This window comes from Phasianus colchicus, chromosome 16 (genome assembly GCF_987193195.1).
Source record: "Phasianus colchicus chromosome 16, bPhaCol1.hap1.1, whole genome shotgun sequence".
Lineage (NCBI taxonomy): Eukaryota > Metazoa > Chordata > Aves > Galliformes > Phasianidae > Phasianus > Phasianus colchicus.
The window spans coordinates 63,632-120,865 of NC_143451.1; the positions used below are offsets into that span (position 1 = coordinate 63,632).

The following is a 57,234-nucleotide window of genomic DNA, read 5'->3' on the forward strand; positions in this document are numbered from 1 at the left end:
CCTCAGAAACCCTGCTGACAACACCAAGCTGTGGGGAGCAGCGACACGCCAGAGGGACAGGATGCCAGCCAGGGGGACCTAGACAGGCTTGAGAAGCGGGCACAGACAAACCTCATCAGCTTCAACAAATCCAGGCGCAGTGTCTTGTACCTGGGACAAGAGAACCCCCCACTACCAATACATGCTGGGGGATGAAAGGGCTGAGCCTAGGCCTGTCCCAAAAGAGCTGGTGGATGGCAAGCTGTACACGAGCCAGCAAAGTGCCCTCCCAGCCCAGAAAACCAGCCACATCCTGGGCTGCACCAAAAGATGTGCGGTCAGCAGGTGAAAAGAGGTGATCCTGCCCCTCTGCTCTGTGCTGAAGAGGCCTCACCTGGAGTACTGCGTCCATATGAAGAGCCCTCAGTGCAGAAGAGACATGGACCCGTTGGAGCACATGCAGAGGACGGCCACAAGGAAAAAAAAAAAAGAAGAACCAAAGGATCAAACACCTCACCTGTGAGGACAGGCTGAGAGAGCTGGGGCTGTTCAGCCCGGAGAAGTGAAGGCTCCGAGGTGACCTGGTAACAGCCTTTCGATACCCAAAGGGGAGCTAAAGGAAAGAAGGAGGGAAAATTTAGGTTAGATATAAGGAAAATATCCTTCATAGCAAGGGACAAGGGGAAACGTTTTAAGCTGGGGGAGGGAAGATTTAGGTTGGATGGCAGGGGGAAGTTCTCCACAGAGAGAGCGGTGAGGGGCTGGAACAGCTGCCCAGAGAGGCTGTGGATGCCCCGTCCATCCCTGGAGGTGTTCAAGGCCAGGTTGGATGGGGCCCTGGGCAGCCCGGTCTAGTATGAAATGGGGAGGTTGGTGGTCCTGCATGTGGCAGGGGGGGGGGTTGGAGATCCACGATCCTCGAGGTCCCTTCCGACCCGGGACCTTCTGTGACTCTGCGCAGTGGACCAGGTTGCCCAGAGATGCGGTGGATGCCCTGTCCCTTCCAAGGTGACACGCAGGGCAACCTGATCTAGCTGTGAATGTCCCTGTTCATTGTGGGTGAGTCGGACTAGATCATCATAAATGGTCGCTTCCGACTCTAAGGAGTCTCTGGTATGATACCTGAAGCCATGTCCACAAAGGACATCGATGGCATGGTGAGCAACCAGGGTAGGTGGGGAAGCCTGTGTGCTCAACAGCTCCGGGGAAACTCACCAAGTAGTCCAGTCGGGAAGATTCACATCAGCCATAGAGCCTCTCTGTGCCAGTCCCAGTATTCAGCACACCAGAGGTACTGCTTCATCACACTGGTGGGTCCCACAGCGGCAGAGCTAGCTATTGAATGGGGGCCAGGGGATGGAAGGAAGAGGGGTGGGGAGGTTGGGTATCATACAGACTAGGAAACTAACAGCATCCCCTGACAATTGGGATGGAGATATCTGGGGTGATCCAGACAAAGTGGTCCAGTAGAAGACAATCCTTTGTTTCCTAGAAAGACGAAGCCGGATCTGCCATAAAAACAGAAAGAACCCTAGGACCCTGGGGTGGTCGGCCACAACGTGCTCTGAGAACTGTGCCCTGACATCTGTTACTACTGACAAATCTGTAAGGGAGGTCTAGGAGAGAACCAGACAAAACAGGAACAGAATACTCGTGTTCAGTATGCTCAAGTAGTGGAGACTGCATTACACTAAGCGAGGATGAAGAAAACGGCCACTGGGGCTGGGGCTTTTCTTAAGCTCAGGTCCCAGCCTGATACACGCACCTCACTCTATCACCAGCCACGTAGCTTATTGGGCTGGAAGAATAAACCCCAGGGAGCAAGGCGAGCCCCTTGTGACCCCCATTCCATCTCTAAGTGAGCGTCCCACAGCCATCACCAAACCCACCTGCATACAAGGGATTCGTGGTGTTCTATTATCTGCTCCACAGATTTCACAGTGCTTAAACCACTAACTAGAAGAGCCCCAGGAACCCTTAAACCCCATCGAGCTGCAAAACAGAACGGGATCCAAAGAGACACGGAGCATAATTTAAATACGTGCCCTTAAACAATACTCAGCATGGGTGAAATTAATACGTGGCGCAGGAGACACAGGGAGGACTCCAAGACACAAACAGGACACAAGGACACAGAGGGAATGTGCCATAAAAAGAGTTGGGGCAACAAGGTAGCAGACAAACCAAGTTTGGAGTCCCAGGTTGGAGATCATGCAAGGAGAATCACGAAAGAGGGAACAGAGACTTCACGAGAAGATATTCAACTTAAAAAGAGCTGTAAAGAAGATCTGGAGAACACAGAATCCCTTTACGGAAAAGCTCCAGGCATTTCCAGAGTTGCAATACTCAGTCAGCCAACCAGCATTACCTTGGGGCGATTGAAGCATTCCAGAAATGAGACAAGAGCAAACAAACGGAATAAACATCAGTCCTTCCATTACCAGTGCTTGCAGGGCTACACCCCTCACCAGGTGCTCCGTTACTGCTTCAGGCTGTGATCTCAAAGTTCCCATAAAAGCATGAAGGAAAAAAAAGAAAAAAAAAAAGACGAGCTATGAAGGCCCACATATTTTGATTCCAGTCTGTCCTCAAAGGCTACTGGTGAAATTTCTAATGAGTAGGGGAGTACAGATATCTATACTAATGCAGCAAGGTGCTGAGAAGCTGTGTGTGCAGCCTGGACAGCAAAGGGCTGCGATTATGGTGTGAATGGAGCGAGCGCTGTCTGCCAAACTGCCGGGGTCAGCTTATGGCTTCCCAGTGAGAAACATGTGTCATCTACTCGCACAGCAATTAAAGACCATTGTGAACTTATTTTAGGATTTGGTGTCCTCAGCGGGTGAACCTGGCACCTGCCCGCATGGCAGCGTGAAGCCCTTTGGCTCAAACATCGATCCCAAACCCCAAAGAAGTCGGGAGGCTGTAGAGTGCGTACTTCGTGCAGCCCCTGCGCACCTCAAGTCAGAGATCACTGACGTACTGCAGGACCCCATTTCTGCTGCGGCACGACATGGGATTGCTGAAGTCACAGCATATTTGGAGAAAGGACAAAGCATCACCAGAATGCAGTCCCCATGCAAGTTGCCCACACGCGTGGGGCACAAGCCCCATTTTGGGGGCAATGACCCCCACTTGTGGGGCACTGCCCCCACCCCACTGTCACAGATGAGGACACCATCACCCCACTGCGCACGGCCATCAACTTCTCCCAGGACTCCACGCACCCCACAGGCATCCCTATCCCTGTCAACCCCATGGTGACATCGACCCGGAGCGAAGTTGGCCAGGGGGCACGGGGGGACTTGAGGGGACATGGGGTTGACGTGTGGGGTCAGAGCCGCAGAAATGAGAGGAGATAACACAGGGAGGTAGCAGGCGGTACCAGGAGGTGCCAGTGACATTCAAGCAGACATTCAGCCTCCTTACCGTGCAGCTGCGGGAAACAGTCCAGCAGCTCAAGGAGGCCTCTTCCACATCCAGAGAGGCAGATTTTATTTGTGATTGCAATGGCGGGCGTCCCGCAAGCAGGAGCGCACCTACGGACACAAGATGACAATCTTTATACCCTGTTTTTCCCTTTATCCATCCCCTGCCCAGTTTCCCCATTGGCTGGGTGCTCCAGGTTCACAATCTTATCAGTTTACATTTGTTGATTTGTGTGTTATCTGGTGTCAGTCAGCAGCCATCCTGTTGTTTCCAAGAAGTCTCAGTGCTCTTCTTGTCGTCGTATCGATACGGTGATTGTCTCCGAAGTTTTCGTTAAACAAAGAGCACCGGGGGGGATGATGGCAGGCCTTCAGATGTCTCTTCAGGCGCTTCCTCGGGCATACCATGACTTGTTCTCCGGTTTGATCTCGTGCAGGATATTCTTGCAATGTGTGTGACAAAATATACATATATACACCTATATACAGAGTGGGCATTCCTGGGAAGATTTGGCTAGAGGATAAGTGATGCAAACTATCCGAGATCTTCCCCGAGTTAAGTAGAAGGACTCCCAAAAAGAACTATGACAACAGAGTTCATGAAATAAAAAATATTATCCAATTCTAATGCAGAAACAACATTTGATTCCCACAATTCCCCCCCCCCCTTTTCTTTTTTCATACACTGTTGCTTTCTGCAATTTTTAAAGTTTCACTTTTATAGACATCTCCCTCTTCTCCACTTTCTTTATTTCCCATCTCCTCTAATACCATCATTTTATCCAAATGTGGTGACTCCATTGGTGTTTGCTTCAATAGTGCTGTCTCGATCAATCACTGTACCAGTCCCCTCACACAGGGAATAACACAGCAACCAGTGGCCATCGGGCTCCTGCTACTACTATGAAAGAAGTAAACGTGGATACAATCACCCCTTTCCATTCACCAAACCAGGACTCCAACCATCCAGTGATAGAAGTATCCCCGATTTTTCTGCCAGTTCATTGGCAAGGGTGGTAAGCCCTTGCAATGCCTTAGTTATTGTATCACCTGGAGCTGTGTTATTGGGATGAAGGTGCAACAACCGGTACCCAGCATTACACATACACCCTTTTTTTTTTTTTTTTCCAGCTTGTATCATATCTTAGGAGATTCTATTTTCCCAGGCCATCCTACTTATGGCATGTAACTGTTCTGCAGTTCCCTTTATTGCACTCTTTTGTATAATTTGTAAATCTCCACTGATTATAACAAATGTAGTTAATCCAATCTACATTCTTGTTGATCATCACCCACAAGGACAGTGACTCAAACCCTGCAACAATTTGATTTCTCGCCTTAAAATCATCAGGGACAACAAGAAGTGAAAAGTTTAAATCCTTAGCTTGCCCACATACCAAACAATTACTGATGTAAGTATACTTTGCAATGATGTTTTTCACAAGAGATACATAAACATTTACATCAAATGCTGCACTTAATCAAATGAACATTTCTAACAATTATTCCATTGTATTTGAGGGACCTTCTTAACCACTGCTGTGTGGGATGTTAGCAGCACCGGAACAGACTTACCCACCTTGATTTCAGGGGCAAATGTGAAAGACATCTTCTATATACATATAATCTCTTGTTAAAATATTATGTATCAAGCCGTCAAGGCCTTGGGCTCTAGTTCCTAGAACCAGTTTCTCTATTTCCTGAAGCTGTTCTTGTAGACTTACCACATGCTCAGTATTTCACTCCCTACCTGGGTAGAGATCCTGTTTGTACAACATAAGGCCTTTTGTACAGTATTTTGAAAGACTTAACCCCTCTTTGGCTCTAGGTTTCATTCTGCTCCTAAGGAGAGCCAAAGGCAACAACTTTGGCCAGGATAATCCAGCTTCCTGGCCCAGTTTTACAACCTGTGATTTAATTAGATAGTTCATCTTTTCCACCTGACCACGCGCCTGTGGTCTGTGTGATATGTGCAATTGCCAATTTATTCCCAATGCTTACTGACCTGTTGGACAATCTCTGCAATAAAGTGAGTTCCCTGGTTGAAGGGTATTGTTGCAGGACACCCAAACCTTGGTATAATCTCCTGCAGCAATACCTTTCATTTCTTTGGTTTTATTGGTCCTGCAAGGGAATGCTTCTGGCCACCCTGAAAAGGGTATTTGTTAGAACTAGCATATACCGAAACCCTCCTTTTTCCTGGCAGTTCTGAAAAAAATCAATTTGCAATTGTTGTCCTAAAAGATTCCCTTTCCCAACAAGCCCCTCTTGTACCCAGTCCTGGTACTAGGATTGTACAGTTACTTTCTGATGTCTGTACCCCCTTGTGTTTTATTATGTTCCCTTAGAGCCAATTTCTATAAAATAATAAAGGGCACAACAGTGTGTCCATCTGGGTCACCCACCTGTCAGCTTGCTCTCTTCCCTTCTAAATTATTAATTAGATTCCTATCCTCTCTACAATACCTTAGAGGTTCTGATTAAGGTTCAGATATTTTAAGTTTGCCGTCTGGAATTAAAGCCAGTTCACCAATTTCTTTTCCTTCAGCTGCCTGTTCTGCCACCTGATCCATCATCATATTCCCAGTTTCCTGTACAGTGTCACTCTTCTGATGTCCTTTATAATGTACAACAGCCACGCAGCTCCTTGGTAGATTTACATCATGCTGAATTTGTTTTCCATGTGTGTAAGAAAACCTCGCTCTTTCCAGATGGTACCATGAGTGGGTACCACCCCAAAAGCATATTTAACATCTGTCCATATATATAAGGTTCTTGTCAAGGCAGTTATTTCAGCCTTCTGAGCAGAAGTCCCCACAGGTAATGGTTTTGCTTCAATTACCTTGTCAGTAGCCATTACTGCATATCCTGCCTTACAGTTTTCTTGTCTCACAAAGCTGCTTCCGTCAGTGAATTCAGGAATCCTCAGCGTTGTCCAGCGGTTCCTCCTGTAGGTCTGACCAACTGGCATAGACAGCCTCCCTGCAGTGCACACTGCTGGCTTGGAGGTAGCTCTGTGTTGATGCTCTGGGTGTTCCACAAACTGCTTCCTTCTCTTTGATCAGTTGTGCTTTCTGTTGAGAAACTTGATAGCCATTTAAATCAAGAAATTCAGCAAACTCACAGTCCACTGTACACAGTCCTCCTTTGTTACTGTAGTATCCACGTACTGCAGTGAAGTTCCACTGTGAGATGGAGGAACCCAAATCTCAGGCTCACGAGTTGACCAGTTCTCAAAAATTACTGGGCTGTTCTCACAACCCTGGGTAACACTGTCCAGGTTAGCTGAATTTTTCTTATTTATTTATTTATATATATGTGTATTTTTAATTTTTTTTTTTTCCTTCTTCCCATATTGGAGTTTTCCTATTCAAAGGCAAATAATCTTAGACTTTCTTTGGCAAAACCAGGCAGGAAAAGGCGTACTTCAAATCCAGAACGGTAAACCCCGCCTACTTATTCCTTAACTTGGTTAATAAAGATATACACCACGGGTTGTATATATTCAACATTTCTATTAATTGCCCTCAAAGCTTGAACCAAACTATAGCTCTTGCCATCCAATTTTTCATTTGCAAGATTGGGGTGTTCTATTTGGATTTCTATCCAATTAATAATCCAAAATTCAAAAAGTTATTTATTATTTCTTTTATCCTCCTGCAATCTTGTATCCTTAAAGAGCACTGCTTTACCCTGGTTAAGCTGGCTCCAGTCTTTAACTTAACCTTTATTGGGCTGCATTTTTGGCTCTGCCAGGCATTCCTGATGCCTGCAATCCTGTGTATGCCTGATTTAGGATTTACCTGACTTCTGGGGGTACAACATTGCTTTTCCCAGTTTGTGTTAAAGCCAGACTTAAAATTTTCCATCAATTGGTCTTGCTTGACACTTAGCTCCAATTTTCTCTACTGAACTTAATCTCTACATTCAACTGTTCTAATACATCATGCCCAAGTAATGGTTTTGGAGAACCTGGCATGTACAAGAATTTATATAATCCTACTTGTTCTCCTAACCTGTATTTAATTGGTCCCCCAAAAGTAAACTTCTCTTGCCAGAGCTCCTACAACTATTACAAAAATCATCTATGGGTAATAATTCTTGATGTAACACAGAGTAAGAGGCACCCATATCAGAAAATAAGCGTCTTTACCCTGCTTCCCCAGCTGCCTTCGGTCCAGTGGGGGTGGAACTCTCCCTGAGCCCTTCCAGGCTCCCCCTTACCTCTTCTTCTAGGTAAGGACATCCCTGTAACACCTTGCTCAACTTTGCCTTCCTCAGTCCGTGTTTTTCCCAAACCCTTTTCACTTTCCAGACTTTCATCATTACTGAAATATAATGTTAGTAATTTCTGTTTCACATCCTCCCCTCCCCAGGCTTCCAGTGCTTACACTGGGATGTCGGGTTTCCCGAGATCTCTGCAGATGACAGCTATTCTCACTCTCACTGTCCCGTCCCATCCCCATTCACAATTAATACACCCCGCACAGTTACAGCGGGAGGCTCCGGCCCCCAGCCCTCTCTCTCGCACCAAGTTGTTCTTACAAGCCGCGGTGGGGGGGGTAGTGTGGGGGATGTGTTCTTGTGCCGACCCAAACTCTAATATCTCAAGCTCACTGTTTTCCTTAACCTTTTTGCCGTTGTTTTTTTTTTTGTTTGTTTGCTTTTCCACAATTCCACTATTTGTACACCCTCAATTACATTTCCATATACCATTACCAATTGCACCATTAACAACTGCACTTCCATATATCATCAAGACAGTTTCTCCCACTGCCTTCCAAATCCACAAATCAAACAATACAGTTCTTCACCTTCAACAAACACCCAGCACTTGGTCTTATGATTAGGGCACTCAATTATAAAACCGGTCCCATTACTCCATTTATGTTCCTGATTTCTTATTCAGTATTCCCCCTGGCTCACCAGCAGTGTTTCTCCAGTGAGCCAAAATACAACCCAGGGGGTCTTCCCAGTATCACTTTAGACACCCTTTGTTCCACAACAGCCTCGTACATGATATAACATAACATAATGTAACGTAACATAACACTTTCACAACATAAACATTTAACAATCACAAAGACAATGACAATAATAAGTACAATTTATCCTCAGGATCCTTCCTCTCTCCGCCTCCTTCCAGGGCCCAACCTGCCCTCTGTATTCATTTTCCACACTTGCATAGGTGCCCACCTAATCATACCTCTTTCCTCTCCAGTAAACAACATACCAAATAATAGACATCATTTCCATCCACGAGTAGAAATTAGGCCCTAGAAATTGATCTAATTGTTCTACTACACTTCTAGGATCCTCAACTAAGGAATTCTTCTTGAAACTCCTAACTTTTCTTCTAGTAAAAACAGCAGGCATTAGCATACCCTATTTCCCATGACTTAAGGAGACTGCCCTAAGAGGATAAAGTGAAGTATTAGTAAGGTCAGTGCTGGGGAAAGGAAAACTCTCCAGGTCCCATTCACATTACTCCAACTCCCTCAGTAATCGAGAGTGCATCCTCTCTCCAGAACCCTGCTCAGGATCAGCTGCACGGCCACTCTCCTTCTCTGGAGATGTCACTGCCACTTCCACTGCTTTAGAAATTGAAGGGGGGGGGGGGAGTTATATAAGGGATCCCATTTATGATTTTTCTGCTTCTCTTTCCTCTTTCTTTTGAACTTCAACTCCTTCTTGTGAGGAACATTTTTTTTTACTTCATACACCCATTCAGCAACATAAGCCAATTCTGTTTCAGAAAAAGGAGTCTTACTGATTACATATAAATACAAAGTCTGACAGGCCCAATCTCCGTCAGACCCCTATTTTGGTCAAAATCATGATTTTCCCCGTAGTGGCTCTCTAGACTATGTCTGTATACAGTATTTAAACATCTTTTCCCTGTTCTTATCCCTGGTCTGGGGATTATTTTCCAATTCCGAAGCTTCTTTCCCAAGGGGCTATCTCTAGGCACGAATTTGGGGACCCTTCTCCCCTGTTCTACGGAGCTCCTATTCCCCATCCCTCCGGAATGCTGCTGTGAACTCCCCAGCTCACAGGTTACCACACTCCGATTCTCAGATCTAGGGCCAATCCCTCTGGAGCACCTCGCTCCGATTCTCGGATTAATAGGGGTGTACTGCTGGCACTTCGTCAAGTGTCCAGGGTACCGCACACCAACAGCTCCCTGCCGAGACTCTTCCTTTTACCAACACAGCTTTGTCCGTCCCTGGCCGTGCCCCTCGCGGGACAACAGAACCGCAAATCGGGACTCAGCACTCGCTTCACACTGAAAGCGCGTCTCAGTCATACACACTCACTCGAGTCTCCACCGACCCCCAAGGTAAGAATCAAACTCCCTTACCTTGGTCCGCGCACGAAGTTACCGGGTCTCCAGGGATCAATACCCATGCCTACCTGCCCCGTGGCTTTCACAGAGCCCACCTTCATGGAACAGCCTCGGTTTCTTATCGGCCGTCCCAAGGAGTCACCTCACTACACGGACAGGACCGCTGAAATCAGCAGGGTGCACCTATCCTGTCCAGGGCAGTAGGGAGACATCCAAAGAGGTGATAATAATCCCAGACGAGCCCCAAATTGTTGGAAACATCCAAATACTTTTTGTCAGGACGGTATCTCTGATAACAGCAGATTTTATTAATTATTAAAATAATTTTATTATTTAATTTTTTAATACGGCCCTGTGCTTTCTGCCAACGGGCTTTAATTTCGTTATCATTAAATTTGCTGGGCAGTTACACTTTGGTAATGCGAACATTTAGAAAAGATGCAACGGATGCTGGCAAAAGGAAAAAAAAAAACCTCTTTTTTTACAGCTATTTATAAGCACTTAGCACAGCTCTCCTGGGTTTCAGCTTCAACAAATCCAGGCGCAGTGTCTTGCACCTGGGACAAGAGAACCCCCCACTACCAATACATGCTGGGGGATGAAAGGGCTGAGCCTAGGCCCGTCCCAAAAGAGCTGGTGGATGGCAAGCTGTACACGAGCCAGCAAAGTGCCCTCCCAGCCCGGAAAACCAGCCACATCCTGGGCTGCACCAAAAGATGTGCGGTCAGCAGGTGAAAAGAGGTGATCCTGCCCCTCTGCTCTGTGCTGAAGAGGCCTCACCTGGAGTACTGCGTCCATATGAAGAGCCCTCAGTGCAGAAGAGACATGGACCCGTTGGAGCACATGCAGAGGACGGCCACAAGAAAAAAAAAAACCAAAGGATCAAACACCTCACCTGTGAGGACAGGCTGAGAGAGCTGGGGCTGTTCAGCCCGGAGAAGTGAAGGCTCCGAGGTGACCTGGTAACAGCCTTTCGATACCCAAAGGGGAGCTAAAGGAAAGAAGGAGGGAAAATTTAGGTTAGATATAAGGAAAACATCCTTCATAGCAAGGGACAAGGGGAAACGTTTTAAGCTGGGGAAGGGAAGATTTAGGTTGGATGGCAGGGGGAAGTTCTCCACAGAGAGAGCGGTGAGGTGCTGGAACAGCTGCCCAGAGAGGCTGTGGATGCCCCGTCCATCCCTGGAGGTGTTCAAGGCCAGGTTGGATGGGGCCCTGGGCAGCCTGGTCTAGTATGAAATGGGGAGGTTGGTGGTCCTGCATGTGGCGGGGGGGGGGGGGGTTGGAGATCCACGATCCTCGAGGTCCCTTCCAACCCGGGACCTTCTGTGACTCTGCGCAGTGGACCAGGTTGCCCAGAGATGCGGTGGATGCCCTGTCCCTTCCAAGGTGACACGCAGGGCAACCTGATCTAGCTGTGAATGTCCCTGTTCATTGTGGGTGAGTCGGACTAGATCATCATAAATGGTCGCTTCCGACTCTAAGGAGTCTCTGGTATGATACCTGAAGCCATGTCCACAAAGGACATCGATGGCATGGTGAGCAACCAGGGTAGGTGGGGAAGCCTGTGTGCTCAACAGCTCCGGGGAAACTCACCAAGTAGTCCAGTCGGGAAGATTCACATCAGCCATAGAGCCTCTCTGTGCCAGTCCCAGTATTCAGCACACCAGAGGTACTGCTTCATCACACTGGTGGGTCCCACAGCGGCAGAGCTAGCTATTGAATGGGGGCCAGGGGATGGAAGGAAGAGGGGTGGGGAGGTTGGGTATCATACAGACTAGGAAACTAACAGCATCCCCTGACAATTGGGATGGAGATATCTGGGGTGATCCAGACAAAGTGGTCCAGTAGAAGACAATCCTTTGTTTCCTAGAAAGACGAAGCCGGATCTGCCATAAAAACAGAAAGAACCCTAGGACCCTGGGGTGGTCGGCCACAACGTGCTCTGAGAACTGTGCCCTGACATCTGTTACTACTGACAAATCTGTAAGGGAGGTCTAGGAGAGAACCAGACAAAACAGGAACAGAATACTCGTGTTCAGTATGCTCAAGTAGTGGAGACTGCATTACACTAAGCGAGGATGAAGAAAACGGCCACTGGGGCTGGGGCTTTTCTTAAGCTCAGGTCCCAGCCTGATACACGCACCTCACTCTATCACCAGCCACGTAGCTTATTGGGCTGGAAGAATAAACCCCAGGGAGCAAGGCGAGCCCCTTGTGACCCCCATTCCATCTCTAAGTGAGCGTCCCACAGCCATCACCAAACCCACCTGCATACAAGCGATGCATGAACAAGGGATTCATGGCGTTCCATTATCTGCTCCACAGATTTCACAGTGCTTAAACCACTAACTAGAGGAGCCCCAGAAACCCTTAAACCCCATCGAGCTGCAAAACAGAACGGGATCCAAAGAGACACGGAGCATAATTTAAATACGCGCCCTTAAACAATACTCAGCATGGGCGGAATTAATCCGTGGCAGAGGAGACACAGAGGGGACAGGGGCAGAGGACACAGGGAGAACACAAAGACACAAGTAGGACACAGAGGGAACGTGTCATAAAATAGGTTGGGACAGTGTGGTAGTTTGGAGTCCCAGGTCGATGATTGTGCAATGAGAGTCATGAAAGAGGAACGGAGACTTCACAAGAAGGTACTGGGCTTGAAAAGAGTTGCAAAGGAAACCTGGAGAATGCAGAATCTCTTTACAGAAAAGCACATTAGCTCCAGGCGTTTCCAGAGTTGCAATGCTCAGTCAGCCAACCAGCATTACCTTGGGGCTGATTGAAGCATTCCAGGCATGAGATAAGAGTAAAAGAGAGGAATGAACGTCAGTCTCTTCATTACCAATTCAGAGAAAAGCAGATAACCCCTTCACTCCCCTCAGAGAACAATTGGAAGGCATCATAAGGAGAGGCATAGCGGACATAGCTACTCTAAACCAACTTAGGATCCCCACAGAAAGGCAGAAGCCAAAACCCTGCAAAAAAGAAAGGATCACTTACCTCTTTCCAAGAACCAGAGCTCACCCAACAATCCACAGGAGGCAGTCTCCAGGAAGAAACCCTGCCTTTGGGGCTGCCAGCCCTTAAATGAGGAGAGGGAGGGGCTGGAGCCAGGCTCAGCCTCATCTGGTTCTCTAGGTGCATTGCTTCCACCTGTGCTTGCAGGGCTACACCCCTCACCAGGTGCTCCGTCACTGCTTCAGGCTGTGATCTCAAAGTTCCCATAAAAGCATGAAAAAAAAAAAAAAAAAAGTGATGAAGTAATGACTGGCAGCCAATTGGGCAAGGGGGGAGGGAGGGGGTTATCGATGGACAAGCTAGGATGGTCCACATGTTTTGATTCCAGTCTGTCCTCAATGGCAATTGGTGGCATTTCTAATAAATAGGGGAGCACAGATTTCTATACTGATACAGCAAGATGCTGAGAAGCTGCATGTGCAACAAAAGGGCTGAGACTACCGGTGTGAATGGAGCGAGTGCTGTCTGCCAAACTGCCAGGGTCAGCTTTGGCTCCCCAGTGAGAAATCTGTGTCATCTACTTGCACAGCAATTAAAGACCATTGTGAAATTATTTTAGGATTTGGTTCCTCAGTGGGTGAACCTGGCACCTGCCCGCATGGCAGCGTGAAGCCCTTTGGCTCAAACATCGATCCCAAACCCCAAAGAAGTCGGGAGGCTGTAGAGTGCGTACTTCGTGCAGCCCCTGCACTCCTCGAGTCAGAGATCACTGACGTACTGCAGGACCCCATTTCTGTTGCGGCACGACAGGGGATTGCTGAAGTCACTGCAGATTTGGAGAAAAGACAGATCATCTCCAGAATGCACTCCCCATACAAGCGGCCCACGTGTGTGGGGCACAAGCCCCATTCTGGGGGCAATGACCCCCACCTGTGGGGCGCTACCCCCACCCCACTGTCACAGCCGTGTGCGGAGGACACCATCACCCCACTGCGCACAGCCATCAACTTCTCCCAGGACTCCACGCACCCCACAGGCATCCCTGACCCTGCCCTCAACCCCACGGTGACATGGGCACGGAGCGAAGGGGGACAGGTAGTGTGGGGGGAGGTGAGGAGACATGAGGGGACATGTGGGGACACGGGGTTGATGTGTGGGGTCATAAAAAGCCAAAAATGAAACTTGGAGTTGAAGAAAGGCCCTTGGAAAAAAATACATTAAAGTATAAAGAAGACAGAAGCTGCGTGAACATTAATACGGCCCTGTGCTTTCTGCCAACGGGCTTTAATTTCGTTATCATTAAATTTGCTGGGCAGTTACACTTTGGTAATGCGAACATTTAGAAAAGATGCAACGGATGCTGGCAAAAGGAAAAAAAAAAACCTCTTTTTTTACAGCTATTTATAAGCACTTAGCACAGCTCTCCTGGGTTTGGAGAAGTTTCCCTCTTTTTTCTTCGTCTTTCCCCCCACACACCCTCCACTTCTAACTTCGTGTTCTGCCCCCGTCATTACGAGACACAGAGAGAACGAATCGCCAGGGACTGCGCCGCGGGTCCCCGGCAATCCGTCAGAAAAGTTCTTTCCGCGGTCTCTGCTGCCACCTCGTGGCCAATGCGCGGAACTGCCGCTGCCCGCTGCTTAGGCCGGCAAGCGGTATAACGCATGCGCGTAGAAACGCGGAAGTGGCGTTTTAACCGCTCTGCGCAGCTAATCCGCCACTCTCTGTGGTGATCAGTCCTCCAGGTAATAGCGAACACGCGCCCGTCAACTGAAAGATAGCAATTGTTTCGACAAACCACTACGGGGACGGGCAAGCAGCCGATTCTCGGACCGCCGGCTCAGCGATATTCTCCCCTTCTAATCCAGGATGCCCCTCGTCTATTTCCGCCCTTTTATGCCCGAGCCCACCCGGGAACGGACCGGGTCGGCTCAGGGCTGCCTCTCAGCGCCTCGTGGCACCCAACGTGCTTGCCGCCGCGGTGGAGGAGCAGACGTCCCGTTCCAGCCCCAGCTCTGCACCGCAGCGTTCCTGGAAAAGCAAGTCTCGCGAGAGCAACGCGCACGTGCGAATCTAGGCACTGCGCACGCGGCAGTCTCTCTAGGCACCGCACTACGCAGGCGCGGTTCTCGAGACAACAGCACGGAGTACGGACGCGCGGTTCATGAGAAAGCACAACGCATGCGCCAGTGGTTTAAAAAAAAAAAAAAAAAAAAACCACACACCACTACGCGCGCACTGGATTCTGCTCCGAACGGGGCATGCGCCGGATTCTGCCCGCCACGGCGCATGCGCCTGTCTGTGCCCCGCAATGCGCATGTGCCAAGTGCTCTGCGCACGCGCCAGCTGCAAGAGCGCATTGGGCATGCGCGACCGTTCGCACCGCTCTGCGCATGCGCGAGTCTCGGCACCGCGATGCGCATGCTCTCCTCACGGCCGCAAAACGCATGCGCCATCGTTTGCAGTGCGCATGCGGCAAGCATGTCACCGAACTGCGCGTGCGGCCGCCTTGGCACGGCACTGCGCATGCGCTTCTCGCGCGCGGATTACGGCGTACGCTCGTTTTCGGGCACGCACCTACGCGTTCGCTTTTTTCGTCGCCTCATTGCGCAAGCGGCGGGTGCACGGTCCGCCTAGACAGTACGTTCTGGAAGCAGACCGGGGCATAAAACCGCCCGAGGAAATAGACAAGGAGCATTCTGGATTGGAAAAGAGAGAATAGTGTCGCGGAGCCGGCGGTCCAAGTATTGCCTGCTCACCTGCATCTCAGGGCTTCGAAGAAATGGATGCTATTGGAAAGCTGGACGGCGCATGCGCACTACTTCCCGGAGGACCGAGCATAACGCAGATCGGCGGGGTGCCTGCGCAGAGGAGCAGGACCGTGCGCGCACCACTTCCGGATCAAACACCTCACCTGTGAGGACAGGCTGAGAGAGCTGGGGCTGGGGCAATACATGTTGGGGGATGAAAGGGCTGAGCATACCCAACCCCTTCAAAGCAGTGTCTTTCCACCCCAGTTTTTGAACTGCAGCACCAGCCCCACACAGGGTCCAGCCTTCTCCGGTTTGATCTCGTGCAGGATATTCTTGCAATGTGTGTGACAAAATATACATATATACACCTATATACAGAGCGGGCATTCCTGGGAAGATTTGGCTAGACGATAAGTGATGCAAACTACCTGAGATCTTCCCCAAGTTAAGTAGAAGGACTCCCCAAAAGAACTATGACAACGGAGTTCACGAAATATAAATATTATCCAATTCTAATGCAGAAACAACATTTGATTCCCACAACACCACCTCCTATCCGTCTCCCTCAGAGATTCCCAGGAGCACCTCAGGCTGCTGCTTTCTCGTGACAGCCTGGCCATCTGCCCCAGCAGCTCCTTAAGCAGAGTACGCCTGCAACTAGCTTCCTTTAACTGGCTGGTAGGTATGGTGAGATAGTTCCTTTACGGGAATCGAAATGGAAATCACAATGAGTTGGATGGCATCCTGCTTTTCTTCTCCAGTGCCAGAGAAGTCCACATATTCCAGCACCACAAAAGGTCATGCACACAGCCCAGTGCTGCGGAAGGCAGTTCTGTCCAACACCGCGACGTCTCTGCCACCCAACGCAGCTTGAAGCCACCGTGCCTCAGCCTCCATTTTGAGCTGGGGCCAGAAGGCCGCCCCGCCCTATAGCCCCACCCTCCCTTCATTGTGAGTTAGGCCGGAAGGCTGCACTGCCCAATAGCACTGCAGGCCGCTGCCCCACCCTCCATTACGTGCCAGGCAGGCACACAGCATAGAAGACTGTGGGCGCACCCCCCCACGGCATTCACTGTCTGCACACCCTTGCGACAGGGACGAGAGGCAGTGGGCGCTACGGGGCCAGGGGCAGCTGTCCTTGCAGGCCCCAGGAAGGAGAGTAGCTTTCAGCGGCCTTCGGCCACAGCTTTTGGAGGCTGAGGGTCTCTTCAGGTCCCTGCGACCATGCCGCAGAGACAGGCAAAGTGCTGCCAGCCCTCTCTGCGCCGGGGCCCGGCCCAGCCCCCTGCCTGCCCCGCACAGCGGGAGGAGCACAGGCGGGAGCTGGAGGCGCTGCGGGCCCAGCTGGAGGGCGAGCGGCTCCGCTCCCAGGAGATGCAGCGCCGCCGGGCCGTCGAGAGACGTGAGCTGCAGGAGGCGGCAGAGCGGGAGCGGCAGCTCCTGGCCGACCGACTGCGCTCCAACTGGGAGCGACAGCGGGCGTCAAAGCTGCAGCGCCTGCGGGAGCAGAGCCAGAGGCAGCGGGAGGCGGACATCCGCCAACTGCTGCAGATGAAGGAGGCCCAGCTCCGCCAGACGCAGGAGCGGCTGCAGCAGCGGTGCAACAACGCCAACCGCCAGGTACGGGATCTGCTGCGGCAGCTAGCAAAGGAGCTGCTGAGTGGCGAGAGCAGCAGAGAGGCCCACAGACTGCAGCAGGAAGTCCAGCGGCAGCTCTGCAGGAAGCCCTGTGCAGAGCAGGCCGCCCACGTCCTGCGCCTCCAGCGCGAACTGCAGGAGCAGAGGAGACGCTTCCTGCATTACATCCTGGAGCACGGACAGGGGCAGCCGCCCGCCTCCTGCAACGGGGCCAGGGCTGCAGCCGCTGGGCCGCGCACACGGCAAAGGCCAGCCTGCCGTCGGGCTGTAGCAGAAGCGGGTGTTCAGGCTGCAGAGCAACAACAGGCCTGCCCACCTGAGCACAGGGAGCTGCGGGAGCAGAGTGCCCATCTGCTGAGGGCACTGAAGGACTTGCAGAGACAATGCAGCCTCCTTGGAGAGGAGAACTGCCTGCTGAGGAGCAGAAGCTCTCAGCAGATGAGGGAGGAGGTGGAGCGGCTCAAGGACAAGACGCATACGCTCAGCCTCCTTACCAAGCAGCTGCGGGAAACAGTCCGGCAGCTCAAGGAGGCCTCTTCCACATCCAGAGGGGCCGCAGAAAAGGCAGAGGAAGCCAACCAGCTGCAGGGGCAGCATTTGGAAAAGGAGACTGGGAAAAAGCTGGAGCCGCACGGAAATCCAGAACAGGAATGGCTGGAGAAGTCGGGAGGGTGGCTGATGGCAAGCTGCAGCCTGCATTCTCGCAGACGATCACCAGCACTAATTCGAAGATTCATAGCTCGTCACAGCTACAATCCTTTTGAGGGCCCTAATGAGGACCCAGAAAACGAGCTTCCACTGACTGCTGGACAATACCTTTACATCTTCGGAGACGTAGATGAAGATGGCTGGTTTCTGGGAGAGCTGACGGATGGCACAAGAGGACTGGTCCCTTCCAATCTGGTGGAAGAAGTTTCAGATGATGACCTGGATACGACTGTGCCTCCACAGCTTCGTGATCTCCTGCTGGATACCGACGATGACGAGCAACTAGGCAGCAGGAGCGGTGGCAGAAAGTGATGGTCACCATCCAGAAATCTGTGTCCGTGTATTGGCTGAGCCTGGGGGATGCGGAGATTCCTCTCCATAATACGGCAGCATCCCATCAAGATTCCATATTTTCATCCACATAGATGAAGAATACCTCCTGCTCCACTTGATGTTCAACTGAAGCATGGTCCATCGGCACAAAGACCTTGAAAATTTATCACTTGTATGACTGGGAATTTACTACATTTGGACTGAAAAAAATCTAAAAAAAATTAAAAAACACCATAAAATAACCAAACTCAAAACGCACGTGTGAAGTCTTCTTGTTTTCTGGCAGTCCGCTTTTGTAAAGGTATGAGGAAAGCAAGAGGCTGAGGAAAGCCTCCAAAGTCTTTCTCAAGCGCACTACCTACAAGTATTGGAATCGAGAGAGAAAGGAATCATTACTGCTTGCTTCTGTTCTTCGGGATACCTGAAGTACCTTGGAAGGCCACACTTCCTGAGCAATATAAACATTCTGTCCCAAAGCAGCTCTTTGACCGTTTCCACTGGGTGATAAGGCATAGCGCTTGCATCATCTGAAGGCACGGACTCAGGTGCCAATCCAAATCCTTAACTGCAGGTCCTTACATTCTATACATACATGCTCAAGCTCCCTCTTGTAATTTTCCATCCATCCCTACGTGTCAGCAGAGCGCTTAACAAGTCTCCTTTAGTCTAGACACCAACTGCGCACACAACTGAGACACAGCTGCACCATTCCTAGAAAAACAGCTTTACAATTTCCCATAATAAAGTACCCGGCTCGCTCATATCCAACTTACTATAGGACACAGATTTATGCCTTATTTGCCCATCTCTGATATTGATAGCACCTGCCAGCCCCCAGAAATTACTATTTTAACACAAGGCCCAGAGGCAAAAACAACAGAATCCTACTAGAAATCATTCCGGTCAATGAGAATAGTTTTCTGCTGTGCCTGTTTTGAAAACCCATGTAATCAGTGACACGTGAAAATACGTGAACAATAGTCACCGCATCTCTGCGGCACTACCTGAAAATATAAATTTGCTGGAAAGCATTAAGGTTTGAATCTCAGGGTTACCAAGTGCTTTGGTACAAAGCCAGCATTCATCCGCCCTATACCACGGTGAGGCATTAAATTACCAGAAGGAGCAACTCCACCTATTTCACTGATTACACTTTCGTCTTGGCCATACGTAATAGCTCAACTCTCTGCAACCAGCAGAGAAGACTGACCAGGCTTTAGGAAACGACATATTCATTGGCATCAGAGAGAGGCCTTTCTGACACTGACTTTTTTCACACAGCTCAGCTATCTCAAATGCCCACCCCCTGCCCCCTACACCCGGAAAAAAAACAGACAGACCCAAACAAAAAACACTTGCACATTGGTGTAGTAGTAGTCTCTCATTGCTCGTCCTCTGCCGACCGAGGGCGCCACTTGCCAGCGAAACCGACCCCAACCGGGCCGGGGCCAAATGCTCACACAGACCCCAGAGTGCGTGAGGCAAAATGGCGTTTATTAAAATGTGGTAGGCACTTAAATATTCTTGTCCCGCTTTGTCCACACCCCTTGCTTACCTGCTGTCCTATTGTGGGGCAGCGTTTGGCAAGCCCTGAGCATAGGAAACCTGACCCCGTCACATACCGTTTCCTCGCCACGCCTACTACACATTGGACTCCTTGGGCTTGAGAGAGGCTTAACTGGCTTAACTTCTATTGTGCGCTAGTAACATGGAGCGCAAGAAAAGCTTTCCAAAGGGAATGAGCTGGAAACTGGGTATGTGAACAAGTAATCCTCAAAAAAGGAGCGCCTGCCGCAGCTGGCTGGGGAGGGCCTGCGTATACCCCGTGCCCTTGTGGGCTATCTGTCCAGCTGCAGGAGGACCAGAGAAGGGCAGCTGAAAAGATGAAAAGCTGCAGCTGAGCCTGATAGACCCGCACAGCTCTCGGGCCATCTTGCCGATGGCAGCTGTGACGCATCGATTCGTTCTATGCAGGTGAATTAATTTTTTCCATCTGCAAACTTAGGTGGAGAACTGCAGTTTTCGTTAGTCTTTGTGGAAACGCTGTAATGGTCCACACTAATCTCAAAACAGCAACTCTGTGCTGTGACTGCCTGCGTAGACCTGCTGGGGCCTAAATTTTAGGGCATAAAAAAGAATAAAAAGCCAAAAATGAAACCTGGAGTTGAAGAAAGGGAAAAATACATTAAAAGTAGGAACAAGACAGAGGCTGAGTGAACATTAATATGGCCCCGCGCTTTCTGCCAATGGGCTTTAATTTCGTTATCATTAAATTTGCCGGGCAGTTGCATTTTGGTCTGTGAACATTTAGAAACAATGCAACAGATGCTGGCAAAAAGAAAAAAAAAAAAAAAAAAAGAACTTATTTTTTCACAGCTACTTATAAGCACTTAGCAGAGCTTGCCTGGGTTTGGGGTAGTCTCTCTCTTTTTTTCTTCGTCTTTCCCCCCACAACGCCCCCGCTTCCAACTTCGCGCTCTTCTCCCGCCATCACAAGACAGAGAGAACGGGTCGCCAGGGGAGAAAAACGCGGGCCGATCCCGTCAGAAAAGTTCTTTCCGCGGTCTTTGCTGCCACCTCGTGGCCCATGCGCGGAACTGCCGCTGTCTGTCGCCGCGTCCCGCAAGCAGCACAACGCATGCGCGTACAAATGCGGAAGTGGCGTTTTAACCGCTCTGCGCAGCTAATGCGCCGCTCTCTATGGTGATCAGTCCTCCAGCTAATAGCGACCGTGCGCCCGTCCACTTAAAGACAGCAATTGTTTCGACAGACCACGACGGGGACGGGCAAGCAGTCGATTCCCGGGCCGCCGGCCCAGCGATATTCTCCCCCTTCTAATCCAGGATGCCCCTCGTCTATTTCCGCCCTTTTATGCCCAAGCCCACGCGGAAGCGGACCGGTTGGGCTCACAGCTGCCCCTCAGCGCCTCGTGGCATCCAACTTCCTCTCCGCCCCGGTGAACCAGCAAAGTCCCTTTCCACCCCCAGCCCTGCACCGTCCCCCAGCCGTTTAAAAGCCCTCCCAGCGGCAGTGGAACGCGAGCAGCTCGGAGAGTCGCGGTCGCGGTACTGGCGTGCAGCAGCACCGACGCGGCAGCAACCCGCGAGCAGCGAGCCTCGGGAGAGCAACGCGCACGCGCGAGCCCGGGCACTGCAGTGCGCATGTGCCGGTAGCGGCTCGGCGCTACGCATGCGCCCCTCTCGGCAGAGCACTACGCGTGCCCAAGCCTAGACGCTGCACTGCGCAAGCGCCACCCTCCGCACCGCACTACGCATGTGCCTGTTCCCGAGGCAGGCTCGAGCGTCAGACCGTCGGAGGAAATAGACAAGGAGCACTTCCGACAGCAAGAGAGAAAACCGTTGCTGAGCCAGCAGGAATTGACTGCTCGACTGCATCTCAGGGCTTGGTAGATTTGAAAGCTATTTATGAGTTCTCTGGCGCATGCGTGCTGTTGCCTGGAGGACTAACCCTAACAAAGCTCGGCAGATTCGCTGCGCAGAGCGATGAGAACGTACGTACGCCACTTCCGCGTGCCTGCGCGCATGCGTACTGCTGCCTGCGGCACCGAACATACGCGGCCGCAATTCCACCGATTGGCCACGAGGGGGCACCAGAGACCGCGGAAACAACAGCTCCGACTGGACTGACGCGGAGCCGCGCCGCAGCTTCTGGCGCTCCGCTCCTTCTCTCTCGTGAGGGCAGAGGAAAAACGCAGTTAGGTCGGGGTTGAGGGAGGAGAGAATTACGTCAGTTGGAACAAGACGAAGAAAAACAAGGAAAACTTCTCTATGCCCAGCAAAACTCTGCTAAGTGCTTAAGAATATCGGTAAATAAATAAATAACGTCATCATCAAATTGATTTTGTCATGCTTTTTTTTTTTTTTTTGAAGGCAACTGAGGTGATGAAAAAGCTGGTGTCAATTGGACAGGAGGGCGCAGTGAAGCCAAGGATGGCGAGGAATGATTAACAATCCTTAACGTTGCAAAAGAAAACAAACAAAAAAACCACCAGTAAAACAACTTCTGTACCTGGCCATGCAACTCTGAGATCCCGTCTGGGTCTCCCGGCGCTTGTAAATATCCACCGGGTCAATTTTGATATCGAGCGATTTGTTGTCAGTTCTTCCATTCACAGTCAATGCCAGGATCTGCCGCCGCAGGGCGTTCTGACCATGGGCACCACTGCTGAACTGTTTCAATATCAGTGGGATTCCCAGGCACGGTTTCAAGGATTTGGTCTACTTTTGACCCAAAGGGAGAATTGATATGAAATGCGAGGTATGCATAAGTCATCATGAGGCGTGTTTCTCAGCATCACCTTTGGGAAACAAAGGATTTTTCATAAAAGTCTCAATACAGCAGTAAAATAGAACACTGTATAAAAACAATGAGAACGCTTTGTGAGCAGGCAAGGAGCTTTACGACCTCTGCCTGGGAAATCCAGAGCCACTTGCCCACAGACTCCTCTTTGGCAGCTGTTCTAGATTCAGCTGAACATTCTGTTCCAGAGCACAACTCAAAACTACAGAGGAAACAAAGGGAGTTCTACATAGGCAGAATAAAAAGAATGCTATGTTTCTTCAGTATTGAAAAACCAACAACAGAAGCCATTCCCCAAATTCTACTGCGGGAAACATAGCGGCAGAGAAGAAAGCATCCATATTTCCCCGAACCAGTGCTCGAAGGAAAAAAGGAAAACAAACAAACAAACAAGTTTCATATGTTACCTGCTTGAAGGCGTATACCACTCTCACTCTTTAAAAGCATTAAAGAAAAAAAAGTAAAATGCATAGAGTAATCTCTTCCAACAACACGTGCATTTGGTCTGGGCAGCAAAGGGCGCAGCTCTGTATCACAAAGAACCGAAGGCATAAGCACCAGGCTCCTAAGTTCCAGCCAAACCAACCAAACGTGCCTATGGACAGGCAGAATCCTTAAGTAGGACAGCCAGTGAAAACGTCAAACAAAGCACCCGATTCTCAGCCTTCTTGTTCCTTTTTGAAAATCCAGAGGTCTCTGTGTTAGCTCCACCTCTAGCCTGTAAAGCCCGAGCTCGCCGTCTGGGGGAAGTCCAAGAAAAGGCTGGGTTATTACAGCGAGTCCCCAGTAGGATTGACATTTTTTCTAGCCTCAGGTCTCAGTTCTTTTACACATGCGAGGTATCTCTCAGGGTCATCTGGTGGTCTTTTGATGAAGGCCATGTCTTTCTTGCTGTGCACACTTGGACCTGGTTCAAGCTGAAGGATGCTTGACTCACTCCAGGCAGTCGTCTTATCAGCCACAACTCAGAAACCTTGCTGACAACACCAAGCTGTGGGGAGCAGCGACACGCCAGCAGTGACATGGGACGCCAACCAGAGGGACCCAGAGAGGCTTGAGCAGCGGGCACAGACAAACCTCATCAGCTTCAACAAATCCAGGCGCAGTGTCTTGCACCTGGGACAAGAGAACCCCCCACTACCAATACATGCTGGGGGATGAAAGGGCTGAGCCTAGGCCCGTCCCAAAAGAGCTGGTGGATGGCAAGCTGTACACGAGCCAGCAAAGTGCCCTCCCAGCCCGGAAAACCAGCCACATCCTGGGCTGCACCAAAAGACGTGCGGTCAGCAGGTGAAAAGAGGTGATCCTGCCCCTCTGCTCTGTGCTGAAGAGGCCTCACCTGGAGTACTGCGTCCATATGAAGAGCCCTCAGTGCAGAAGGGACATGGACCCGTTGGAGCACATACAGAGGACGGCCACAAGGAAAAAAAAAAAAAAAAAAAAAGAACCAAAGGATCAAACACCTCACCTGTGAGGACAGGCTGAGAGAGCTGGGGCTGTTCAGCCCGGAGAAGTGAAGGCTCCGAGGTGACCTGGTAACAGCCTTTCGATACCCAAAGGGGAGCTAAAGGAAAGAAGGAGGGAAAATTTAGGTTAGATATAAGGAAAATATCCTTCATAGCAAGGGACAAGGGGAAACGTTTTAAGCTGGGGAAGGGAAGATTTAGGTTGGATGGCAGGGGGAAGTTCTCCACAGAGAGAGCGGTGAGGTGCTGGAACAGCTGCCCAGAGAGGCTGTGGATGCCCCGTCCATCCCTGGAGGTGTTCAAGGCCAGGTTGGATGGGGCCCTGGGCAGCCCGGTCTAGTATGAAATGGGGAGGTTGGTGGTCCTGCATGTGGCAGGGGGGGGGGGTTGGAGATCCACGATCCTCGAGGTCCCTTCCAACCCGGGACATTCTGTGACTCTGCGCAGTGGACCAGGTTGCCCAGAGATGCGGTGGATGCCCTGTCCCTTCCAAGGTGACACGCAGGGCAACCTGATCTAGCTGTGAATGTCCCTGTTCATTGTGGGTGAGTCGGACTAGATCATCATAAATGGTCGCTTCCGACTCTAAGGAGTCTCTGGTATGATACCTGAAGCCATGTCCACAAAGGACATCGATGGCATGGTGAGCAACCAGGGTAGGTGGGGAAGCCTGTGTGCTCAACAGCTCCGGGGAAACTCACCAAGTAGTCCAGTCGGGAAGATTCACATCAGCCATAGAGCCTCTCTGTGCCAGTCCCAGTATTCAGCACACCAGAGGTACTGCTTCATCACACTGGTGGGTCCCACAGCGGCAGAGCTAGCTATTGAATGGGGGCTAGGGGATGGAAGGAAGAGGGGTGGGGAGGTTGGGTATCATACAGACTAGGAAACTAACAGCATCCCCTGACAATTGGGATGGAGATATCTGGGGTGATCCAGACAAAGTGGTCCAGTAGAAGACAATCCTTTGTTTCCTAGAAAGACGAAGCCGGATCTGCCATAAAAACAGAAAGAACCCTAGGACCCTGGGGTGGTCGGCCACAACGTGCTCTGAGAACTGTGCCCTGACATCTGTTACTACTGACAAATCTGTAAGGGAGGTCTAGGAGAGAACCAGACAAAACAGGAACAGAATACTCGTGTTCAGTATGCTCAAGTAGTGGAGACTGCATTACACTAAGCGAGGATGAAGAAAACGGCCACTGGGGCTGGGGCTTTTCTTAAGCTCAGGTCCCAGCCTGATACACGCACCTCACTCTATCACCAGCCACGTAGCTTATTGGGCTGGAAGAATAAACCCCAGGGAGCAAGGCGAGCCCCTTGTGACCCCCATTCCATCTCTAAGTGAGCGTCCCACAGCCATCACCAAACCCACCTGCATACAAGCGATGCATGAACAAGGGATTCATGGCGTTCCATTATCTGCTCCACAGATTTCACAGTGCTTAAACCACTAACTAGAGGAGCCCCAGAAACCCTTAAACCCCATCGAGCTGCAAAACAGAACGGGATCCAAAGAGACACGGAGCATAATTTAAATACGCGCCCTTAAACAATACTCAGCATGGGCGGAATTAATCCGTGGCAGAGGAGACACAGAGGGGACAGGGGCAGAGGACACAGGGAGAACACAAAGACACAAGTAGGACACAGAGGGAACGTGTCATAAAATAGGTTGGGACAGTGTGGTAGTTTGGAGTCCCAGGTCGATGATTGTGCAATGAGAGTCATGAAAGAGGAACGGAGACTTCACAAGAAGGTACTGGGCTTGAAAAGAGTTGCAAAGGAAACCTGGAGAATGCAGAATCTCTTTACAGAAAAGCACATTAGCTCCAGGCGTTTCCAGAGTTGCAATGCTCAGTCAGCCAACCAGCATTACCTTGGGGCTGATTGAAGCATTCCAGACATGAGATAAGAGTAAAAGAGAGGAATGAACGTCAGTCTCTTCATTACCAATTCAGAGAAAAGCAGATAACCCCTTCACTCCCCTCAGAGAACAATTGGAAGGCATCATAAGGAGAGGCATAGCGGACATAGCTACTCTAAACCAACTTAGGATCCCCACAGAAAGGCAGAAGCCAAAACCCTGCAAAAAAGAAAGGATCACTTACCTCTTTCCAAGAACCAGAGCTCACCCAACAATCCACAGGAGGCAGTCTCCAGGAAGAAACCCTGCCTTTGGGGCTGCCAGCCCTTAAATGAGGAGAGGGAGGGGCTGGAGCCAGGCTCAGCCTCATCTGGTTCTCTAGGTGCATTGCTTCCACCTGTGCTTGCAGGGCTACACCCCTCACCAGGTGCTCCGTCACTGCTTCAGGCTGTGATCTCAAAGTTCCCATAAAAGCATGAAAAAAAAAAAAAAAAAGTAATGAAGTAATGACTGGCAGCCAATTGGGCAAGGGGGGAGGGAGGGGGTTATCGATGGACAAGCTAGGATGGTCCACATGTTTTGATTCCAGTCTGTCCTCAATGGCAATTGGTGGCATTTCTAATAAATAGGGGAGCACAGATTTCTATACTGATACAGCAAGATGCTGAGAAGCTGCATGTGCAACAAAAGGGCTGAGACTACCGGTGTGAATGGAGCGAGTGCTGTCTGCCAAACTGCCAGGGTCAGCTTTGGCTCCCCAGTGAGAAATCTGTGTCATCTACTTGCACAGCAATTAAAGACCATTGTGAAATTATTTTAGGATTTGGTTCCTCAGTGGGTGAACCTGGCACCTGCCCGCATGGCAGCGTGAAGCCCTTTGGCTCAAACATCGATCCCAAACCCCAAAGAAGTCGGGAGGCTGTAGAGTGCGTACTTCGTGCAGCCCCTGCACTCCTCGAGTCAGAGATCACTGACGTACTGCAGGACCCCATTTCTGTTGCGGCACGACAGGGGATTGCTGAAGTCACTGCAGATTTGGAGAAAAGACAGATCATCTCCAGAATGCACTCCCCATACAAGCGGCCCACGTGTGTGGGGCACAAGCCCCATTCTGGGGGCAATGACCCCCACCTGTGGGGCGCTACCCCCACCCCACTGTCACAGCCGTGTGCGGAGGACACCATCACCCCACTGCGCACAGCCATCAACTTCTCCCAGGACTCCACGCACCCCACAGGCATCCCTGACCCTGCCCTCAACCCCACGGTGACATGGGCACGGAGCGAAGGGGGACAGGTAGTGTGGGGGGAGGTGAGGAGACATGAGGGGACATGTGGGGACACGGGGTTGATGTGTGGGGTCATAAAAAGCCAAAAATGAAACTTGGAGTTGAAGAAAGGCCCTTGGAAAAAAATACATTAAAGTATAAAGAAGACAGAAGCTGCGTGAACATTAATACGGCCCTGTGCTTTCTGCCAACGGGCTTTAATTTCGTTATCATTAAATTTGCTGGGCAGTTACACTTTGGTAATGCGAACATTTAGAAAAGATGCAACGGATGCTGGCAAAAGGAAAAAAAAAAACCTCTTTTTTTACAGCTATTTATAAGCACTTAGCACAGCTCTCCTGGGTTTGGAGAAGTTTCCCTCTTTTTTCTTCGTCTTTCCCCCCACACACCCTCCACTTCTAACTTCGTGTTCTGCCCCCGTCATTACGAGACACAGAGAGAACGAATCGCCAGGGACTGCGCCGCGGGTCCCCGGCAATCCGTCAGAAAAGTTCTTTCCGCGGTCTCTGCTGCCACCTCGTGGCCAATGCGCGGAACTGCCGCTGCCCGCTGCTTAGGCCGGCAAGCGGTATAACGCATGCGCGTAGAAACGCGGAAGTGGCGTTTTAACCGCTCTGCGCAGCTAATCCGCCACTCTCTGTGGTGATCAGTCCTCCAGGTAATAGCGAACACGCGCCCGTCAACTGAAAGATAGCAATTGTTTCGACAAACCACTACGGGGACGGGCAAGCAGCCGATTCTCGGACCGCCGGCTCAGCGATATTCTCCCCTTCTAATCCAGGATGCCCCTCGTCTATTTCCGCCCTTTTATGCCCGAGCCCACCCGGGAACGGACCGGGTCGGCTCAGGGCTGCCTCTCAGCGCCTCGTGGCACCCAACGTGCTTGCCGCCGCGGTGGAGGAGCAGACGTCCCGTTCCAGCCCCAGCTCTGCACCGCAGCGTTCCTGGAAAAGCAAGTCTCGCGAGAGCAACGCGCACGTGCGAATCTAGGCACTGCGCACGCGGCAGTCTCTCTAGGCACCGCACTACGCAGGCGCGGTTCTCGAGACAACAGCACGGAGTACGGACGCGCGGTTCATGAGAAAGCACAACGCATGCGCCAGTGGTTTAAAAAAAAAAAAAAAAAAAAACCACACACCACTACGCGCGCACTGGATTCTGCTCCGAACGGGGCATGCGCCGGATTCTGCCCGCCACGGCGCATGCGCCTGTCTGTGCCCCGCAATGCGCATGTGCCAAGTGCTCTGCGCACGCGCCAGCTGCAAGAGCGCATTGGGCATGCGCGACCGTTCGCACCGCTCTGCGCATGCGCGAGTCTCGGCACCGCGATGCGCATGCTCTCCTCACGGCCGCAAAACGCATGCGCCATCGTTTGCAGTGCGCATGCGGCAAGCATGTCACCGAACTGCGCGTGCGGCCGCCTTGGCACGGCACTGCGCATGCGCTTCTCGCGCGCGGATTACGGCGTACGCTCGTTTTCGGGCACGCACCTACGCGTTCGCTTTTTTCGTCGCCTCATTGCGCAAGCGGCGGGTGCACGGTCCGCCTAGACAGTACGTTCTGGAAGCAGACCGGGGCATAAAACCGCCCGAGGAAATAGACAAGGAGCATTCTGGATTGGAAAAGAGAGAATAGTGTCGCGGAGCCGGCGGTCCAAGTATTGCCTGCTCACCTGCATCTCAGGGCTTCGAAGAAATGGATGCTATTGGAAAGCTGGACGGCGCATGCGCACTACTTCCCGGAGGACCGAGCATAACGCAGATCGGCGGGGTGCCTGCGCAGAGGAGCAGGACCGTGCGCGCACCACTTCCGGATCAAACACCTCACCTGTGAGGACAGGCTGAGAGAGCTGGGGCTGGGGCAATACATGTTGGGGGATGAAAGGGCTGAGCATACCCAACCCCTTCAAAGCAGTGTCTTTCCACCCCAGTTTTTGGACTGCAGCACCAGCCCCACACAGGGTCCAGCCTTCTCCGGTTTGATCTCGTGCAGGATATTCTTGCAATGTGTGTGACAAAATATACATATATACACCTATATACAGAGCGGGCATTCCTGGGAAGATTTGGCTAGACGATAAGTGATGCAAACTATCTGAGATCTTCCCCAAGTTAAGTAGAAGGACTCCCCAAAAGAACTATGACAACGGAGTTCACGAAATATAAATATTATCCAATTCTAATGCAGAAACAACATTTGATTCCCACAACACCACCTCCTATCTGTCTCCCTCAGAGATTCCCAGGAGCACCTCAGGCTGCTGCTTTCTCGTGACAGCCTGGCCATCTGCCCCAGCAGCTCCTTAAGCAGAGTACGCCTGCAACTAGCTTCCTTTAACTGGCTGGTAGGTATGGTGAGATAGTTCCTTTACGGGAATCGAAATGGAAATCACAATGAGTTGGATGGCATCCTGCTTTTCTTCTCCAGTGCCAGAGAAGTCCACATATTCCAGCACCACAAAAGGTCATGCACACAGCCCAGTGCTGCGGAAGGCAGTTCTGTCCAACACCGCGACGTCTCTGCCACCCAACGCAGCTTGAAGCCACCGTGCCTCAGCCTCCATTTTGAGCTGGGGCCAGAAGGCCGCCCCGCCCTATAGCCCCACCCTCCCTTCATTGTGAGTTAGGCCGGAAGGCTGCACTGCCCAATAGCACTGCAGGCCGCTGCCCCACCCTCCATTACGTGCCAGGCAGGCACACAGCATAGAAGACTGTGGGCGCACCCCCCCACGGCATTCACTGTCTGCACACCCTTGCGACAGGGACGAGAGGCAGTGGGCGCTACGGGGCCAGGGGCAGCTGTCCTTGCAGGCCCCAGGAAGGAGAGTAGCTTTCAGCGGCCTTCGGCCACAGCTTTTGGAGGCTGAGGGTCTCTTCAGGTCCCTGCGACCATGCCGCAGAGACAGGCAAAGTGCTGCCAGCCCTCTCTGCGCCGGGGCCCGGCCCAGCCCCCTGCCTGCCCCGCACAGCGGGAGGAGCACAGGCGGGAGCTGGAGGCGCTGCGGGCCCAGCTGGAGGGCGAGCGGCTCCGCTCCCAGGAGATGCAGCGCCGCCGGGCCGTCGAGAGACGTGAGCTGCAGGAGGCGGCAGAGCGGGAGCGGCAGCTCCTGGCCGACCGACTGCGCTCCAACTGGGAGCGACAGCGGGCGTCAAAGCTGCAGCGCCTGCGGGAGCAGAGCCAGAGGCAGCGGGAGGCGGACATCCGCCAACTGCTGCAGATGAAGGAGGCCCAGCTCCGCCAGACGCAGGAGCGGCTGCAGCAGCGGTGCAACAACGCCAACCGCCAGGTACGGGATCTGCTGCGGCAGCTAGCAAAGGAGCTGCTGAGTGGCGAGAGCAGCAGAGAGGCCCACAGACTGCAGCAGGAAGTCCAGCGGCAGCTCTGCAGGAAGCCCTGTGCAGAGCAGGCCGCCCACGTCCTGCGCCTCCAGCGCGAACTGCAGGAGCAGAGGAGACGCTTCCTGTATTACATCCTGGAGCACGGACAGGGGCAGCCGCCCGCCTCCTGCAACGGGGCCAGGGCTGCAGCCGCTGGGCCGCGCACACGGCAAAGGCCAGCCTGCCGTCGGGCTGTAGCAGAAGCGGGTGTTCAGGCTGCAGAGCAACAACAGGCCTGCCCACCTGAGCACAGGGAGCTGCGGGAGCAGAGTGCCCATCTGCTGAGGGCACTGAAGGACTTGCAGAGACAATGCAGCCTCCTTGGAGAGGAGAACTGCCTGCTGAGGAGCAGAAGCTCTCAGCAGATGAGGGAGGAGGTGGAGCGGCTCAAGGACAAGACGCATACGCTCAGCCTCCTTACCAAGCAGCTGCGGGAAACAGTCCGGCAGCTCAAGGAGGCCTCTTCCACATCCAGAGGGGCCCCAGAAAAGGCAGAGGAAGCCAACCAGCTGCAGGGGCAGCATTTGGAAAAGGAGAGTGGGAAAAAGCTGGAGCCGCACGGAAATCCAGAACAGGAATGGCTGGAGAAGTCGGGAGGGTGGCTGATGGCAAGCTGCAGCCTGCATTCTCGCAGACGATCACCAGCACTAATTCGAAGATTCATAGCTCGTCACAGCTACAATCCTTTTGAGGGCCCTAATGAGGACCCAGAAAACGAGCTTCCACTGACTGCTGGACAATACCTTTACATCTTCGGAGACGTAGATGAAGATGGCTGGTTTCTGGGAGAGCTGACGGATGGCACAAGAGGACTGGTCCCTTCCAATCTGGTGGAAGAAGTTTCAGATGATGACCTGGATACGACTGTGCCTCCACAGCTTTGTGATCTCCTGCTGGATACCGACGATGACGAGCAACTAGGCAGCAGGAGCGGTGGCAGAAAGTGATGGTCACCATCCAGAAATCTGTGTCCGTGTATTGGCTGAGCCTGGGGGATGCGGAGATTCCTCTCCATAATACGGCAGCATCCCATCAAGATTCCATATTTTCATCCACATAGATGAAGAATACCTCCTGCTCCACTTGATGTTCAACTGAAGCATGGTCCATCGGCACATGTTGTAGTAGTCTCTCATCGTTCGTCCTCTGCCGACCGAGGGCGCCACTTGCCAGCGAAACCGACCCCAACCGGGCCGGGGCCAAATGCTCACACAGACCCCAGAGTGCGTGAGGCAAAATGGCGTTTATTAAAATGTGGTAGGCACTTAAATATTCTTGTCCCGCTTTGTCCACACCCCTTGCTTACCTGCTGTCCTATTGTGGGGCAGCGTTTGGCAAGCCCTGAGCATAGGAAACCTGACCCCGTCACATACCGTTTCCTCGCCACGCCTACTACATCTCCCCCTCCCTATGCTCAGGAATATCCCGTAACAGCGCGATCGCAACGCGAGTACATCTCTCACAACTGTTCCTTCGTTTTGTGATACAGAATCCGTTGGTCCATAACTTGCCACATGATCCTTGTGAGGCAATTCTGGAAACACATGATTATGCACGGCAAAATGGCCGCAATACAAATTATTGCGAGCAATACTAGCGCAACTACCTTAATAATTTTCGCAACCCATCCTCCAAAGTTGCCAAACACACTTCTCAGCCAGTCCCCGATGGGGTCGTCCTCCACTTGGATCTTCTCCGTATGGTCTCGCAGGGCTTTCAGCGCTTTATGGATGGATACACTGTGGTCGCTAAGATTGAAGCAACACATTCCTTCTAGGTCTTCACATCCATGCCCCTGTGCCAGGAGCAAGAAGTCGATGGCTGCTCTGTTTTGCAGCACCGCATGCCGAATGCTGTTTGTGTCTTCTAGCATCGCATTCAATATTAATGTTGTTAAATTCGCCTGCTTAGCTGACCAACATGCTAGGCGTTCTATCTGAGCCAAGCTCTGTGCTGCAGCAACCCCAGGGGCGAAAAATGATGCGAATATCCGTGCTGTGGCACTCCATAACTCTACCTCATCGTTACAATTATCCGGGAGAGGGCTCGAACGCTTTCGGCGACGATGGTGACCCGTGATGCTCGGGCCATACTGCATCCATGTCGTGAAATTCGGAGACAGTAATGTCAGTTCCCCTAGGTAACAGGGTCCTCCTAAGGCATTGTGCGGGATGCCCTGCCAGGCTCTATCCCCACAGATCAAGAAGATTCCAGGGGGCAACGCCTTAGCCGTTTTGTTATTCCATAGCACCTCGTTGACCCCCCGTTTGAAAGTGAACCCATACCCATAAAAGTCCCAAACTGCCGTACAATTAAATGAGGATCTACCGCTAGATTTAGAAAGGACCCCACCCTTTGACAAGCAGGTTGTATTGCGCCCTGTGAAGACCCGTGTTTCATTTTTGGTATACCCGCAATAACCCGAAGTAATGGAGAAAGCCTCCGTGTTCACAGGACTGACCACAGTCCAAGAGGTCTCGTTGTATGGCTTCAGCCGCGGATCTGTGCCTGCCCACCGGGCAATTAAGGCCTGCAGTTGTATCCGAGCAGACACACCCCGCAGGTAATCTCGCCCCAACAGGGTTCCCGGTACCTGCGCTACCAGCGGGGTCAGCAGGACGGGCTTCTCCAGGGAACCGTCTCTGTTGACCACGATTATCTCGATCTGCTTGGCTGACCTCCGCGTTGGAGCAGTTCCCCCCACTCCCGCTATAGTTTGAGTGGCCCCCATTGGCCACGTGGGCGGCCAGTCGGACTCCGCAAAAACCGTCACATCCGCTCCTGAGTCCACCAGGGCGGTAAGGAAAATAGATCGCGGCCCTGGGGAGCCAGCGGGAAGCTCCGTAATTGCGGCTGTAATCTTCACCAAGGGGCGCTCCCCGCAGCTCAACGATAGCGCAGCTAGTGGCAGGCCTAGATCCAAAGCCCGCCTTTCCTGAGAATCCCGTGAATCGTAAGAGGGACCCTCATCCCCCCTACCTCGAGATCGCAGCCCACGAGCTCTACATTGCGGTGCAGTGTGACCTCTCCTCCCGCACATTTGGCACACTATACCCCCGTTGCTCTTACACTGTGCCTTGAAATGACCTAATTGACCGCACCTGAAGCATGGCCCAGGCGGGCGATCTGGACTCTGCCGCCCGGCAACCCCATGCGCTAGCATCACCTCAGCTACCGCTGCAGCAACCTCGCTTGCCACTGATGATTGAGACTTTTGCTTGTCCATCACATACTTAAGGACCTCACCGGGGGTGTGGAACCTGTCTGGCGCCGCCCGTAATAGAGCCCGTACGTCCGAGCTCGACTTTTGATAGAGGCAATCCAGGATCACGGGGCCGTGCACTGCCCTAGGCAGCTCCGATCCCTCCACTGCCTTGATCAATCTATCCGCAAAATCCTGGAAGGATTCAGTGGGACCTTGTGCAATCTCCGTCCACGGAGTAGACGGCTCAGCATTTCTTGCGAGCCTTCTGAACGCCTCAAGGGCAGCGTCTGTAGTGGCTATTAGTTCCCCGGGCCTCAGCTCCGTAAGCTGGGCATGTGCAGTGATCATACCCGGCGTACTACCCGTCAATCTCTGCAGGTTAGACGCGTGAAGCGGATTCCCCTGATCGTTCTGGGCTGTAACCAGCATTTGTCTAAGTCTAGCCTGCCATTCCTCCTTCCAAAGCGTATACTGCACCGGTTTCAAAATCATGCGCATCAGATTCTCAATATCGTATGGTAACAGGGGTCCCGGCAATATTAATGTCTCCAAGGCGTTCATTGTCAGGGGGGACTTCAATCCTTTCTTTTCAACTGCCTCAAGCACCCTCGCTATCGCTTTCGGGTCCAGCGGGACCCAGATCGGGTTATCATCATCGGAAATCACTACCGGAAATGCCTCCGGGTTCGCAAGGCCCCGGTCTTGTGCCTCCTCCTTTACTTTAGCCCAATCAGTCAGCAGACGCCCGTCCCTCCCCCCTTTGGGACGAAGCCCCGCCCTTGCCTTTTCTTCCTCCAAAGAAGGATATAACGACCGCGGAGGGTAGGGCGGGGGCGGAGCGGGCGGAGTGGGCGGAGCGGTTGGTAGACATGCGGTCGGGAGTTCCTCTTCCCCGCCCTTCGCCGCGGCGACCGTCGCCATCTTGTCCGCCACGCTTTGGTCGTCAGTACTGCAAGGTAGCAAAGACCCGCCCCCCGGAGCCCTTTCCACCCCTTTTTCCACCTTAAGCTTACCCTCCTCTTTAGCCGCCTTAAGGGCTCCAAGTATCAAGCCCCAGGTTTTAAGTTCAGCAGCCTTTTGGTTATTCATGGCGCGTTGGCATAAAGCCGAGGTGAGCGAATCCCACCTACCCGAATCCAGCACTTGCTGAGGGGAGTCCAGCTCCCCTCCCTTTTTTAAAACCGAAAGCACCGCGGCTACCTCCTTCTTTGAAGGGGTATTTTTGCCGCAGTAGTCCTTACAAAACTGCAAAAGTACCTTAATAATCTGTTCCATGGTTACACACGCGACCTGCCGCCACTTCACAGGCTCTTCTCCGCGATGTGTCTTCCGTGAGCGACCTGCCGCCACTCCGCAGGCTCTTCTCCGCTTCACGGGCACGCCGGGTGGTTAACCCTCGATAGGCAGATCACGTCGGGGTCACCACTTGTTGTAGTAGTCTCTCATCGTTCGTCCTCTGCCGACCGAGGGCGCCACTTGCCAGCGAAACCGACCCCAACCGGGCCGGGGCCAAATGCTCACACAGACCCCAGAGTGCGTGAGGCAAAATGGCGTTTATTAAAATGTGGTAGGCACTTAAATATTCTTGTCCCGCTTTGTCCACACCCCTTGCTTACCTGCTGTCCTATTGTGGGGCAGCGTTTGGCAAGCCCTGAGCATAGGAAACCTGACCCCGTCACATACCGTTTCCTCGCCACGCCTACTACAGGCACAAAGACCTTGAAAATTTATCACTTGTATGACTGGGAATTTACTACATTTGGACTGAAAAAAATCTAAAAAAAATTAAAAAACACCATAAAATAACCAAACTCAAAACGCACGTGTGAAGTCTTCTTGTTTTCTGGCAGTCCGCTTTTGTAAAGGTATGAGGAAAGCAAGAGGCTGAGGAAAGCCTCCAAAGTCTTTCTCAAGCGCACTACCTACAAGTATTGGAATCGAGAGAGAAAGGAATCATTACTGCTTGCTTCTGTTCTTCGGGATACCTGAAGTACCTTGGAAGGCCACACTTCCTGAGCAATATAAACATTCTGTCCCAAAGCAGCTCTTTGACCGTTTCCACTGGGTGATAAGGCATAGCGCTTGCATCATCTGAAGGCACGGACTCAGGTGCCAATCCAAATCCTTAACTGCAGGTCCTTACATTCTATACATACATGCTCAAGCTCCCTCTTGTAATTTTCCATCCATCCCTACGTGTCAGCAGAGCGCTTAACAAGTCTCCTTTAGTCTAGACACCAACTGCGCACACAACTGAGACACAGCTGCACCATTCCTAGAAAAACAGCTTTACAATTTCCCATAATAAAGTACCCGGCTCGCTCATATCCAACTTACTATAGGACACAGATTTATGCCTTATTTGCCCATCTCTGATATTGATAGCACCTGCCAGCCCCCAGAAATTACTATTTTAACACAAGGCCCAGAGGCAAAAACAACAGAATCCTACTAGAAATCATTCCGGTCAATGAGAATAGTTTTCTGCTGTGCCTGTTTCGAAAACCCATGTAATCAGTGACACGTGAAAATACGTGAACAATAGTCACCGCATCTCTGCGGCGCTACCTGAAAATATAAATTTGCTGGAAAGCATTAAGGTTTGAATCTCAGGGTTACCAAGTGCTTTGGTACAAAGCCAGCATTCATCCGCCCTATACCACGGTGAGGCATTAAATTACCAGAAGGAGCAACTCCACCTATTTCACTGATTACACTTTCGTCTTGGCCATACGTAATAGCTCAACTCTCTGCAACCAGCAGAGAAGACTGACCAGGCTTTAGGAAACGACATATTCATTGGCATCAGAGAGAGGCCTTTCTGACACTGACTTTTTTCACACAGCTCAGCTATCTCAAATGCCCACCCCCTGCCCCCTACACCCGGAAAAAAAACAGACAGACCCAAACAAAAAACACTTGCACATTGGACTCCTTGGGCTTGAGAGAGGCTTAACTGGCTTAACTTCTATTGTGCGCTAGTAACATGGAGCGCAAGAAAAGCTTTCCAAAGGGAATGAGCTGGAAACTGGGTATGTGAACAAGTAATCCTCAAAAAAGGAGCGCCTGCCGCAGCTGGCTGGGGAGGGCCTGCGTATACCCCGTGCCCTTGTGGGCTATCTGTCCAGCTGCAGGAGGACCAGAGAAGGGCAGCTGAAAAGATGAAAAGCTGCAGCTGAGCCTGATAGACCCGCACAGCTCTCGGGCCATCTTGCCGATGGCAGCTGTGACGCATCGATTCGTTCTATGCAGGTGAATTAATTTTTTCCATCTGCAAACTTAGGTGGAGAACTGCAGTTTTCGTTAGTCTTTGTGGAAACGCTGTAATGGTCCACACTAATCTCAAAACAGCAACTCTGTGCTGTGACTGCCTGCGTAGACCTGCTGGGGCCTAACACTACCCATTTTAGGGCATAAAAAAGAATAAAAAGCCAAAAATGAAACCTGGAGTTGAAGAAAGGCCCTTGGGAAAAAATACATTAAAAGTAGGAACAAGACAGAGGCTGAGTGAACATTAATATGGCCCCGCGCTTTCTGCCAATGGGCTTTAATTTCGTTATCATTAAATTTGCCGGGCAGTTGCATTTTGGTCTGTGAACATTTAGAAACAATGCAACAGATGCTGGCAAAAAGAAAAAAAAAAAAAAAAGAACTTATTTTTTCACAGCTACTTATAAGCACTTAGCAGAGCTTGCCTGGGTTTGGGGTAGTCTCTCTCTTTTTTTCTTCGTCTTTCCCCCCACAACGCCCCCGCTTCCAACTTCGCGCTCTTCTCCCGCCATCACAAGACAGAGAGAACGGGTCGCCAGGGGAGAAAAACGCGGGCCGATCCCGTCAGAAAAGTTCTTTCCGCGGTCTTTGCTGCCACCTCGTGGCCCATGCGCGGAACTGCCGCTGTCTGTCGCCGCGTCCCGCAAGCAGCACAACGCATGCGCGTACAAATGCGGAAGTGGCGTTTTAACCGCTCTGCGCAGCTAATGCGCCGCTCTCTATGGTGATCAGTCCTCCAGCTAATAGCGACCGTGCGCCCGTCCACTTAAAGACAGCAATTGTTTCGACAGACCACGACGGGGACGGGCAAGCAGTCGATTCCCGGGCCGCCGGCCCAGCGATATTCTCCCCCTTCTAATCCAGGATGCCCCTCGTCTATTTCCGCCCTTTTATGCCCAAGCCCACGCGGAAGCGGACCGGTTGGGCTCACAGCTGCCCCTCAGCGCCTCGTGGCATCCAACTTCCTCTCCGCCCCGGTGAACCAGCAAAGTCCCTTTCCACCCCCAGCCCTGCACCGTCCCCCAGCCGTTTAAAAGCCCTCCCAGCGGCAGTGGAACGCGAGCAGCTCGGAGAGTCGCGGTCGCGGTACTGGCGTGCAGCAGCACCGACGCGGCAGCAACCCGCGACCAGCGAGCCTCGGGAGAGCAACGCGCACGCGCGAGCCCGGGCACTGCAGTGCGCATGTGCCGGTAGCGGCTCGGCGCTACGCATGCGCCCCTCTCGGCAGAGCACTACGCGTGCCCAAGCCTAGACGCTGCACTGCGCAAGCGCCACCCTCCGCACCGCACTACGCATGTGCCTGTTCCCGAGGCAGGCTCGAGCGTCAGACCGTCGGAGGAAATAGACAAGGAGCACTTCCGACAGCAAGAGAGAAAACCGTTGCTGAGCCAGCAGGAATTGACTGCTCGACTGCATCTCAGGGCTTGGTAGATTTGAAAGCTATTTATGAGTTCTCTGGCGCATGCGTGCTGTTGCCTGGAGGACTAACCCTAACAAAGCTCGGCAGATTCGCTGCGCAGAGCGATGAGAACGTACGTACGCCACTTCCGCGTGCCTGCGCGCATGCGTACTGCTGCCTGCGGCACCGAACATACGCGGCCGCAATTCCACCGATTGGCCACGAGGGGGCACCAGAGACCGCGGAAACAACAGCTCCGACTGGACTGACGCGGAGCCGCGCCGCAGCTTCTGGCGCTCCGCTCCTTCTCTCTCGTGAGGGCAGAGGAAAAACGCAGTTAGGTCGGGGTTGAGGGAGGAGAGAATTACGTCAGTTGGAACAAGACGAAGAAAAACAAGGAAAACTTCTCTATGCCCAGCAAAACTCTGCTAAGTGCTTAAGAATATCGGTAAATAAATAAATAACGTCATCATCAAATTGATTTTGTCATGCTTTTTTTTTTTTTTTTGAAGGCAACTGAGGTGATGAAAAAGCTGGTGTCAATTGGACAGGAGGGCGCAGTGAAGCCAAGGATGGCGAGGAATGATTAACAATCCTTAACGTTGCAAAAGAAAACAAACAAAAAAACCACCAGTAAAACAACTTCTGTACCTGGCCATGCAACTCTGAGATCCCGTCTGGGTCTCCCGGCGCTTGTAAATATCCACCGGGTCAATTTTGATATCGAGCGATTTGTTGTCAGTTCTTCCATTCACAGTCAATGCCAGGATCTGCCGCCGCAGGGCGTTCTGACCATGGGCACCACTGCTGAACTGTTTCAATATCAGTGGGATTCCCAGGCACGGTTTCAAGGATTTGGTCTACTTTTGACCCAAAGGGAGAATTGATATGAAATGCGAGGTATGCATAAGGAAAACAAACAAACAAACAAGTTTCATATGTTACCTGCTTGAAGGCGTATACCACTCTCACTCTTTAAAAGCATTAAAGAAAAAAAAGTAAAATGCATAGAGTAATCTCTTCCAACAACACGTGCATTTGGTCTGGGCAGCAAAGGGCGCAGCTCTGTATCACAAAGAACCGAAGGCATAAGCACCAGGCTCCTAAGTTCCAGCCAAACCAACCAAACGTGCCTATGGACAGGCAGAATCCTTAAGTAGGACAGCCAGTGAAAACGTCAAACAAAGCACCCGATTCTCAGCCTTCTTGTTCCTTTTTGAAAATCCAGAGGTCTCTGTGTTAGCTCCACCTCTAGCCTGTAAAGCCCGAGCTCGCCGTCTGGGGGAAGTCCAAGAAAAGGCTGGGTTATTACAGCGAGTCCCCAGTAGGATTGACATTTTTTCTAGCCTCAGGTCTCAGTTCTTTTACACATGCGAGGTATCTCTCAGGGTCATCTGGTGGTCTTTTGATGAAGGCCATGTCTTTCTTGCTGTGCACACTTGGACCTGGTTCAAGCTGAAGGATGCTTGACTCACTCCAGGCAGTCGTCTTATCAGCCACAACTCAGAAACCTTGCTGACAACACCAAGCTGTGGGGAGCAGCGACACGCCAGCAGTGACATGGGACGCCAACCAGAGGGACCCAGAGAGGCTTGAGCAGCGGGCACAGACAAACCTCATCAGCTTCAACAAATCCAGGCGCAGTGTCTTGCACCTGGGACAAGAGAACCCCCCACTACCAATACATGCTGGGGGATGAAAGGGCTGAGCCTAGGCCCGTCCCAAAAGAGCTGGTGGATGGCAAGCTGTACACGAGCCAGCAAAGTGCCCTCCCAGCCCGGAAAACCAGCCACATCCTGGGCTGCACCAAAAGACGTGCGGTCAGCAGGTGAAAAGAGGTGATCCTGCCCCTCTGCTCTGTGCTGAAGAGGCCTCACCTGGAGTACTGCGTCCATATGAAGAGCCCTCAGTGCAGAAGGGACATGGACCCGTTGGAGCACATACAGAGGACGGCCACAAGGAAAAAAAAAAAAAAAAAAAAAAGAACCAAAGGATCAAACACCTCACCTGTGAGGACAGGCTGAGAGAGCTGGGGCTGTTCAGCCCGGAGAAGTGAAGGCTCCGAGGTGACCTGGTAACAGCCTTTCGATACCCAAAGGGGAGCTAAAGGAAAGAAGGAGGGAAAATTTAGGTTAGATATAAGGAAAATATCCTTCATAGCAAGGGACAAGGGGAAACGTTTTAAGCTGGGGAAGGGAAGATTTAGGTTGGATGGCAGGGGGAAGTTCTCCACAGAGAGAGCGGTGAGGTGCTGGAACAGCTGCCCAGAGAGGCTGTGGATGCCCCGTCCATCCCTGGAGGTGTTCAAGGCCAGGTTGGATGGGGCCCTGGGCAGCCCGGTCTAGTATGAAATGGGGAGGTTGGTGGTCCTGCATGTGGCAGGGGGGGGGGTTGGAGATCCACGATCCTCGAGGTCCCTTCCAACCCGGGACATTCTGTGACTCTGCGCAGTGGACCAGGTTGCCCAGAGATGCGGTGGATGCCCTGTCCCTTCCAAGGTGACACGCAGGGCAACCTGATCTAGCTGTGAATGTCCCTGTTCATTGTGGGTGAGTCGGACTAGATCATCATAAATGGTCGCTTCCGACTCTAAGGAGTCTCTGGTATGATACCTGAAGCCATGTCCACAAAGGACATCGATGGCATGGTGAGCAACCAGGGTAGGTGGGGAAGCCTGTGTGCTCAACAGCTCCGGGGAAACTCACCAAGTAGTCCAGTCGGGAAGATTCACATCAGCCATAGAGCCTCTCTGTGCCAGTCCCAGTATTCAGCACACCAGAGGTACTGCTTCATCACACTGGTGGGTCCCACAGCGGCAGAGCTAGCTATTGAATGGGGGCCAGGGGATGGAAGGAAGAGGGGTGGGGAGGTTGGGTATCATACAGACTAGGAAACTAACAGCATCCCCTGACAATTGGGATGGAGATATCTGGGGTGATCCAGACAAAGTGGTCCAGTAGAAGACAATCCTTTGTTTCCTAGAAAGACGAAGCCGGATCTGCCATAAAAACAGAAAGAACCCTAGGACCCTGGGGTGGTCGGCCACAACGTGCTCTGAGAACTGTGCCCTGACATCTGTTACTACTGACAAATCTGTAAGGGAGGTCTAGGAGAGAACCAGACAAAACAGGAACAGAATACTCGTGTTCAGTATGCTCAAGTAGTGGAGACTGCATTACACTAAGCGAGGATGAAGAAAACGGCCACTGGGGCTGGGGCTTTTCTTAAGCTCAGGTCCCAGCCTGATACACGCACCTCACTCTATCACCAGCCACGTAGCTTATTGGGCTGGAAGAATAAACCCCAGGGAGCAAGGCGAGCCCCTTGTGACCCCCATTCCATCTCTAAGTGAGCGTCCCACAGCCATCACCAAACCCACCTGCATACAAGCGATGCATGAACAAGGGATTCATGGCGTTCCATTATCTGCTCCACAGATTTCACAGTGCTTAAACCACTAACTAGAGGAGCCCCAGAAACCCTTAAACCCCATCGAGCTGCAAAACAGAACGGGATCCAAAGAGACACGGAGCATAATTTAAATACGCGCCCTTAAACAATACTCAGCATGGGCGGAATTAATCCGTGGCAGAGGAGACACAGAGGGGACAGGGGCAGAGGACACAGGGAGAACACAAAGACACAAGTAGGACACAGAGGGAACGTGTCATAAAATAGGTTGGGACAGTGTGGTAGTTTGGAGTCCCAGGTCGATGATTGTGCAATGAGAGTCATGAAAGAGGAACGGAGACTTCACAAGAAGGTACTGGGCTTGAAAAGAGTTGCAAAGGAAACCTGGAGAATGCAGAATCTCTTTACAGAAAAGCACATTAGCTCCAGGCGTTTCCAGAGTTGCAATGCTCAGTCAGCCAACCAGCATTACCTTGGGGCTGATTGAAGCATTCCAGACATGAGATAAGAGTAAAAGAGAGGAATGAACGTCAGTCTCTTCATTACCAATTCAGAGAAAAGCAGATAACCCCTTCACTCCCCTCAGAGAACAATTGGAAGGCATCATAAGGAGAGGCATAGCGGACATAGCTACTCTAAACCAACTTAGGATCCCCACAGAAAGGCAGAAGCCAAAACCCTGCAAAAAAGAAAGGATCACTTACCTCTTTCCAAGAACCAGAGCTCACCCAACAATCCACAGGAGGCAGTCTCCAGGAAGAAACCCTGCCTTTGGGGCTGCCAGCCCTTAAATGAGGAGAGGGAGGGGCTGGAGCCAGGCTCAGCCTCATCTGGTTCTCTAGGTGCATTGCTTCCACCTGTGCTTGCAGGGCTACACCCCTCACCAGGTGCTCCGTCACTGCTTCAGGCTGTGATCTCAAAGTTCCCATAAAAGCATGAAAAAAAAAAAAAAAAAAGTAATGAAGTAATGACTGGCAGCCAATTGGGCAAGGGGGGAGGGAGGGGGTTATCGATGGACAAGCTAGGATGGTCCACATGTTTTGATTCCAGTCTGTCCTCAATGGCAATTGGTGGCATTTCTAATAAATAGGGGAGCACAGATTTCTATACTGATACAGCAAGATGCTGAGAAGCTGCATGTGCAACAAAAGGGCTGAGACTACCGGTGTGAATGGAGCGAGTGCTGTCTGCCAAACTGCCAGGGTCAGCTTTGGCTCCCCAGTGAGAAATCTGTGTCATCTACTTGCACAGCAATTAAAGACCATTGTGAAATTATTTTAGGATTTGGTTCCTCAGTGGGTGAACCTGGCACCTGCCCGCATGGCAGCGTGAAGCCCTTTGGCTCAAACATCGATCCCAAACCCCAAAGAAGTCGGGAGGCTGTAGAGTGCGTACTTCGTGCAGCCCCTGCACTCCTCGAGTCAGAGATCACTGACGTACTGCAGGACCCCATTTCTGTTGCGGCACGACAGGGGATTGCTGAAGTCACTGCAGATTTGGAGAAAAGACAGATCATCTCCAGAATGCACTCCCCATACAAGCGGCCCACGTGTGTGGGGCACAAGCCCCATTCTGGGGGCAATGACCCCCACCTGTGGGGCGCTACCCCCACCCCACTGTCACAGCCGTGTGCGGAGGACACCATCACCCCACTGCGCACAGCCATCAACTTCTCCCAGGACTCCACGCACCCCACAGGCATCCCTGACCCTGCCCTCAACCCCACGGTGACATGGGCACGGAGCGAAGGGGGACAGGTAGTGTGGGGGGAGGTGAGGAGACATGAGGGGACATGTGGGGACACGGGGTTGATGTGTGGGGTCATAAAAAGCCAAAAATGAAACTTGGAGTTGAAGAAAGGCCCTTGGAAAAAAATACATTAAAGTATAAAGAAGACAGAAGCTGCGTGAACATTAATACGGCCCTGTGCTTTCTGCCAACGGGCTTTAATTTCGTTATCATTAAATTTGCTGGGCAGTTACACTTTGGTAATGCGAACATTTAGAAAAGATGCAACGGATGCTGGCAAAAGGAAAAAAAAAAACCTCTTTTTTTACAGCTATTTATAAGCACTTAGCACAGCTCTCCTGGGTTTGGAGAAGTTTCCCTCTTTTTTCTTCGTCTTTCCCCCCACACACCCTCCACTTCTAACTTCGTGTTCTGCCCCCGTCATTACGAGACACAGAGAGAACGAATCGCCAGGGACTGCGCCGCGGGTCCCCGGCAATCCGTCAGAAAAGTTCTTTCCGCGGTCTCTGCTGCCACCTCGTGGCCAATGCGCGGAACTGCCGCTGCCCGCTGCTTAGGCCGGCAAGCGGTATAACGCATGCGCGTAGAAACGCGGAAGTGGCGTTTTAACCGCTCTGCGCAGCTAATCCGCCACTCTCTGTGGTGATCAGTCCTCCAGGTAATAGCGAACACGCGCCCGTCAACTGAAAGATAGCAATTGTTTCGACAAACCACTACGGGGACGGGCAAGCAGCCGATTCTCGGACCGCCGGCTCAGCGATATTCTCCCCTTCTAATCCAGGATGCCCCTCGTCTATTTCCGCCCTTTTATGCCCGAGCCCACCCGGGAACGGACCGGGTCGGCTCAGGGCTGCCTCTCAGCGCCTCGTGGCACCCAACGTGCTTGCCGCCGCGGTGGAGGAGCAGACGTCCCGTTCCAGCCCCAGCTCTGCACCGCAGCGTTCCTGGAAAAGCAAGTCTCGCGAGAGCAACGCGCACGTGCGAATCTAGGCACTGCGCACGCGGCAGTCTCTCTAGGCACCGCACTACGCAGGCGCGGTTCTCGAGACAACAGCACGGAGTACGGACGCGCGGTTCATGAGAAAGCACAACGCATGCGCCAGTGGTTTAAAAAAAAAAAAAAAAAAAACCACACACCACTACGCGCGCACTGGATTCTGCTCCGAACGGGGCATGCGCCGGATTCTGCCCGCCACGGCGCATGCGCCTGTCTGTGCCCCGCAATGCGCATGTGCCAAGTGCTCTGCGCACGCGCCAGCTGCAAGAGCGCATTGGGCATGCGCGACCGTTCGCACCGCTCTGCGCATGCGCGAGTCTCGGCACCGCGATGCGCATGCTCTCCTCACGGCCGCAAAACGCATGCGCCATCGTTTGCAGTGCGCATGCGGCAAGCATGTCACCGAACTGCGCGTGCGGCCGCCTTGGCACGGCACTGCGCATGCGCTTCTCGCGCGCGGATTACGGCGTACGCTCGTTTTCGGGCACGCACCTACGCGTTCGCTTTTTTCGTCGCCTCATTGCGCAAGCGGCGGGTGCACGGTCCGCCTAGACAGTACGTTCTGGAAGCAGACCGGGGCATAAAACCGCCCGAGGAAATAGACAAGGAGCATTCTGGATTGGAAAAGAGAGAATAGTGTCGCGGAGCCGGCGGTCCAAGTATTGCCTGCTCACCTGCATCTCAGGGCTTCGAAGAAATGGATGCTATTGGAAAGCTGGACGGCGCATGCGCACTACTTCCCGGAGGACCGAGCATAACGCAGATCGGCGGGGTGCCTGCGCAGAGGAGCAGGACCGTGCGCGCACCACTTCCGGATCAAACACCTCACCTGTGAGGACAGGCTGAGAGAGCTGGGGCTGGGGCAATACATGTTGGGGGATGAAAGGGCTGAGCATACCCAACCCCTTCAAAGCAGTGTCTTTCCACCCCAGTTTTTGGACTGCAGCACCAGCCCCACACAGGGTCCAGCCTTCTCCGGTTTGATCTCGTGCAGGATATTCTTGCAATGTGTGTGACAAAATATACATATATACACCTATATACAGAGCGGGCATTCCTGGGAAGATTTGGCTAGACGATAAGTGATGCAAACTATCTGAGATCTTCCCCAAGTTAAGTAGAAGGACTCCCCAAAAGAACTATGACAACGGAGTTCACGAAATATAAATATTATCCAATTCTAATGCAGAAACAACATTTGATTCCCACAACACCACCTCCTATCCGTCTCCCTCAGAGATTCCCAGGAGCACCTCAGGCTGCTGCTTTCTCGTGACAGCCTGGCCATCTGCCCCAGCAGCTCCTTAAGCAGAGTACGCCTGCAACTAGCTTCCTTTAACTGGCTGGTAGGTATGGTGAGATAGTTCCTTTACGGGAATCGAAATGGAAATCACAATGAGTTGGATGGCATCCTGCTTTTCTTCTCCAGTGCCAGAGAAGTCCACATATTCCAGCACCACAAAAGGTCATGCACACAGCCCAGTGCTGCGGAAGGCAGTTCTGTCCAACACCGCGACGTCTCTGCCACCCAACGCAGCTTGAAGCCACCGTGCCTCAGCCTCCATTTTGAGCTGGGGCCAGAAGGCCGCCCCGCCCTATAGCCCCACCCTCCCTTCATTGTGAGTTAGGCCGGAAGGCTGCACTGCCCAATAGCACTGCAGGCCGCTGCCCCACCCTCCATTACGTGCCAGGCAGGCACACAGCATAGAAGACTGTGGGCGCACCCCCCCACGGCATTCACTGTCTGCACACCCTTGCGACAGGGACGAGAGGCAGTGGGCGCTACGGGGCCAGGGGCAGCTGTCCTTGCAGGCCCCAGGAAGGAGAGTAGCTTTCAGCGGCCTTCGGCCACAGCTTTTGGAGGCTGAGGGTCTCTTCAGGTCCCTGCGACCATGCCGCAGAGACAGGCAAAGTGCTGCCAGCCCTCTCTGCGCCGGGGCCCGGCCCAGCCCCCTGCCTGCCCCGCACAGCGGGAGGAGCACAGGCGGGAGCTGGAGGCGCTGCGGGCCCAGCTGGAGGGCGAGCGGCTCCGCTCCCAGGAGATGCAGCGCCGCCGGGCCGTCGAGAGACGTGAGCTGCAGGAGGCGGCAGAGCGGGAGCGGCAGCTCCTGGCCGACCGACTGCGCTCCAACTGGGAGCGACAGCGGGCGTCAAAGCTGCAGCGCCTGCGGGAGCAGAGCCAGAGGCAGCGGGAGGCGGACATCCGCCAACTGCTGCAGATGAAGGAGGCCCAGCTCCGCCAGACGCAGGAGCGGCTGCAGCAGCGGTGCAACAACGCCAACCGCCAGGTACGGGATCTGCTGCGGCAGCTAGCAAAGGAGCTGCTGAGTGGCGAGAGCAGCAGAGAGGCCCACAGACTGCAGCAGGAAGTCCAGCGGCAGCTCTGCAGGAAGCCCTGTGCAGAGCAGGCCGCCCACGTCCTGCGCCTCCAGCGCGAACTGCAGGAGCAGAGGAGACGCTTCCTGCATTACATCCTGGAGCACGGACAGGGGCAGCCGCCCGCCTCCTGCAACGGGGCCAGGGCTGCAGCCGCTGGGCCGCGCACACGGCAAAGGCCAGCCTGCCGTCGGGCTGTAGCAGAAGCGGGTGTTCAGGCTGCAGAGCAACAACAGGCCTGCCCACCTGAGCACAGGGAGCTGCGGGAGCAGAGTGCCCATCTGCTGAGGGCACTGAAGGACTTGCAGAGACAATGCAGCCTCCTTGGAGAGGAGAACTGCCTGCTGAGGAGCAGAAGCTCTCAGCAGATGAGGGAGGAGGTGGAGCGGCTCAAGGACAAGACGCATACGCTCAGCCTCCTTACCAAGCAGCTGCGGGAAACAGTCCGGCAGCTCAAGGAGGCCTCTTCCACATCCAGAGGGGCCCCAGAAAAGGCAGAGGAAGCCAACCAGCTGCAGGGGCAGCATTTGGAAAAGGAGAGTGGGAAAAAGCTGGAGCCGCACGGAAATCCAGAACAGGAATGGCTGGAGAAGTCGGGAGGGTGGCTGATGGCAAGCTGCAGCCTGCATTCTCGCAGACGATCACCAGCACTAATTCGAAGATTCATAGCTCGTCACAGCTACAATCCTTTTGAGGGCCCTAATGAGGACCCAGAAAACGAGCTTCCACTGACTGCTGGACAATACCTTTACATCTTCGGAGACGTAGATGAAGATGGCTGGTTTCTGGGAGAGCTGACGGATGGCACAAGAGGACTGGTCCCTTCCAATCTGGTGGAAGAAGTTTCAGATGATGACCTGGATACGACTGTGCCTCCACAGCTTCGTGATCTCCTGCTGGATACCGACGATGACGAGCAACTAGGCAGCAGGAGCGGTGGCAGAAAGTGATGGTCACCATCCAGAAATCTGTGTCCGTGTATTGGCTGAGCCTGGGGGATGCGGAGATTCCTCTCCATAATACGGCAGCATCCCATCAAGATTCCATATTTTCATCCACATAGATGAAGAATACCTCCTGCTCCACTTGATGTTCAACTGAAGCATGGTCCATCGGCACAAAGACCTTGAAAATTTATCACTTGTATGACTGGGAATTTACTACATTTGGACTGAAAAAAATCTAAAAAAAATTAAAAAACACCATAAAATAACCAAACTCAAAACGCACGTGTGAAGTCTTCTTGTTTTCTGGCAGTCCGCTTTTGTAAAGGTATGAGGAAAGCAAGAGGCTGAGGAAAGCCTCCAAAGTCTTTCTCAAGCGCACTACCTACAAGTATTGGAATCGAGAGAGAAAGGAATCATTACTGCTTGCTTCTGTTCTTCGGGATACCTGAAGTACCTTGGAAGGCCACACTTCCTGAGCAATATAAACATTCTGTCCCAAAGCAGCTCTTTGACCGTTTCCACTGGGTGATAAGGCATAGCGCTTGCATCATCTGAAGGCACGGACTCAGGTGCCAATCCAAATCCTTAACTGCAGGTCCTTACATTCTATACATACATGCTCAAGCTCCCTCTTGTAATTTTCCATCCATCCCTACGTGTCAGCAGAGCGCTTAACAAGTCTCCTTTAGTCTAGACACCAACTGCGCACACAACTGAGACACAGCTGCACCATTCCTAGAAAAACAGCTTTACAATTTCCCATAATAAAGTACCCGGCTCGCTCATATCCAACTTACTATAGGACACAGATTTATGCCTTATTTGCCCATCTCTGATATTGATAGCACCTGCCAGCCCCCAGAAATTACTATTTTAACACAAGGCCCAGAGGCAAAAACAACAGAATCCTACTAGAAATCATTCCGGTCAATGAGAATAGTTTTCTGCTGTGCCTGTTTCGAAAACCCATGTAATCAGTGACACGTGAAAATACGTGAACAATAGTCACCGCATCTCTGCGGCGCTACCTGAAAATATAAATTTGCTGGAAAGCATTAAGGTTTGAATCTCAGGGTTACCAAGTGCTTTGGTACAAAGCCAGCATTCATCCGCCCTATACCACGGTGAGGCATTAAATTACCAGAAGGAGCAACTCCACCTATTTCACTGATTACACTTTCGTCTTGGCCATACGTAATAGCTCAACTCTCTGCAACCAGCAGAGAAGACTGACCAGGCTTTAGGAAACGACATATTCATTGGCATCAGAGAGAGGCCTTTCTGACACTGACTTTTTTCACACAGCTCAGCTATCTCAAATGCCCACCCCCTGCCCCCTACACCCGGAAAAAAAACAGACAGACCCAAACAAAAAACACTTGCACATTGGACTCCTTGGGCTTGAGAGAGGCTTAACTGGCTTAACTTCTATTGTGCGCTAGTAACATGGAGCGCAAGAAAAGCTTTCCAAAGGGAATGAGCTGGAAACTGGGTATGTGAACAAGTAATCCTCAAAAAAGGAGCGCCTGCCGCAGCTGGCTGGGGAGGGCCTGCGTATACCCCGTGCCCTTGTGGGCTATCTGTCCAGCTGCAGGAGGACCAGAGAAGGGCAGCTGAAAAGATGAAAAGCTGCAGCTGAGCCTGATAGACCCGCACAGCTCTCGGGCCATCTTGCCGATGGCAGCTGTGACGCATCGATTCGTTCTATGCAGGTGAATTAATTTTTTCCATCTGCAAACTTAGGTGGAGAACTGCAGTTTTCGTTAGTCTTTGTGGAAACGCTGTAATGGTCCACACTAATCTCAAAACAGCAACTCTGTGCTGTGACTGCCTGCGTAGACCTGCTGGGGCCTAAATTTTAGGGCATAAAAAAGAATAAAAAGCCAAAAATGAAACCTGGAGTTGAAGAAAGGGAAAAATACATTAAAAGTAGGAACAAGACAGAGGCTGAGTGAACATTAATATGGCCCCGCGCTTTCTGCCAATGGGCTTTAATTTCGTTATCATTAAATTTGCCGGGCAGTTGCATTTTGGTCTGTGAACATTTAGAAACAATGCAACAGATGCTGGCAAAAAGAAAAAAAAAAAAAAAAAAAGAACTTATTTTTTCACAGCTACTTATAAGCACTTAGCAGAGCTTGCCTGGGTTTGGGGTAGTCTCTCTCTTTTTTTCTTCGTCTTTCCCCCCACAACGCCCCCGCTTCCAACTTCGCGCTCTTCTCCCGCCATCACAAGACAGAGAGAACGGGTCGCCAGGGGAGAAAAACGCGGGCCGATCCCGTCAGAAAAGTTCTTTCCGCGGTCTTTGCTGCCACCTCGTGGCCCATGCGCGGAACTGCCGCTGTCTGTCGCCGCGTCCCGCAAGCAGCACAACGCATGCGCGTACAAATGCGGAAGTGGCGTTTTAACCGCTCTGCGCAGCTAATGCGCCGCTCTCTATGGTGATCAGTCCTCCAGCTAATAGCGACCGTGCGCCCGTCCACTTAAAGACAGCAATTGTTTCGACAGACCACGACGGGGACGGGCAAGCAGTCGATTCCCGGGCCGCCGGCCCAGCGATATTCTCCCCCTTCTAATCCAGGATGCCCCTCGTCTATTTCCGCCCTTTTATGCCCAAGCCCACGCGGAAGCGGACCGGTTGGGCTCACAGCTGCCCCTCAGCGCCTCGTGGCATCCAACTTCCTCTCCGCCCCGGTGAACCAGCAAAGTCCCTTTCCACCCCCAGCCCTGCACCGTCCCCCAGCCGTTTAAAAGCCCTCCCAGCGGCAGTGGAACGCGAGCAGCTCGGAGAGTCGCGGTCGCGGTACTGGCGTGCAGCAGCACCGACGCGGCAGCAACCCGCGACCAGCGAGCCTCGGGAGAGCAACGCGCACGCGCGAGCCCGGGCACTGCAGTGCGCATGTGCCGGTAGCGGCTCGGCGCTACGCATGCGCCCCTCTCGGCAGAGCACTACGCGTGCCCAAGCCTAGACGCTGCACTGCGCAAGCGCCACCCTCCGCACCGCACTACGCATGTGCCTGTTCCCGAGGCAGGCTCGAGCGTCAGACCGTCGGAGGAAATAGACAAGGAGCACTTCCGACAGCAAGAGAGAAAACCGTTGCTGAGCCAGCAGGAATTGACTGCTCGACTGCATCTCAGGGCTTGGTAGATTTGAAAGCTATTTATGAGTTCTCTGGCGCATGCGTGCTGTTGCCTGGAGGACTAACCCTAACAAAGCTCGGCAGATTCGCTGCGCAGAGCGATGAGAACGTACGTACGCCACTTCCGCGTGCCTGCGCGCATGCGTACTGCTGCCTGCGGCACCGAACATACGCGGCCGCAATTCCACCGATTGGCCACGAGGGGGCACCAGAGACCGCGGAAACAACAGCTCCGACTGGACTGACGCGGAGCCGCGCCGCAGCTTCTGGCGCTCCGCTCCTTCTCTCTCGTGAGGGCAGAGGAAAAACGCAGTTAGGTCGGGGTTGAGGGAGGAGAGAATTACGTCAGTTGGAACAAGACGAAGAAAAACAAGGAAAACTTCTCTATGCCCAGCAAAACTCTGCTAAGTGCTTAAGAATATCGGTAAATAAATAAATAACGTCATCATCAAATTGATTTTGTCATGCTTTTTTTTTTTTTTTTGAAGGCAACTGAGGTGATGAAAAAGCTGGTGTCAATTGGACAGGAGGGCGCAGTGAAGCCAAGGATGGCGAGGAATGATTAACAATCCTTAACGTTGCAAAAGAAAACAAACAAAAAAACCACCAGTAAAACAACTTCTGTACCTGGCCATGCAACTCTGAGATCCCGTCTGGGTCTCCCGGCGCTTGTAAATATCCACCGGGTCAATTTTGATATCGAGCGATTTGTTGTCAGTTCTTCCATTCACAGTCAATGCCAGGATCTGCCGCCGCAGGGCGTTCTGACCATGGGCACCACTGCTGAACTGTTTCAATATCAGTGGGATTCCCAGGCACGGTTTCAAGGATTTGGTCTACTTTTGACCCAAAGGGAGAATTGATATGAAATGCGAGGTATGCATAAGTCATCATGAGGCGTGTTTCTCAGCATCACCTTTGGGAAACAAAGGATTTTTCATAAAAGTCTCAATACAGCAGTAAAATAGAACACTGTATAAAAACAATGAGAACGCTTTGTGAGCAGGCAAGGAGCTTTACGACCTCTGCCTGGGAAATCCAGAGCCACTTGCCCACAGACTCCTCTTTGGCAGCTGTTCTAGATTCAGCTGAACATTCTGTTCCAGAGCACAACTCAAAACTACAGAGGAAACAAAGGGAGTTCTACATAGGCAGAATAAAAAGAATGCTATGTTTCTTCAGTATTGAAAAACCAACAACAGAAGCCATTCCCCAAATTCCACTGCGGGAAACATAGCGGCAGAGAAGAAAGCATCCATATTTCCCCGAACCAGTGCTCGAAGGAAAAAAGGAAAACAAACAAACAAACAAGTTTCATATGTTACCTGCTTGAAGGCGTATACCACTCTCACTCTTTAAAAGCATTAAAGAAAAAAAAGTAAAATGCATAGAGTAATCTCTTCCAACAACACGTGCATTTGGTCTGGGCAGCAAAGGGCGCAGCTCTGTATCACAAAGAACCGAAGGCATAAGCACCAGGCTCCTAAGTTCCAGCCAAACCAACCAAACGTGCCTATGGACAGGCAGAATCCTTAAGTAGGACAGCCAGTGAAAACGTCAAACAAAGCACCCGATTCTCAGCCTTCTTGTTCCTTTTTGAAAATCCAGAGGTCTCTGTGTTAGCTCCACCTCTAGCCTGTAAAGCCCGAGCTCGCCGTCTGGGGGAAGTCCAAGAAAAGGCTGGGTTATTACAGCGAGTCCCCAGTAGGATTGACATTTTTTCTAGCCTCAGGTCTCAGTTCTTTTACACATGCGAGGTATCTCTCAGGGTCATCTGGTGGTCTTTTGATGAAGGCCATGTCTTTCTTGCTGTGCACACTTGGACCTGGTTCAAGCTGAAGGATGCTTGACTCACTCCAGGCAGTCGTCTTATCAGCCACAACTCAGAAACCTTGCTGACAACACCAAGCTGTGGGGAGCAGCGACACGCCAGCAGTGACATGGGACGCCAACCAGAGGGACCCAGAGAGGCTTGAGCAGCGGGCACAGACAAACCTCATCAGCTTCAACAAATCCAGGCGCAGTGTCTTGCACCTGGGACAAGAGAACCCCCCACTACCAATACATGCTGGGGGATGAAAGGGCTGAGCCTAGGCCCGTCCCAAAAGAGCTGGTGGATGGCAAGCTGTACACGAGCCAGCAAAGTGCCCTCCCAGCCCGGAAAACCAGCCACATCCTGGGCTGCACCAAAAGACGTGCGGTCAGCAGGTGAAAAGAGGTGATCCTGCCCCTCTGCTCTGTGCTGAAGAGGCCTCACCTGGAGTACTGCGTCCATATGAAGAGCCCTCAGTGCAGAAGGGACATGGACCCGTTGGAGCACATACAGAGGACGGCCACAAGGAAAAAAAAAAAAAAAAAAAAAAAGAACCAAAGGATCAAACACCTCACCTGTGAGGACAGGCTGAGAGAGCTGGGGCTGTTCAGCCCGGAGAAGTGAAGGCTCCGAGGTGACCTGGTAACAGCCTTTCGATACCCAAAGGGGAGCTAAAGGAAAGAAGGAGGGAAAATTTAGGTTAGATATAAGGAAAATATCCTTCATAGCAAGGGACAAGGGGAAACGTTTTAAGCTGGGGAAGGGAAGATTTAGGTTGGATGGCAGGGGGAAGTTCTCCACAGAGAGAGCGGTGAGGTGCTGGAACAGCTGCCCAGAGAGGCTGTGGATGCCCCGTCCATCCCTGGAGGTGTTCAAGGCCAGGTTGGATGGGGCCCTGGGCAGCCCGGTCTAGTATGAAATGGGGAGGTTGGTGGTCCTGCATGTGGCAGGGGGGGGGGTTGGAGATCCACGATCCTCGAGGTCCCTTCCAACCCGGGACATTCTGTGACTCTGCGCAGTGGACCAGGTTGCCCAGAGATGCGGTGGATGCCCTGTCCCTTCCAAGGTGACACGCAGGGCAACCTGATCTAGCTGTGAATGTCCCTGTTCATTGTGGGTGAGTCGGACTAGATCATCATAAATGGTCGCTTCCGACTCTAAGGAGTCTCTGGTATGATACCTGAAGCCATGTCCACAAAGGACATCGATGGCATGGTGAGCAACCAGGGTAGGTGGGGAAGCCTGTGTGCTCAACAGCTCCGGGGAAACTCACCAAGTAGTCCAGTCGGGAAGATTCACATCAGCCATAGAGCCTCTCTGTGCCAGTCCCAGTATTCAGCACACCAGAGGTACTGCTTCATCACACTGGTGGGTCCCACAGCGGCAGAGCTAGCTATTGAATGGGGGCCAGGGGATGGAAGGAAGAGGGGTGGGGAGGTTGGGTATCATACAGACTAGGAAACTAACAGCATCCCCTGACAATTGGGATGGAGATATCTGGGGTGATCCAGACAAAGTGGTCCAGTAGAAGACAATCCTTTGTTTCCTAGAAAGACGAAGCCGGATCTGCCATAAAAACAGAAAGAACCCTAGGACCCTGGGGTGGTCGGCCACAACGTGCTCTGAGAACTGTGCCCTGACATCTGTTACTACTGACAAATCTGTAAGGGAGGTCTAGGAGAGAACCAGACAAAACAGGAACAGAATACTCGTGTTCAGTATGCTCAAGTAGTGGAGACTGCATTACACTAAGCGAGGATGAAGAAAACGGCCACTGGGGCTGGGGCTTTTCTTAAGCTCAGGTCCCAGCCTGATACACGCACCTCACTCTATCACCAGCCACGTAGCTTATTGGGCTGGAAGAATAAACCCCAGGGAGCAAGGCGAGCCCCTTGTGACCCCCATTCCATCTCTAAGTGAGCGTCCCACAGCCATCACCAAACCCACCTGCATACAAGCGATGCATGAACAAGGGATTCATGGCGTTCCATTATCTGCTCCACAGATTTCACAGTGCTTAAACCACTAACTAGAGGAGCCCCAGAAACCCTTAAACCCCATCGAGCTGCAAAACAGAACGGGATCCAAAGAGACACGGAGCATAATTTAAATACGCGCCCTTAAACAATACTCAGCATGGGCGGAATTAATCCGTGGCAGAGGAGACACAGAGGGGACAGGGGCAGAGGACACAGGGAGAACACAAAGACACAAGTAGGACACAGAGGGAACGTGTCATAAAATAGGTTGGGACAGTGTGGTAGTTTGGAGTCCCAGGTCGATGATTGTGCAATGAGAGTCATGAAAGAGGAACGGAGACTTCACAAGAAGGTACTGGGCTTGAAAAGAGTTGCAAAGGAAACCTGGAGAATGCAGAATCTCTTTACAGAAAAGCACATTAGCTCCAGGCGTTTCCAGAGTTGCAATGCTCAGTCAGCCAACCAGCATTACCTTGGGGCTGATTGAAGCATTCCAGACATGAGATAAGAGTAAAAGAGAGGAATGAACGTCAGTCTCTTCATTACCAATTCAGAGAAAAGCAGATAACCCCTTCACTCCCCTCAGAGAACAATTGGAAGGCATCATAAGGAGAGGCATAGCGGACATAGCTACTCTAAACCAACTTAGGATCCCCACAGAAAGGCAGAAGCCAAAACCCTGCAAAAAAGAAAGGATCACTTACCTCTTTCCAAGAACCAGAGCTCACCCAACAATCCACAGGAGGCAGTCTCCAGGAAGAAACCCTGCCTTTGGGGCTGCCAGCCCTTAAATGAGGAGAGGGAGGGGCTGGAGCCAGGCTCAGCCTCATCTGGTTCTCTAGGTGCATTGCTTCCACCTGTGCTTGCAGGGCTACACCCCTCACCAGGTGCTCCGTCACTGCTTCAGGCTGTGATCTCAAAGTTCCCATAAAAGCATGAAAAAAAAAAAAAAAAAAAGTAATGAAGTAATGACTGGCAGCCAATTGGGCAAGGGGGGAGGGAGGGGGTTATCGATGGACAAGCTAGGATGGTCCACATGTTTTGATTCCAGTCTGTCCTCAATGGCAATTGGTGGCATTTCTAATAAATAGGGGAGCACAGATTTCTATACTGATACAGCAAGATGCTGAGAAGCTGCATGTGCAACAAAAGGGCTGAGACTACCGGTGTGAATGGAGCGAGTGCTGTCTGCCAAACTGCCAGGGTCAGCTTTGGCTCCCCAGTGAGAAATCTGTGTCATCTACTTGCACAGCAATTAAAGACCATTGTGAAATTATTTTAGGATTTGGTTCCTCAGTGGGTGAACCTGGCACCTGCCCGCATGGCAGCGTGAAGCCCTTTGGCTCAAACATCGATCCCAAACCCCAAAGAAGTCGGGAGGCTGTAGAGTGCGTACTTCGTGCAGCCCCTGCACTCCTCGAGTCAGAGATCACTGACGTACTGCAGGACCCCATTTCTGTTGCGGCACGACAGGGGATTGCTGAAGTCACTGCAGATTTGGAGAAAAGACAGATCATCTCCAGAATGCACTCCCCATACAAGCGGCCCACGTGTGTGGGGCACAAGCCCCATTCTGGGGGCAATGACCCCCACCTGTGGGGCGCTACCCCCACCCCACTGTCACAGCCGTGTGCGGAGGACACCATCACCCCACTGCGCACAGCCATCAACTTCTCCCAGGACTCCACGCACCCCACAGGCATCCCTGACCCTGCCCTCAACCCCACGGTGACATGGGCACGGAGCGAAGGGGGACAGGTAGTGTGGGGGGAGGTGAGGAGACATGAGGGGACATGTGGGGACACGGGGTTGATGTGTGGGGTCATAAAAAGCCAAAAATGAAACTTGGAGTTGAAGAAAGGCCCTTGGAAAAAAATACATTAAAGTATAAAGAAGACAGAAGCTGCGTGAACATTAATACGGCCCTGTGCTTTCTGCCAACGGGCTTTAATTTCGTTATCATTAAATTTGCTGGGCAGTTACACTTTGGTAATGCGAACATTTAGAAAAGATGCAACGGATGCTGGCAAAAGGAAAAAAAAAAACCTCTTTTTTTACAGCTATTTATAAGCACTTAGCACAGCTCTCCTGGGTTTGGAGAAGTTTCCCTCTTTTTTCTTCGTCTTTCCCCCCACACACCCTCCACTTCTAACTTCGTGTTCTGCCCCCGTCATTACGAGACACAGAGAGAACGAATCGCCAGGGACTGCGCCGCGGGTCCCCGGCAATCCGTCAGAAAAGTTCTTTCCGCGGTCTCTGCTGCCACCTCGTGGCCAATGCGCGGAACTGCCGCTGCCCGCTGCTTAGGCCGGCAAGCGGTATAACGCATGCGCGTAGAAACGCGGAAGTGGCGTTTTAACCGCTCTGCGCAGCTAATCCGCCACTCTCTGTGGTGATCAGTCCTCCAGGTAATAGCGAACACGCGCCCGTCAACTGAAAGATAGCAATTGTTTCGACAAACCACTACGGGGACGGGCAAGCAGC

At 52.1% G+C, this 57,234-nt stretch overlaps 1 protein-coding gene and 1 long non-coding RNA gene across 2 annotated transcripts; both read right to left on the reverse strand.

The window, feature by feature from the left end:
• Nucleotides 1-23,928: 23,928 nt before the first annotated feature.
• Nucleotides 23,929-26,241, reverse strand: LOC149915681 (uncharacterized). Its single transcript, XR_016471511.1, has 3 exons — nucleotides 26,044-26,241; nucleotides 24,634-24,767; nucleotides 23,929-24,030 (listed from the first exon to the last, which is right to left on the reverse strand). It is a non-coding gene; the product is annotated as an uncharacterized LOC149915681 (long non-coding RNA).
• A 5,451-nt stretch (nucleotides 26,242-31,692) lies between these two features.
• On the reverse strand, nucleotides 31,693-35,360 carry LOC149915682 (uncharacterized). The gene has a single exon (XM_090151447.1). It carries the CDS (start codon nucleotides 34,942-34,944, stop codon nucleotides 31,924-31,926), a length of 3,021 nt encoding a protein of 1,006 aa, XP_090007573.1. The 5' UTR covers nucleotides 34,945-35,360; the 3' UTR covers nucleotides 31,693-31,923.
• Nucleotides 35,361-57,234: the final 21,874 nt, after the last annotated feature.

Bases quoted from the DNA above. Each gene is read 5' to 3' on its own strand.
- LOC149915682 (XM_090151447.1), bottom strand. From the start codon at position 34,944: ATGGAACAGATTATTAAGGTACTTTTGCAGTTTTGTAAGGACTACTGC.